This window comes from Wyeomyia smithii, chromosome 1 (genome assembly GCF_029784165.1).
Source record: "Wyeomyia smithii strain HCP4-BCI-WySm-NY-G18 chromosome 1, ASM2978416v1, whole genome shotgun sequence".
Lineage (NCBI taxonomy): Eukaryota > Metazoa > Arthropoda > Insecta > Diptera > Culicidae > Wyeomyia > Wyeomyia smithii.
Genome location: NC_073694.1, coordinates 132,883,001 through 132,953,830, shown reverse-complemented (window position 1 = coordinate 132,953,830; position 70,830 = coordinate 132,883,001). Strand labels below are relative to the sequence as shown.

Below are 70,830 nucleotides of genomic sequence, written 5' to 3'. Positions count from 1 at the left end.
GTCAAGGTGCTCGACCCCAAATTAAAAGATAATGTTATTTATAGTATTTCTGTAGAATATTTCGACTTTCTAAAAAAATTGTTTTCAGGTTGCTCAAACGAGATTTATGAAAAAATAACTTTTTGGGTTACAAAACTACTCTTTTGCACTTTTTGCAATTCTGTTCGATTCCCACATTTTTCCATATATTTTTTCATTTTTGGCGGGGTTATTTTTGAATATTTTACATGGTTTGATTCAACATCGTATTCAGGTATTTGGCTCACAGAGCCCATTAAACATAGCAAAAAAGTGATTTTTTTCCATAATTTTTAAAAAAAAAAACCTCACACAACCAACACATACAAAAAAATGTGTCAGTCAGAAACTGATATTTTTACTGTAAAGCAGGTAAAAATGTTCATATCTCAGCTGCCCGATGAGATATCAAGGATCTTTCTACATATAAACTTTTGTCATGAATCCCCAAGGGGCTCTTGTGGCTGTCAAACTCCATACATTTTCCATCTACCACTCATTGATTCTGGTACCAGCGTTTCTGGTACCTACTTTTTGGTTGGTTTGCCCTAAAACAAGTGAAATAGAGTAAATATCCCATTTTGTCGGTAGACTTATTCTCGAATAAATGTCGTTTGAGATGAAAAAATAAACAAGAACTCAACATTTGTTTTCAGTACAATGTGCACTTTCAATGTAAGATAAGTTTTGTAAGTTTTACGAAATATTGACGCCGTGATGAATTTATGGTTGGTAGGAAAAATGTTGACGTTTATAGACCCCTGTGAATCCCGCTTTCCAGTGAAAATTTCAGTCCCTGATTGAATTTTTTTGCATGTGTTTTAAAGATGTTTATCTAAAAATTGTGGGAAAATAACACTTTTTCGTGATGTTTAATGGGCTCTGTGAGGCAAATAACTGAATGCGATGCTGAACCAAACCATGTAAAATATTCGAAATTACCCAACATAAAAAAATATATATGGAAAAAGGCGGGAATCGAACAGAATTGCAAATAGTGCAATAAAGTGGTTTCGTAGCTTAAAAGTTTTTTTTTTACAAATCACATTTGGGCCACCCTGAAAACAATTTTTTAAGAAATCTAAACGTTCTACAAAGATACTATAAATAACATTATCTTTTAATTTAGGGTTGAGCATCTCGACTTTTGCAACATCGATATTTTTGGGACAGCCTAATCCACATGCGTGAAGGCGAAACATCCACATGCAAATTGACATCCACATCAGATGTTAAAAAAATCACATTCGTAGCATCCCAAGAACTAACATGGAACGTCGAAGTTTTTATACGAAAAAATATGTTTTATATCAAATTCGTTTTTGCGGGGAACTGTTTTTTTTCTACACTACACTTTTTTGTCACGGACTACACTTTTTCTATCCCGGACTGCACCCGGGAGAGACAGGGTGTAGTTTGAAAACATCAACAAAAATAAATGCTGCCAGATGCCGTACGAAAATAATTACAACTGAGTGTAGTGTCTAAGCTAAAAAGTGTAATCCGGGAAGATAGAGTACCGTGGCGAAAACGAATTCGACATGAAATAAGGTTGATGTTCCCACTCTCAACTGATGCACATTTGACAATTCACCATTCAATTTCTTGAACAATTTTCTGTTTTCGAGCGAATTTATGAAAGTATTCCATGGAAATTTTGAGAAAGTTTTTAATAATAGTCTATATCACCTTGAATAAATGCAGTTTCCGGAAAGGTTTCAACACCGTAGGTTTGATGAGATGGCAATACAAGGTCCACCATTGCTCTACACTAGCACAACGTCCCACAAAATGAAGCGATTTTCCATATTCCTACAAGTAAATTTAAAAAAAATTAAAAATCATGATATAACTATTTATAATTGACAATCCTACAGCAGCTCGATGTGAACCTTTTTTTGCAAACCAAAGACAGTACGTGTACTGCAATTTATGCTCCCCTGGACCCACTCCCAGAGTTTCTAATTTGTCCACATCGAAATCGGTTTCCTCATCGCCACTGTCGTCGCTGTCGCTGCCATATGGTTTTAATCTGCAGATAAAAACATACTACTTAGTTTTGAAACTTTTACACACCAACGAAACGTTGATGTTTTAATGTATAACCTAAAACAAGACGTATACAAATATGTTGTAACTTACGCATCGTACTTATTGTTCATTTTAAGTGGAAGTTTCTGATAGATGCTACAATAGTCTTCAAATAATTTATCACAGTTGCAAAATTTGATTGATAGTTGCCTTTTTTGAAACAAAAGCAACTTTTCACGTATGAAAACAACGAATACGACTGCTTCGGCGTTTGCTCGATATCTTCTACACCTTCTACACACTTTCGTATTTTTCTTGGCACTTCACCAATTCGGGTTATTCGCGTTGAAAGAGATTTTGAAGGCTGTTCGCACCTACGTGAACAGTCATATGTAATTGTCAGAATGTGCGTGATAACAAAAGCAAAAATATTTCCTTCCTTTTTTTTCGCATGCAAAAACCAAACAAATATCAGCAACACCGTCAACGCAAATGAGACGAATGAAAATTTGAAAAATTTGTGTCAAATTTGCCAGTGAAGCCAGATTTTTTTTCTTTGCAATATGTAAGCAAACGGAAAACAAAATCTACTTAACCGAAGGGTAATAACTACTTGACAATATGTAAACCTAGAAATACTCAGAGGTAGAGATATGTGGAGAGGATGTTGTGAGCCAAACGAACTGTCCAAATCTGAGCCAAACGAACAACAGGTACCCTAATCTGGGTACTTTTACGGTTACTCACTTTTGAGTAAAGCTTTAATACGTCAAAAACTGAGTAACAAAACAATTTTAAACAGTCAAAAACTTATGCTTATTTTACATTGATATCTTACAAATGTTATTTAAATCGCTTCAGTGTTTTCTGCCTTGATGGCTTCATTGAATGCGGCACATGGTGAATGCAGCGAATTCATCAACAATACTCCCGAAAAGAGCTGATTTATATATTTCCAAATCCTCTACGATACCGACGCTTAGCTGAAATTATTGTGGAATATTGTTAGATGTTGTTTGTAATGTAATTTAATAAGAATTGTTGTTTCGATGACAGAAAAAATACTTACTGCTAGCCACTGCTAGCTGGCCAAAACCGAGTAAACATGGTAATTGTTAAAATCTGAGTTAATGTTACCCATCATGATTACTCACTTTTTGACATTTTGCATAAGAATACCAAACTGAGTAAATCTTAATCAGATTAGAGTAAAAATAATGGAGCGTGAAGATAATAACACATTGAGAGGTATCCAGCTTTCTACGAGCGGTAACGGCGGATGGATTTGACATTTGATGCAGGTTGTCGAACTACTACACGGAAAACGAAAAGTACCCGAATTCATGTCGATTTCACTCAACGGAGTCGTTCGGTGCAGGAAGCCAATTTGAGTAATTGTAGATTAATTTGATATTGTCGCCCAAGTAGGAAGTCGAATTTTTCGACTAGCGACATTCGTTTTCTCTCTCATACCGTAAATTATACTCAACGTCGGAAGTAAAGCGCTGTATAGCAAATCAGATGCGCTATACAGCGCACTACTTCCGACGTTAAGTATAATGTGCGGTATAAGAGTAATATCGAATGTCGCTAGTCGACAACTCCAATTTTCAACTTAATGCATAATACAGTCGCCGTTCGATAACTGCATGTCTTTTAACTGCAACGCTTTTTAACTGCAAGACCGATAACTGCAACAACTTTGCAGTTATCGGACCGCAATCCGTCAAATCTGAAGTCAAAGTCATATTTGACATTGAAGTGACAAATCTCGCGAGGGGATTCTAAATGCATTCGAAAATGAAAATTGTTGAATATCTAGAAACATTTCAAAAGGACTTTTTCATTTCGATTTGTTTACTTGTTGTCTCTTCATTCTAGATGGGAGATTATAGATCTCCACTATTAAGGGGTTATATACCTTTTTGGTCGAGAAAAATGAGGGAAGTTTGAATTTATTTTCAAGTGCATAGCACCATTTTCAGTGGTATTTTTCTGAAAGTACAGTTTATCAACAACAAAAAAAAATACGTTTGATTTTGAAATGTACCAATTATTACTGGAATAATGGCCGTTTCCCCGAGCGCTATTTTTTTTTGCAGAGGCTTGCGGTGATCCTGATAGAGACTCAGCGGGTCAACCTCAATCAAAAAACTCATATTATTTCATTAGTTTAGAAGTGTGCCGTGTCCTTGAGCGATCGTTTTTATGAGTATTTTGTTTTCAGTGCAAACGGGAACGTTTTTCCCAAAAAATGCACGTTTTGAGCGCTAAAAATTGCATTAAAATTTTTTTGCGGCAAAATGTAACTGTATGTTTCAAAAAGCGATCATTCAAGGACTGGCGAATTTAATAACGAAAATTAAAAAAAAAAGATGAAAGAAATCGGTTCAGTAGTTTTTCCGCAATCAGGATCACGCAGTCATTTTTCGGAAAACTTTATTCCGAGATAATCGCGTGTAAAGTTTCAAGTTTAGCTTATGCGGCCGTGGCGAGGCGCCCTGCAAATCGCTCTAACTTTCTTCCTTTTGTTTAGATCTTTATGAAAATTTGTGAAAATGTTCTCAAGATGTTGTATTTGAAGATAATGCAATAAAAACTTTTTCGGTTATTTGAAAGCTAAAAATATAACCCCTTAATCAATGAAGCAAAATCACCATATATAGTTCACTTTCCGTAATTGTCATAAGAGATCCTGCTGACATTGATGTTGCTTTAACTTGCGTTATGTCAGCGGTTCCGAGCTTTCTGTCAAAATTTCATTCAAGAATTGAGTTCAGAAACGTCTCGTATAATGATCTTTTGTAGTGATGAACTTTATCTTCGCCTACATATTAGTTATGTAAAGTAGTTACTAAAACGCAATAAATTATGATGCGGAAATATGAATAACAAATTGATTAATCAAAAAGCTTGCCTATTATAGTTTTCTGCAATTTTTTGCCACTATTCAATTAAAAAAATACATTTCGACATCATTGAAAACAAAAATGGTAGTGACGGACCCCCCTCTGAATTTTGGCATGTGTCAAGTGTTGCAGTTATCGAACGGCATTCGATAACTGCAATGTAAACATGTTGCAGTTAGCGAACGCCGACTGTAGTAGGTTTTTTTTTTTAGGAGGAGGGGAAATTTGCAACCAAACCCCTGAGGTGACCTACCTCAGGGAGTGTGAGGTTGGTTTGAATCAGTGACCGGACCCACTAAAACCCCTTCTGTCTCCAGCCCATAATACTCCCCGGGACGACCGCTAAGTATTGCTGCGGGGAGCGGCTTTTATGCTTTGAGCAATCTCCTGTCTCTATAAGTCTCTTAGCTAATTAGCTAACTAACCTGGAGACTGGCCGTTAGCAAATATCTTAAATACCAATATAGTTCACTCACGTGAAATTATGCAGACAAATTGAAAATGACAGAAGCGTTAGTCACCTTTTCGACCGCTAGGTGCGCCACTTCTGATTTTGTTCTACACGACATGCGAAAAAGAGTAACTTTTAAGAATAATATTACCCTTATGGGTACACTGAAAAAAATGCACATTTTATTCTGAAGTGGACTCGGCCGAATATTTTATAATAATGAAGTTCGCCTATGTATGAGGCAATCCATGGGTGGTGTTCCACGGTTTGTACGTTTGTCGACCTCCGACAATATTTTGAGTTGTAAAATGGCGACTTCCGGTGTCTGGAAAACTGCCGAAAATGACCAAATACCACCTAATATGAGTGTTTTTTAACTAGAATGACGCTCAGAGGCCAGAAATTGTCTCCAAATGCCAGTTGTAAATCCAAGATGGCGACTTTAGGTTTCTGAAAAACAGCGGCAAATGACCAAATATGGGTATTTCCGCGATTGTTATGATGCACTGAAGCCACAAATCGACCTCAGACAACATTTTGAATTGTGAGATAGCGACTTCCAGTGACTGGAAAAGAGACGAAAATGACCAAATACCACCTAATATGGATGTTTCTTTAACCAGAATGACGCTTAGAGGCCAGAAATTGTCTCTGAATACCATTTTGAAATCCAAGATGGCGACTTCCGGTTTCTAAGAAACAGTGAGATATGACCAAATACCACCCAATATGGGTATTTCTGAAATCGTGATGATGCACTGAAACCACAAATCGACTTCAGACAACATTTTGAATTGTAAAATGGCGACTTTTGGTGACTGGAAAACTGCCGAAAATGACCCAAAAACAACCAAATATGGGTGTTTCTTTGAGCAGAATGATGCTCAGAGGCCAGAAATTGTCTCCAAATGCCATTTTGAAATCCAATATGGCGACTTCCGGTTCCTAAACAACAGTGGCAGAAGACCAAAAAACACTCATTATGGGTATTTCCGGAATTGTTATGATGCACTGAAGCTACAAATCGACCTCAGACAACATTATGAATTGTAAGATGACGACCTCCGGTGAATAGGAAACTGCCGAAAATGACCAAATACCACCCAATATGGGTATTTCTTCAACCGGCCGATTTCCATCCAATGTGAGATGCTTCGATACCAGAATGATACGCAGCAGCTAGAATCGACCACAGACACCATTTTGAATTCTAAGATGGTGACTCCCGGTTTCTGGAAAACAGCCGAAAATGACTAAATAACACCTATTATTGGTGTTTCTTAAACCAGAATGACGCTCAGGGGCCGGAAATTGTCTCCAAATGCCATTTTAAAATCCAGGGTGGTGACTTCCGGTTTCTGGAAAATAGCCTAAAGTGACCAAATACCACCCAATATGAGTGTTTCTTTAACCAGAATGATGCATGGAGCTAAAAATTGACCTCAGACACCATTTTGAATTGTAAGATGGCAACTTCTGGAAAACAGCCGAATACTACGACCAATAATTTCAAACGATATAAACAAATCGCAAGAAATCAATGAATTTGGAATGTTGAAAATTATTAAATTAAACACAAAAATAGGCGGGAAGAAGTTTGCCGGGTCAGCTAGTAAATACATAAATATACTGGTTAAAGCAAAGCTGCAAGTGATTAATACGAAGATTAGAACTCGAAAGCAAAAAATTTGAATGGATAAAAAAAACCAAAATAAACTTTCAAAGCGAAGAAAACTAAACATTAAATAATAGTTTTTGCATAACAGTTGTTATCACTAATTATGTTTGTTTTGTTGAACATCTTTTATATATAATATAATAAAGCTTTTAAACCAATTACAACATTATATGTATCCATACTTAATTTGTTAGATTGATAGAACATTCAAGTGTTATCTAAGCTAAAAGTTGCACAACAACCATATACGACTATTGACAACCATTCCTGTAGGAGCCTATGACCACTGCTACCATTAGTTAGATATATTGTGGTATATTGACAACCATTGTGCGGTTTCTCCTTTTATCTTCTCCACGAGTAATTGAAACCTTCATTTAATTGTACACTTCGTGGCCTGATCATTGAGCTTGAGCTTGACGGCCGCACATTTCGTAGTTGCTTCCCGTGATGGATCTGAGCTAGTGAAGTTACACAGGGAACCACGTATATAGCAACTTGGGATTAGTTTACCAGTTGAATATTTCTTCTTAGTGCCTCGATAAGCTACATCACATTATATTATCAATATTTAACTCCCGGAATGGCGTTAGTTTTACATACCAACAATATACGCACGAAATCTGCAACTTGAGTCAACTAAATCTAAAATTGAGTAAATTCAGTTTCGTGTGTGAAAATGTCGGTCACACGCTCACAGAAATTCAACAACAATGCACAGTGGTACAGTAAGGCAATGTAGGCGGACATGAGTTTTTCGATGCGATTTTGTGGTTTTAGAGTAAATTTTTTTCTAAGAACTTGTTTCTTATATTAAGTCTATTTTTTATGTGCAAATGAAAATTAGAGTGGTCCTGAAATCGACTAAATAAAAATACTAACTTTTTTATTTGCAGAAATAAATGTTTACATTCATCGGCACAGTTGTAGATCAACTAATTTTAAGCAAATTTCGGTATTTCTTCACAATATTTATACAATATTTGTTCTTAATATGATACAAAAAAAATATTTATATTTGCCCTAAACGGAAACATCAATATATCAAAAGGGCCTATTTTTAAAATAGAAATAGTGAAGAGTCCATCTGTACAATATATCGACAATGTTTTTTCGTCAAAATTGGCGTATTTTTGATTAAAGTTACCGAAGAAAACTTTGTCTTTAAATTTGAATTGAAAAATAGAGCGAAATGGCTTAGAATTAGTTGGTTTACAATTATTTATGCAAATAAAACCAAGTTAGTTTGTTTTTTTTTTCGTTGATTTTAGGACCACCCTAATTTTCATTCGCACATAAATAGAGGACTATGTATAAGAAACAACTTTTTACAAAAACTATGGCTTTAAATCGCAAACCAAAATCGCAACGAAAAGCTTATGTCCCATGAATTGCCTTACTGTACCACTGTGCAATGAGTTTAGTTACCTTTTTCACCACAAGAGGGGGTGTTCCCTGTCTGTCTTTACGGAAATATATGGAAAATTAGAGAGTGAACTATATTGTTATTTTAAGATATTTGCCGTTAGCTAACACTGGCGTGTTGGTGGTCAACCTGTCGCCTGCTTTGCAACTCTAGGACTATTTGAGAGGCGGCTGCACAAACCGCCCTCCAGATGTTCGAGTCTTCACACATCCTATGAACTTGGTTGTCCGGAGTAGTGTCTGGCCCGCTCATAGCCATCATGTCGCTCCACGCACGCGCAAAACGAGGACATACGAAGAAAACATGCTCAGCAGTCTCTTCCGCATCCAGGCACTCGGGGCACATGGGGGACTCCGCATGCCCGAACCTGTATAGGTACTGCCTGAAGCAACCATGACCCGACAGAATCTGTGTCAGGTGGAAGTTGACTTCTCCATGGCGTCTCCTGACCCACCCGGATACCACCGGAATAAGTCGGTGCGTCCATCTACCTTTCGTGGAGTTAGACCATTCCTGCTGCCATCTGATCATCGATAGTGATCTTCTGGTACCTCGTATGCCCCTTGTGTCACGTTGATCGAAGCATTCTACGTCCTTCTTAATGGCTATGCTGATAGGCATCATGCCGGACAGGACCCAAATTGCGTCGTATGACACTGTACGGAACGCACTCGCAACCCTCAGGCACATGAGCCTGTAGGTACTTTCCAGTTTGCCACGATAACTGTTAGTACCTAGCGCTTTGGACCACACTGGCCCACCATACCTAAGTATGGACGAAACCACGCTGGCAAGAAGTTTACGCTTGCTGCCATTCACCGCTGAGCTGTTCGACATCATTCGAGATAGTGCTGCAATAGCAGTTGAAGCCCTCTTGCAAGCATAGTTGACGTATAATAGTAGGTGTATAGCACTAAGTGCAATAATACGTCAAAATGCTCAACGTTGAGTTCACTCTTCTATACAGTCGCCATTCGATAACTGCAAGACTTTTAACTGCTACGCTTTTTAACTGCAAGACCGAGAACTGCAACAACTTTGCAGTTATCGGACCGAAATCTGTCATATATGATGTCAAAGTCATATTTGACATTGAAGTGACAGATCTCGCGGGGAGATACTAAATGCATTCGAAAATGAAAATTGTTAAATCTCTAGAAACATTTCAAAAGGACTCTTTCATTTCTCTCGATTTTTCATTCTTCATTCTAGATGGGAGATTATAGATCTCCACTATTAATCAGTAAAGCAAAATCACCATGTTATGAGGTTTACCACAGACAGACGTCCAAGCAAGAACAACATTAATCAAAAATTCTGTGAAAATTTTCAAAGAGAATTGCGTTATAAATCACTTGTACACTAGTGCCGCCTGGAGACCTTATCGCTACAATACTTTTTTTTCGCTGGTGCGTTATACAGCGCACTTTTTGCGACGTAAGGTACAAAACCGTATGAATAACCGTATTAGTCTGTTCTCTGTGCTTAAACTAGTTAGATGGATTTGACTTATAATGGAGGTTGTCATACTACTACTTCAATGGATTTTTCTATTGAACTAGTATTATAACATGTGGTTGTAGTGTAGAAGCCTCATGGGCGGATTAAGGCGTAGCAGGCGGTCGCTTGCTCGCCAATCATTGGAGAGCGCCAAGTGTGGGAGCGAAAAGACTGAAAAAAAAAACAAATTTTAAACCACAGTAATAAGTTGAATGTTCGGCAAATATAGTTGGCTTTTTTTCTGGCTTGCTTATCGAGTCAATAAAAAACGCTCTCAATTGTTAATATGTGCAAAATTGGAACGGAAAGTTACATCCGGATTTCGGTCCAGTTCGGTCGAGAATCGGAACATGCTCGTTCCGCTCTGTTTTAAATCCGGTGTGATTGGCTTCGTTACGGTCCGCTCAAAGTCTAGGAACGAAAATTGTCAATTTTCTCGGGCAAGCGTTATTTTAATGAAAATAAATCATCGAGTCTATCATGCATGTTAGAAACAGTCTGATTGAATAGAGGTTTCCCGTCAAAAAGTTTATTCGCTCAAACGATGTCTTTTGATTTTGAAAACCGATCCTCATTTAATTTTTTTTCTTTGGGGGTTGTAACTATTGAAAAAAAAAACGAAAAATGCACATTTTACCCCATCCTGCCGAACACACTTTTTTTACGTTTTACCCTTTTTCCTCTGAGATTAGTGGTGAATTTCATTCAATGAGGCAAATAAAGATGGGGAGATAGCGGGAGAAGAATGCTTATGCTACAAGTATACCATGTTCATGAACTAAACTTAATTAGGCAAGATCTCACACTCGAAACACGAACCGTGTTGTTCGATTCACGTTGTTTTTTGACCATGACGTTGTTTAGGATTTGCTCTTATCCAGCTTTTTACGCAACATAATGGCGGTTGCTTTAATGCGTGTTAGTAATATGCGAACCTCTCTGCTTACGTCAGATTTGCGAATTCTGAAAAATTGGCAACACAAATGTTGCCAGATATATTTTTCTTTTGATAAAATATATGAAGACTAGCAATACTCAGAGGGTGAATGCGAAGAAAGTGTTGTGAGCCAAACGAACATGTCGAAATTCGAGCCAAACGAACAAGAAAGGTAACACATTGAAAGGTATTGCAATAAGGTTCAATAAAGAATATATTTATTTTTACACGTTTTTCATGTTCTATTGCTAAAACATGAATTGAGAATGCTCCAAAGTTGCATCATCACAGTGATTTTTAACTGGTGGTTCATAAACCCTTTGTTTGGTCTACAGAATAATGATGAAAGTATATAAAATTAAACATAAACATAAAATTTAACACCTTCACGGTTTTTGTGATGAACTTTATTATTCCCCAGGACTTCCACCGTCACCATCAGTTATACGAGCCGAGTTAGTCAACATTGCGCTTTGAGAAGAGATCTGGCACCTCTGACATGTGAAACCTAGTTGCCAAATCAGTGGTTTTTTTCATCGCTTATCTCTCCCTCTGAGGATCTCTAATGAAGACTTCGAACTGACGTAAGCAGAGTTGTCGAAAGGGTGCATTATAGCGTTCGGCATTATGGCACGTAAAAAGCTGGATACTGACTAACTTTTTTTCCGCACCTTCATGTATATATCTCATTAAGGGCATCCTTAACGGTGCGCTTCTATACCCCGTTTGGCAGTGCTCTATCATCACTTCATACCGTACCGGTCGCTGCTAAATGCGCTAGAGAAATAGCAGCCGGCAATCATCGCCCTCTCAAATTTGGCAGCCCGATAGCAGCGCTACTAAGGGCATCCTTAACGGTGCGCTTCTATACCCCGTTTGGCAGCGCTCTATCATCACTTCACACCGTACCGGTCGCTGCTAAACGTGCTAGAGAAATAGTAGCCGAGCTTCCAGGAAGCATCGCGCTCTCAAATTTAGCAGCCTGCTGAAGGTTTATACTGGATGAAACGTCAAACTGAAACGATAGCAACGACCGGTGTGAAAACGGGTGAGTGAGCAAAATAGCCGCGCTGTACACAGCCGCCATAACAACTTAAATTGTACCGCACTGTTAAGGATGCCCTAAAGGTGTATGCTGGAGAAACGTCAAACAGAGACGATAGCAACGACCGGTGTGAAAACGGGTGAGTGAGCAAAATAGCCGCGCTGTACACAATCGCCATAACAACTTAAATAGTAGTCGATCAGCCATTCCCGTTTCTTTTTATTTCGAGGCTTTGTAAACTAACAGAAGTTACTTATGATCGTTATAGTGATTCAAGTTTGAAGTATAAAGGTCGCTGCATCAAGTTTCGACCCTTATAGCGTCTCTACAGCACGTGTTTATTCACAATTTCCCTTTGTTTAGTCGATCAGCCATTCCCGTTGTGTACGTTCTTTGTTTGAGTTTTTCTATCCAGCTTTTCACGTACCATAATGGCGGTCGCTATAATGCGTGTTCGTAATATGCGAACCTCACTGCTTACGTCAGATTTGCGATTTCTGAAAAATTGGCAACACAAATGTTGCCAGAAATATTTTTCTTTTGATAAATTGTATGAAGACTTCAAACTGACGTAAGCAGAGTTGTCAAAAGGGTGGGTAATTTATTACGAACTTCGCATTATAGCGTCCGCCATTATGGCGCGTAAAAAGCTGGATAGTTTTAACTGAGAATTATATTCAAAAGTGTTTAAATGTGAGTGACAAGTTTGAGTTTTGCGTGAGAACCGCGTCAAAGTCGCTGAGCATCGCATGTCTGATATCGCGAAAGAGGCTGGGCGCAGCCTTACTTCAGATAACAAAAAGGAAGAAGAGGAAAATAAAGCCCAGGCGCAGGGATAGCTGACTGAAGGTGAAAAAATTATTAGGGGCTTTATTATTGCGATTCTTAAGATTTATGGCATTTTGAAACTTTAAACGCGTTTTCTCAAAACCATGTTTCCAAAATCGGCGAGCAGTAGAACTTAAAAAGTTTACATCCGATTGACTTGATATTTTAACTGTAGCTTCTTCATTAGATTATCTAGTGAGGTACACACGATTTTAGCGATTGATTAACAACAACAAAAGTGATAAACAATTAAAGTCGATTTTTTATGTCGAAAATGAATTTTTTTCTTCAGACCGTTGCCATTTTGCGAAGAATTCTAAAAATATAATCATGTGTACTTCACTAGCGACACTTATGTAGATAATGAAAAAAATTGTTTTGGTTATAGGTGGCGTTGGGCACGACTTCTACTGCTCGCCGCGGAAGAACTTTAAAAAAAAGTGGTTCACGGCAATCGCTGTACAGCCGCCTTACCTTACCTTACCAATCAGACGAGAGCCGTGGTGGCTCGTGCTGTATCAAGAATTTGTCGCCATGTTGCTCGGTTTTGGGCTGTGTTTCGCCAGTTCCCCAGGCGTCTCATCACCCGCAAGTCTCCTTCGATTTGGTCGAGCCATCGTGCACGCTGCGCCCCTCTATTCCTGGTGCCGGCAGGGTTGCTGAAGAGAAGTGATTTCACAGGGTTGCCGTCCGGCATCCTTACGACATGACCGGCCCACCGCAACCTATTAACTTTCGCCAGGTGTGCAATGGGATTCTCTCCAAGCAGCGCGTGCAGTTCGTGGTTCATGCGCCGTCGCCATTCTCCGTCGTCCGTCTGTACTCCACCGTAGATAGTCCGTAGCACCTTCCGTTCAAAAACTCCAAGAGCGTTAAGGTCCTCCGCGAGAAGCGTTGTCGTCTCGATCCCGTAGAGAACTACCGGTCTTATCAGGGTTTTGTACAGCGTCAACTTCGTGCGTCGTCGCACTCGATTCGATCGAAGTGTCTTCTGGAGTGAAAAGTAGGCACGATTTCCTGCCTGGATGCGTCTCTGGATCTCTTTGCTGGTGTTATTGTCGGCGGTCACCAGTGACCCCAAATACACGAACTCATCGACCACCTCAAGCTCATCACCGCCCACAGAGACTTGAGTTGGGAGGCTGATGTTGTTCTCCTTGGAGCCTCTCGCTCGCATGTATTTTGTTTTCGACGCATTTATCCGCAATCCGATCCGTCCAGCTTCGGCTTTCAGTCGGGCGTAAGTTTCCTCCGCCGTCGCAAAGTTACGTGATATGATGTCGAAGTCATCCGCGAAGCCCAGAAGCTGAACAGACCTTCTGAAAATTGTGCCCCTCGTGTCGATGCCCGCCCTCCGGATCACACCCTCAAGGGCGATGTTAAACAGCAAACAGGAAAGTCCATCACCTTGTCTCAACCCTCTGCGCGATTCAAAGGGACTCGAGAGTATCCCCGAAACACGCTCGTAGCACATCACTTGCGCCATGGTAGCTCTGATCAATCGAGTCAGTTTATCCGGAAATCCGTTGTCGTGCATGATCTGCCATAGCTGTTCTCGATCGGCTGTATCATAGGCCGCCGTGAAGTCAATGAAGATGTGATGTGTGGGCACGTTGTGCTCGCGACATATCTGTAAGATCTGTCGGATTGAGAAGATCTGGTCCGTGGTGGCACGGGCTCTCATGAAACCTGCTTGGTACTGGCCCATGAACCTCCTGGTTCAAGGTGATAGACGACGGAACAGGATCTGTGAGAGTATTTTGTAGGCGGCATTGATAAGCGAGATGCCGCGGTAGTTGCGGCACTCCAGCTTTTCGCCCTTCTTGTAGATGGGGCAGATAACTCCCTCCATCCACTCGTCTGGCAGTTTTTCCTCCGCCCAAATCCTGGAAATGACCCAGTGCAAAGCTGGTCATGTCGTTCCGTGCCCGTTTGTAATTGGCCTTGTTCTCTCTCGTTGACCTGCCCAGGTATATCGCCCAGGTCCGGTTCTTCTCATTCACCGCTGCCTCGCACTCCCCGTCATACCAGTCGTTTCTGCCACTCGGTGCTTCCACTCCTAGTGTCGCCGTTGCGGTCTCCACGATAGCTGTGCGAATGCTGCACCAGCCGTCTTCGAGAGGCAATGCGCCCAGCCTCTCCGCTGTGGGTAGCACCGCTTCAAGCTGTTGCGCGTATTCCTCCGCAGCCTGGGAGTTCCGGAGCTGCTTAATGTTGAGCCGCGGGGTTCGGCGATGTCGCGCGTGGTATACGGTCGACAGTTTTGAGCGCAATGATACCGCAACTAGGTAGTGGTCCGAGCCAATATCCGCACCGCGATAGGTACGTACGTTTGTAATGTCAGAGAAGAACCGGCCGTCGATGAGAACATGGTCAATTTGATTTGCTATACGTTGGTCAGGTGATCTCCAGGTGGTTTTGTGGATGTCCTTACGGGGAAAGAAGGTACTTCGGACTGCCAGTCCTCGGGAAGCTGCGAAGTTGACGCATCTCTGGCCGTTGTCGTTCACGATGTGCAGGCTATGTTGGCCGATCACCGGCTTGTACATTTCTTCCCTACCGATCTGCGCGTTCATGTCCCCGATGACGATCTTGATGTCTCTACGCGAGCAGCTATCGTAGAGTTTCTCCAGCTGTGCGTAGAACTCTTCTTTCTCTACATCGGGTCTTCCTTCGTGAGGGCAGTGCACTTTGAGGATGGTGTAGTTGTAGAACCGGCCTTTTATTCTCAACAAACACAACCTGTCGCTGATCGCCTGCCACTTGATCACACGACTGTGTATCCTGCCCAGCACTATGAAGCCGGTACCCAGCTCATTGGTTGTGCCGCCGCTCTGGTAGTACTGTGCCCTGCGGCCACAAATCCTCCGTACCTTCTCTCCTTTCCGGCAAAGCTCCTGGAGCGCAACGATGTCGAAGTGGCGGGGTTCTAGCTGATCCAGCAGAATCCGGTCGCCACCCGGGGCGTTCAGCGATCTACAGTTACATGTACCGAGCTTCCAATCGTCGTCCTTATTTCGTCGCCTAGGTCGTTGCCAATTGTTCCGGTCCGTATTCAATTCTTGATTGTTCGTAGTATTTTAATGTTTCGGCATGCTGCCTTACTAGGGCTGCGGATGCCTAGTCTCGCGACGGGGCTGCCGTCTTGGGTGTAGCTGGCGAGACGCCGCATTTCATAATTCAGCCGTCCGCTCCGGATCAGACGCTGTTTGAGCCGCCCCTAACATGGGGAACAGACGCTCGGACAAGCTGCCCTCCTGTACAGCCGCCATTTTGTAAAAAAATAGTAATGATTTTTTTTCTCTATTCTTCAAGAGTTGCTTAATCCAATGATATATTATTTATATACCTTATATTTCAAATGTCCTTTAGAAAAATCATGAAAAAGCCTTGTTTTTTTAGCATTTGGCAAATATTATTACAGTCCCTATATTTACAGTCTGGCGGAGTGGATTCGGGAACCAATTCAAACTGTTATAACGGGAACCAGTCAATGGAAATTCGAAACGACTGGTTCCCATTTTAACAGTTAAAATTGGTTCCCGAATCCACTTCGCCAGACTAGTAAAACATACAGTGACTATAGATATTACCCCTTGAATAAATGTTTTAACGAATAGTTTATTTCATTAAACGAATAGTTTATTTCATTAAGTTTTTTCCTCTGGCTTTTCGAGTAATGGTTCACATAGTTTTTCTCTATAATATCAAACTTTCGATTCATTTTCGGCTACGGCGAAATAGCTTAGCATATCGTACTGGCAAACGAATGTTAGTGATGATTATGAGCTTTCCATACTTGTTCGTGTCCAGTACCGATATACTTCCTCTGCATGTACTATCCTCTGTATGTACTTAGATATTGTATCGGTCATCCATAATTACTCGATAGTGGCTAAAAAGGATGAATTTCAGGATCAGGCTTATGCAACCAGAGAAAACTGAGGCAGAAGCATTTAACGGTGAACATAAATTCAGAAGTTCGTTTTTCACTGAATGGTTTTATACCGCCCTTACGTTTGTTCAATTTTTCTAAGTAGGGCATTTTGTTAAGCAGCGGGACTGTCTCGCAAAATGCGGGACGTCTGGTCGTTTAACTTAACAACACATGCGCCTCGATTGTGATGATTTAGAAGAATTGGTACAGAAGGATCTGCATAAAAGGGCAACGAAGAAGCTTTTTAGTAGCAGTTGCATTATCTGGCCCGGGAACAACGAATCAGTACGGGTGATAAAATGGATACGGATGAGAGTTAGATAGAATTTTTGGATTGGTCATCAAAAATCAGCGAGTGATGGTCACGGTCATAATTTACTGTTTGTTCGAAAAGGGTTACATTCCACATTATAGTGCGTTTTCGCAAAAGTTTTGCGAATATGATCGCCGATCGGTTGAAGAGCATACATGAATTGAAGCAAGCATAAGTAAGAAATCTTGCCAAACTACTTACACATTTGATTGCCGAAGGTGGGTTTAGTGTTATCAGTTCAGAAGGTGATAAATAGAATGAAAGTTGATGGAAAACGACAAAGTTACGCTTTGGTTGGCGAGGCAAATTATATTGAGAATAGATTTAATGTCTCAAGATTTTCATTAATTTCATCCTAGTTTTAAGCTGGAAGATTTCAAGGATAGTTTGCCACTATTTCTGAAACATTTTCTTAAAAGAGGAAATACAGTCGCAGCAGCAACGAATCAGTCTTTCTAAACGGATGCTGGATACCTCCGAATCGAGAGTTAAGTTTTATTCTCGTTATTTTACGAGTTGCGGAGGGACTTTTTTGGTGCAGTTCCGAAAGAATTTTGTCAGGTAATGTGTTATTTGAATTTGCGTGCAATAGTTTTTTTATAGTAAATAAACTGATGCTTGGTTTTGTCAACAATATCATTGCACGATGACGTCACAAAACAAGAAGAAGTAAGGGATTTGACAGTTTTCGGGGGTTTGTTTACATAGTAACATTTTCGGCTCGAATAAAAATGCGGAAGTGTCTTGTTAAAAATTGCGTTTCCAAGAATAGACCAAAAGATCACAGTAACGAATTCGCATAGGCGAAGAGTTTTCCCATCTTTTTCGTACTCGTATCATTCATTTTCACTCCTAACACATAAAAAGTGAATTGAACACATTGTAAACCAACCCGTGGGAAGTGTCAGAAAAGTGAGGTTATTTTTCGTGTGCAAAGATCTATTCCAGTACCAAGAACATGTCAAAAATGACAATGTTGCCAAAAGGTTGGGGTAAATAATATTTTGCAGTGCTGCGAGAACGTAAATTTCCAAACTCAACATTCATGCAAGGTGAAAAAAATATTCAACATTCATGCATTTTCAACTTTTTAAAAAAATAATAGTAAATTTAATACTCATGGAAAAAATCTTGGAAAAACGCACTATTAATCTTTGAATGCAAAGTACTTCGAATCTTTGAATGCAAAGTACTTCGAAGAAAAAATATAAAAATAGGGGGTAAGGTCCGGTTGGTAAACGACTGGGCAATGCAGTACACCCGTAATAGTTGGCATAAAATAGACCCCAGTGTGGTCCATATCATAATGCCCAGCAACTCCTATCCCTACCTCCACGTGGTACCGACTGGGATACGAGCAACCAAGGGAATCGGTGAACCGGTGGGAACTTGGTCGTATGCTGACAGGGAAGGGGGAGTTGTTCTCCTTGGAGAGCAGCTTGTCTGAGCGTCTGTTCTCTAGGTCAGGGGCGGCTCAAACAGCGACTGATCCGGAGCGGACGGCTGAACTATGAAATGCGGTGTCTCGCCAGCTACACCCAAGGCGGTAGCCCCGTCGCGAGACTAGGCATCGCAGCCCTAGTAAGGCAGCATGCTGAAAATAAACATACTACGAATAATCCAGAGAATGATACGAATCGGAACAATCGGTATAGACCTAGGCAAACGAAAAAGGACAACGATTGGAAACTTGGTACTTGGAATGTTAGGACTCTGCTCGAACCGGCACGCGTTGGCATCTTGGCCAGAGAGCTACGGAAGGCAAAAGTGGAGGTAGCAAGACAACATACAAGAGGTGCGTTGGCGTAAAACCGGGGAACGTGAATTCCGGGCGGTCGATCCGACCGCGGGCACTTCTTTCAAGTATCACATCTACTACAGTGGCGGCGATAGAGCGGAACGGGGCGTCGGTTTCGTACTACTTGGAAACCAAATAAAGCGTGTTATTAGGTGGAGGCCTATTAATGACCGTCTATGCGTATCGAGGATCAAGGGCAGATTCTTCAATTACAGCCTTATCAACGTGTACGCACCGACAAACGATAAAACCGATGACGTAAAAGAGGAGTTCTATGAGCTCCTCGAGAAAACGTATGGAGAATGCCCATAACACGATATAAAGATCGTCATCGGAGATACGAACGCACAAGTCGGACGAGAGGAGTTCTTTCGCCCCGTTATTGGTGGGGAAAGCCTTCACTCTAGCACTAACGACAACGGCTTGAGGCTAGTGAACTTCGCCACGGCCAGGGGAATGGCCATCTGTAGCACCCATTTTGTACGACACCCCAATGGAGAGGCCTACTCCCAGATCGACCACATGCTGATCGACGGCCGGCACTTTTCAGACGTCATAGATGTGCGGTCCTTTCGAGGGCCAAACATAGACTCGGATCACTATCTCGTGGTAGGCAAGATTCGCGCCCGGTTGTCCAATGTATTTAAATCGAGATCGCGAGGAAGATACATCTGGACATCCAGAGGTTATCAGCGGAAGGAGTTGCTGCAGAGTATGCTCGGAAAGTTGATAGACGGATCGGTGGACCAGCTGGAGTGGATCTGAAGGAGCAGTGGAAGCGCATCCATGATGCGGTCAGCGAAACAGCGCGAGAAGTGATAGGCATGACAACGGGAACCACGCGTAGTGGGTGGTTCGATGCTGAGTGCCTAGAGGTGACGGAGGAGAAGAATCGAGCCTACGCCAACACGTTAGTAGCAGCTAATCGTGTAACGCGCCAGATGCGGGAGAAATACCGAGAGGCAAGAGCTGCCGAAAAGAGGCTTCATCGCCGTAAGAAACGTGAGCACTTCGATCACGTCCTCGCGGAGGCGGAGAATTGCTTCACCAGGCACGACACGAGGAGCTTCTATAGAACGATCAACGGAATGAGGAACAGGACCGTGCCAGTACCTGCCATATGCAATGACAGGGAGGGGAACCTGATTACCGATAAATCGCAGGTGGCCAGGCGCTGGAAGCAACATTTCGAAGTGGTGTTGAATGGCGAGGAAGGGAGAAGAGTCGTCGAGGGGAACAGGATAGAAATTGGGGAGGACGGACAAGCTTTGGACCCACCAACATTGGACGAGGTGAAGAATGCTTGCAAAGAGCTAAAAAACAACGAAGCCGCTGGAAAGGACGGTTTACCGGCCGAACTTTTCAAAGTTGGGAGCGAGCGGCTGTGTAGTGCAATCCACCAGATTATCCTAAGGGTATGGTCTGGGGAACAACTACCTACGGACTGGTTGGAAGGACTCATATGCCCTATCTACAAGAAGGGACATAGACTCGAGTGTAGTAATTATCGAGGCATAACCCTCCTCAATTCCGCTTACAAAATTCTCTCCCGTATCCTGTTCCAGCGACTGAGGCCGTTGCAGGAAGCCTTTGTTGGAGAATACCAATGCGGTTTTCGAGTGGGGCGATCTACAACGGACCAGATGTTCACCTTGAGACAAATTTCGAGAACACAACTTGCAGACACGTCATCTGTTTATTGACTTTCGAGCGGCGTACGATACAGTGAAACGCAACGAGCTGTGGCAAATAATGCTAGAACATGGTTTCCCAACTAAACTGATTAAACTGATACGTGCTGACGGTTTCACATCATTCGTCAGGACAGTGGGCGAATTTTCGGACGCGTTTGTGACGTTAGATGGTCTGAAGCAAGGTGACGGGCTCTCGAACTTGCTGTTCAACATAGCTTTGGAAGGTGCGATACGAAGGGCAGGTGTGCAGAGGAGCGGCACCATCATCACTAAGTCTCACATGCTTTGGGCTTTGCGAACGACATTGATATGATTGGTGTTAACCGTAGAGCAGTTGAGAAGGCCTTTACGGCTCTCAAAAGGGAAGCTGTGAGAGTTGGACTCACCATAAACACTGCCAAAACGAAGTACATGGTGGCTGGCAGAGAGCGTGGTAATTCTACGGGTGTTGGTGCTGCGGTGGAGATGGATGTGGATACTTTCGAAGTGGTCGACGAATTTATTTATCTTGGTACTCTCGTGACATGTGACAACGAGGGGAGCCGCGAGGTGAAGAGGCGGATTGCGGCGGCGAATAGGGCTTATTACGGATTGCGTAGCCAGCTTAGGTCCCGTAGCCTACAGATCCGTACGAAATTTGCGCTCTGTAGGACTCTGATCCTCCCGGTGGCGCTCTACGGACATGAATCGTGGACGTGAAAGGAGGCCGATCAACGAGCGCTTGGGGCCTTCGAGCGTATCCTGCGTTCAATACTCGGAGGCAAACTAGAGAACGGGGTGTGGCGCAGGCGCATGAATCACGAGCTGTACGAAGTATACAAACACGCTGATATTGTCAAGCTGATGAAACACGGCAGTTTACAGTGGGCTGGCCCTGTAGCACGGATGGCAGATGAGCGACCGGCAAAGATAATATTTAGTAGAGAACCGGATAGAGGCCGACGACTTCGAGGCAGACCGCGCACGCACTGGATGTGTGCTGTCGACGAGGATGCCAGAGCAGCGGGTGTAAGGGGAGACTGGAGAGTAGCAGCCCAAGACCGAGTTTTGTGGAGACGTATTCTGGATTCGGCATAGGATCTTAATGATCTGTCGCCATTAAAGTAAAAGTAAGTAAGGGGGTAAGGTCCGACGGGAAACGTCTATTCGTATACATAAAAATATGTATGAGCATCATCAACTAAATGAATAACTTGCAACTTCCGTAACTTTTTTAGGATGAACAAAAGTGATTCTTCTATGCGGCACAAACTTTGGTATAGATCATTGAACACAAAAAATAATTTCACTTTTTTGAAAGTTCAAGGAGGTTGGCTTACAAGGTGTATGATTTTTTTATTCTTCGTTTAGTGAGTTTGTGCTGTTAAAGGGAAAACATTTGTAATGAATATGGAAAATAAAATAAAAATTTATGAATATGAAGGAATTCCTTACCACCGGACAGAAACGCTATCCAGCTTTTTACGCACCATAATCACAGACAAACAGACGTACCACGAGATTTATTTCCGTGGATCAAAAAAACGGTCCTTTCGAATGAGTTTCAGTTATGCGGAATATTCCCGCCGCAGAGGTGATGGCGCTGATGTGCCTTTTCCTTTGAACTCAGTTGACAGTATTTGAGCACCGTGTTGCCAAAATCAGCAGAAAAGCTGAAAGTTTATCTTTTGCGGAATATGTCCAGTAGGTGTCGCACAAGTTGATCGGAACCACAATTTTCTTAGAATTTTGTATGCAGTGGTACGTCTGTTTGTCTGTGCCATAATGGCGGGTGCTGTAATGCGCGTTCGTAATTTGTGAACCTCTCTGCTTACGTCAGATTCGTGATTACTGCAGTTTTGGAAACATTGATGTTGCCAGATTTATTGTTATTCGTGCGAAATACATGAAGAGTCAAACTGACGCACACGCTCGTAAATAATAACTCTAAAATGAGTAACATTTGACGCATTTTCGTAAAAAGTGAAACAACTCTTAAATTGAGTAACTCCACAAATACTCAAAACTGAGTAACACTAGGCGTCTTTAAAATGAGTCATTATTACTCAAAATTTGAGTACGACATTACTCTCTTTTTGGGTACAGTTAAGTTTCTTTACTGGCTAGAAATCCGCCACGGCCAATAAACAACACCACATGTTCATCACTAATTACCTTGTAATGAAAGTAAACAGTTATAATGCCTTCTGAGGCGCACACAATTAAAAAACATATGTCACAAACTGAAGCACATCGTAACCATCTTTCAAAATGGACGTCGTTATATGCGACGTTACTCAGAAAGAAGTTATATGAAGGGAACCCAAAAAGTGAGTCAAAGTTACTCAAAATGAAAAAGGACTTCTACTCATTTTTTGAAGTCTACGAACATCGTTCTAAACTGAGTCAGAGTTGCTCAGTTCATGAGTTATTATTTACGAGCGTGCAAGCAGAGTTGTCAAAACGTTAGGTAACATATTACGAATTTTTCATTATAGCGTCCGCCATTATGGCGCGTAAAAACCTGGATACTGAATAAATCCGACCCGAAAATTTTACAAGCTCATGTATACAAACCTTTCTGAACAGTCAAATCTCTTTTTATCTCTTTCTTTATGTGGCTTACACACTTAATTTATCTCGGTAAACTTCCCAACAGCTAACCTAGCTCGGCGAAATTTTTCAACAAATGTCAGTAAAAGATTTCGACAAACCATCAGCAAACCAGCATGGATTGACATTTTGTTTACTGAAGTTCTTGAAAATTCTGCCGAAAACTTGTAAATCAATTCACTGAATTTATCAGCTGTTGAGTTCTCGACAATAAAATCTAAAGGCCACGTTTGCGTTGCGTTGACACTAATTCGACAGAAAATGTATGGAATAACTGTCAAATTGCCGCAGCCGCAACGTATGAATTGTGTTTAGACCTTAAGTCTGCGTGTGTATGCTATAATATGCGTGTTCGTAGCCTCATCAATGGCTTATGCTATAATGCGTGTTCGTAATTTGCGTGCAGCGTATTTTTAATACAGATATCTGCATATCCAGCTTTTTACGCACCATAATGGTGGTCGCTATAATGCGTGTTCGTAATATGCGAACCTCTCTGCTTACGTCAGATTTGCGATTTCTGAAAAATTGGCAACACAAATGTTGCCAGATATATTTTTCTTTTGATAAATTGTATGGAGACTTCAAACTGACGTAAGCAGAGTTGTCAAGAGGGTAAGTAATTTATTACGAACTTTGCTTTATAGCGTCCACCATTATGGCGCGTAAAAAGCTGGATACAGATTACAGATTTTTCGGAAATAATACGGATTTATACAGATTTTTCTTTGGTTTTCATGAGATCAAACTAAAATTCTAAAATAGTTGAAAAAGGGGAAAAAATCTACTGCTGTTGAGCGACTTGGAGGTTTTATTATATTTATGTTACTTGTTATATTTATGTTACGCGTAAACATGTGCATAAATGGGCCAGCGGATATATAATAAACAAGCTGTATCGAGGTTTTTATAGAAGGATATAAGTCCAGTACATATGCAGATTTTTATACAGATTTTTTGAAATTTTTTCGAGGTAACAAGATTTTCTAAGCTTCGAAATACAAATGAAAATGTGAGTAGGTAACATTGCGAATTTTTCATTGTAGCGTCTGCCGTTATGGCGCGAAAAAAGCTGGATAGATTTTCGGAAGAAAAAGTACGGTTGTAAATGTGGCAACACTTACGCTGGGGAGTTGAAGCCAAGGGCCTATAAACGTCAACATTTTGCCTACCAATCATAAATTCATCACGGTGGTAATATTTCATTTCAAATGCTTACAAAACTTATCTTATTCATTGAAAGTGCACATTGTACTGAAAAAAAATGCTGAGCTCTTGTTTTTTCCATCTAAAACGACATTTACTCAAGAATAAGTCTACCGACAAAATGGGACGTTTACTCTATTTCAATTGTTTTAGGGCAAACCAACCAAAAAGTGGGTACCAGAAACGCTGGTACCACAATCAATGAGTGGTAGATGGAAAATGTATGGAGTTTGACAGCCACACGAGCCCCTTGGTTGAAGCCATATAATTAACATTTCGTTAAAAATGAGATTAGATCAAAAAGGTTTCTACCTTTCGGCATCTGCGGATGTTTTATTTTTAGCGAATTTCTTTATTCCACTGTGTGCGGGCAAAACTACCGAGGAATAATAAAACTTCATCGCTATATAAGGAGCAAGTAAGAAAGAGATGCCAGATAATTGTTTACGAACTTAGCACGTGCGGTGGTGGGTTGAAGCTAAGAGAAGAGTGGCCAAGTGGCTTCTTTCTCTTCTTCTTCGCTATGAAACATATCCCCGGTTGAACATTATTTTCGTCTGCCTTACGCAAAATCCAGTGCAACCAGAAAAATTAATTTTTTTGATGTTTTTATTTATCAAAAAAAAAACAATAAAAATTAAATTGTTTGTAACATATAAAACAGTACAACAAAATTTCATCTATATTTAAATCATCATACTTCTACTGTCAAACTTCTTTTTTCTTGTTTTACCCCCTTCTCCGGACTTTAATCGGAACAAAACAAATTTCTTGATGATTAGATTTTTAAAATGAATACAATGAAAAATATTAGGTAAAACACTTAATTCTTGTTGCAAAATCAAGGGTAAATTGTTTGTTTGTCGAGGAAAGCTTGCTTTCACGTTTCGATACAAAACTTCCATTCCGTTAAAAAAAGCAAATAATTCTTCAGATACGAAACGATAAGTTGCATTACCAGCTGTCCTGGCCCGTATGCGAGAGAATATAGAGTGTTGCTCGGGAATCTTCTTGGAAATGAGCAATTTGTCGAAACATGACCTGCATGCCAATGTATTCCTGCGAATTTTACCCAGTATATATCCTGATATATGGTATAATGCCTGTTGTTCCGATTTGTCGAAGTAATTGGATGCTTAAAAAATTAATGTTTCATAATCCAGCTCAATGAAGTCTGTAGGATTAATCAACTCACAAATTGCTCCCAATTGCAGTAAAGAGTTGTCGGGGTTATTTCCTTATTTAATGTTTTTGCGTTTACTAATGATATCGGTCAATCCAATTAGATGTTGTTGATCATCAAATTCATATGATGAAGATAAAACCGGTGCCATGTATTGAGACAAAGCTATTGTTTTCAAGTGCTGAGAAAACTGAAGCGAAGTTGGTCGTTCCTGTTTATACCGAATCAGGGAGAAAAGGCTTTCTAGGCAATTTTGATCGAATCGACCAGTGATAATCGTTTTGTGTCCGTTGTTCAGCAATTCTTTGGACAATCGGATTATTGCGTAGGAGCAAATGTGAACTCCTGCCTGCCAAGGCTTCCAACGACTATTTTCACCAACCAACACGTCGTATATGAGACGAGATACATGCTGTAGATGTTCGACGACATATTGATAGTGTTTGGGATTGTCCTCACTGAGAGCAGTATTCTCATTACGATTGGTCATCATGTTGTACCAAAGAGCAATGTCCTCTATAAAAGCTGCTGTGGCGTTCAAAGCTGGATCATTCAAATGTATCGCTAAAACTTGAAGAGCTGACGACACTGTAGTATTGCAGTATTTTGTAGCATTGCAAACCTTCATTTTGTCAATAGAGGACATTTTTTGTTCAAAATTGACATCGTTGTCAGTAAGTTTATGACATATCTTCAGTTGATTGCCTTTCTCCGACGCTACTAACTTTTGGAGGTGATTGCGATGAACTATGTTCGTAGAAAGCTTTTCGCACTCAACGTACCACGCGGGAAGAACTAAGAAGACATTGTTGATCCACCTATGTACCATGTTCTTAAAAACATGTACTGGATCTGGTACGAGCTCCAGCCTGCGCGATTTATCGATAGGATGCGGCACTGGTATACTGTTAGATACTTTAGACCGACCTATATCCATTCCCAAATCTCTCCACAGCCTCTGGTTTTCAGAACCTGAATCAGAGGTTAAAAACTGAACTCGCAAGCCAATCGATTCCGCTCGACCAATTATTTCTATGACTCTATCTTTCAGTACGTGCCCCGGGATTGAACTACCAGTATGATCGTACCCGACAACTTGTTTCCATAGGAAATTCCTACAAGCATGTAAACTTATGCTTTACTGGCCAATGTGTTCGAAATCGGCAAAGTTGTAGTTCCGATCAACTGTTTTCTATTCAGACAAAATTCGCGTGCCTCCTCGGTGCTCATTTCATCAAGAATGATACCGCAATTTAGTTCATTTTTTGACATCGATGAAATTTTATATTGAAACATCGTGAAAATATCCTCCAAAACTCCTGCGATAAATGTTTTTTCCGCAATTAGGGTTATAGATTTTCGACGAACTAACATAAGTACCTGGATTTAAATTGAGATCTTCAAGTTGCCTTCTGAGTGTTCTCGTTGAGGGGAACGGGGATCCTTTTTGTATTAGTTTTTTGTAACCACCATGACAAGCGAAATGTATTTGAAGACTCTCAACTATAGTTTCACTGCTCCATTTATATACTCGTTTCACTTCTCCGAAAGAAGCTTGAGCTGCTCGGTACGAAATAATTTATTTTCAAGTAGTTTTGACAATTTGCTCTTTAATCTCAAATATTTCATTTTCTAATTGCTCCGAGACCTATGAGTTTTTTAATGTAGTAATAAAATCATAAAAATGCATAACGCACCTTCTTAATGCAGACACTTGTTTCCTCAAACGTAACATACTTCTACATTCATCAACTTCTTCTTTTTCATGAGGTTTATTGTCATTGCAAAAAGAAGATGACGGTATATTAATTGAACCGTCCGGGTTTTTTTTGATGCCGTTCGGAAAGTGAATCTACAACGAACAACTAAATAAACTATATATTAATGAAAAGAAATACCTACACTGCATATTCGACTATTGCGTGAGATTTTCAAATTTGGAATATCTTTTTCAGATTCCACGCATATTTTTAGCCACTGTCGATAAGCTACTGCATCATTGGGAAATCGATAAAATCTAATGCCCAGACCGGAACCTCAGTAGCTTTTACAACCAAACGCTTGGCACTTCATTCGAATCCATTTTTCCTTTTATTTGCCGCAATAAAAACAAAATTGTTTCCACAATGTTCTACTTTCACTTGCACAATGATTGGGTCAAACACCAGCTGTTTAGCAACACGGCAAACTGAACCCATTTGGAATATTGTCACACACGCGTGCTGTCAAAATCAGCCAATCACATTTGGAGCAAAAAAACTGAAGCAAACCGGGTAACATCTTGGCCACTCTTCTCTTAGGGTTGAAGCTGACAAATTTTAAAGTGCGCTTCGGGCAGCACGGCAGGTCAAAACTGGGTCAAAATTAGCGAACCTATACATTAGAGAAATGACAAGACACTCACCGTTAAGGCAACTGTCAACATCAAAACGGGCGAGTTGTATCATTTTGCATTGCCGTTATCTGTTCTGATGTTGACAGTTGCCTTAACGGTGAGTGTCTTGTCATTTCTCTAATGTATAGGTTCGCTAGTCAAAATCGAGCGAATTTGCGTTGACGGTGTTGCTGAAATTTGTTTGGTTTTTGCATGCGAAAAAAAAGGAAGGAAATATTTTTGCTTTTGTCATCACGCACATTCTGACAATTACATATGACTGTTCACTTAGGTGCGAACAGCCTTCAAAATCTCTTTCAACGCGAATAACCCGAATAAAGAAGGGTTTTGACAGCAGTTAGTGCGCTTCCAGGTCAAAACGAGGTGAGCTGGTGGAATGAAGAAATTCGCTATTTGTTTTCTGTTGAACTCTGTTAAACTGTGGTGTTGCTTGTCGTTTTAGAGGTCAATAATATCTTTTTTGGAGCAACTGTCGCAAATCAATCTGGAACTAAAATTTTCAACAATATTTAGGAAAAAGCCTTTGCACCATCTTTTGCTCAGGCTAATATATAAAAAAATGTCAGCCGATAACCCAATGTTGAATGCGAGTATTGGAGAGTGTTCTAAAATTGATGTTAACACTATAAAGCCGGAAAGGGTATCAAATGAGTTTCCAGTAGATGGAAATGTTTTGAAACCTGGAAAGTTACCAAATCTTGATGTAGTAGCTGCTGAGAACAGTCACGGAATTAATGTTAACTCAGCTCCATCGGCGAAGCTAACACCTGATTTCTCGCAATTCGACGATAGTGAAGATGAAGATCATTATCATAGTGAAGGAGGAGGTGGATTTGGTTCCGACACTATAAGTATCGAAGGGATTCGACGGTATTTATCAGATAAACTAGGTTTCTATACTTCCGATAACAATGATGATAAAGATAGTACTCCGAGACGTAAAGTTTTGGATACGGTCGATATTGAAGGTGTCCTTAAGCATTGGCGGAACGGTGGATTCAAAAAAATTGTAACAATGGTTGGAGCGGGTATATCAACCTGTAAGTCTTTTTTTATTTTACACATCACCTGAAGCTTAGAAGGCTTTGGATTAGTTGATGAGTACGATTAAAACGATTTTAAATTTTGTACATGACTTAATAGTAAAACTAAATGTATGTTTGATTTTTCTTTTCAAATAAATTCTGCAAAGATACTTATGTAAAAAAAAACTATCCGTTTTTAGCTGCAGGAATACCTGATTTTCGATCGCCAGACACCGGTTTATACAATAATCTCCTAAAGTACAACCTACCATACCCGCAGGCGATCTTTGAACTAGAATACTTCTACCAAAACCCGAAACCATTTTTTCAATTAGCTAAAGAACTGTATCCGGGTACGTTTAAACCGACTCCGTCACATTATTTTGTGAAGTTACTCGAAAACAAAGGATTGTTGGTTCGTCATTATACGCAAAACATAGATACTTTAGAACGAATAGCTGGAATAAGCGCGGAGAAGTTAGTAGAAGCGCACGGAACTTTTTTTACGAATCATTGCTTGCAGTGTAAAGCTGCATACACTTTAGAATTTGTGAAAGGTATGTAGACAGTGAGTCTAAAGTTATGGAAATATACACATTTATATTGCAGATAAAATATTTTCGGATGAGATACCAACGTGCACCTGTGGGGGAGTTATAAAGCCGGATATTGTTTTCTTCGGGGAAGGATTACCTGAAAGTTTTCATGTGCTACCGCATAAAGACTTTGCCGAGTGTGACCTTCTCATTATTATGGGAACATCTTTGACTGTACAACCTTTCGCTTCTCTGGTGGAATATGTAAATGATGATTGCGTACGATTGTTGATAAACAGGGACAAGGTAGGCGGTGGAGGATATGGCCTGTTTCGTGCAATGATGTTTGGTGAGGGATTATGTTTTGATTTGCCGGGCAATCGTCGTGATGTTGCGTGGACTGGAAACTGCGATGACGGTTGCTTTTTCTTAGCTGACAAGCTAGGGTTGGGGGTAAGTTAATTTTTCGTCAGGTATTTCAGTGTTCTCGTCATTCTATTCTATTGGATTTCGTTCCCTGACAATATTTCGTATCGCAACCATAAAAATATGCACTGTTTCTGCATAACACATCAAAACAAACACACCAATCATCTATGTTATTTTTTTAGGACGAGCTTCGTCAAATGATTGCGACTGAATATTCCAAGTTGGAAGTGGTTCGAGAGGAAACAATGCCAAGTTTACCTGATGCCGATTTCAAGGTTCACGAATCAAAACAAAAACTGGAAAACAAAATAGCTAACAGTGAAGGAGATAATGACTCAAATTCTAGTTCTGCAACAGATTCGCGGCAAAACACAGAAACTGATAGAACTGTGGATGAAAAGAATATTCCCGAAACTGTGGATGAATGCAAGTGAAATAATAACATTTATTTGGACATGCGAATATTTTGCAAACCGGAGGATATTTTTATGTTTTAGAAATATGACTACTGTAAAATAAAAAAATCGATGTGGTAGGTTTTTCACAAGGAAAAAGTTTACGATTTTCATAGCCCGATTGCTAAAAACAAACATTTGTGTTTTTGACATGATTCACAAAGGTTGTTATTCAACCAGAAGTAAATTGGTTAATGGTACTAGTTCAGTCAAAAGCACGTAATGAAATTATGAAATATTGAACTAGTGTTCTTAGGTTAACCGTAGGTGTTTAGGTAACGCTTCGCGAGTATATATTTTATAATTAAAGTACACTTATTGAATTATCTTCATGGTTTTTCACATTTAGTCTTTATTAGGAATTGTGAATAGAAACTAAAACAGGACTGAAAAATATAAGTTTAGGGTAAATATGTTGCGATCAGCTTTGGGCAAATAAATCTGAATGAAATTCACCACTGGTTTTTTACTGCAACTTTAGTTTTTGACACTCTCCTTTGATACTAAAACAACTGGTTGCACGCTGGGTTGTACATATAAAAACGATAAGTAACAAAAAAGCCGTCCAAACAAACATGAGGTCGCAAAGCCTTTTGTGAGACGTATTATTGTTTTAGTGGCATTTCGCTCAAAAACATGCAAATGAAAATTCCTATCATTTCCATTGTTAATAACTTCTGCCAAAGAGACAATAAAATTTAGCCTTTCGTCCACAAGCTGGATGAATACATTTTTCGTCACTATGAATATTTGCTGGTTGCTCGAATGGAATGCACAGTGATTTTGCACCCATTGAAGGAGCTCCGGGTTCAGCTTCTGCATCGTCTCGTGCACTATCCGATTTTATGTTATCTTCACAAGGAGTTTCACCGCAAAATGGACTCATAATAATATTTTTTGTTTCCAAAAACTGAAGAAACTCATCCCATTGCTTTGTAACTTTTAAGTGGTCCTGTAAATTCTTTTCTGCTCGCTTGTACATACTAGTATGGATTGTTTTCAAAAGAGCTTTTATATCATTGACTGCGTTATTTCTCGTGATGGTCATTTTTTCACCAGTGTCACGTCGAACAGCTACAAACTGCTGATTTTTTAAATCCTTGAATCCCAATTCCACTCTAATTGGAACACCCTTTAATTCCCAATGATTATATTTCCAACCCGGTGAATAATTGTCTCTGTAATCACCTTCGCAACGCACTCCTGCTGCTGCTAACGTCAATTCCAGCTCTTTGCAACTATCGTGAAGCTCTTTTCTTTCGTCATTCGTTGTGCTTGCAGTAATACCACATGGAACAATAATAGTCTGAATGCATGCTACACGAGGCGGAAGCACCAACCCTTGATTGTCAGCATGTACCATTATCATTACCCCGATTGTACGCGTTGTCAAACCCCATGAATTTTGATATACATATTCCTTTTCTTTTGTCTCTGGATGCTCATAAACAATATCAAACATTTTGGAGAAGTTTTGACCTAAACAGTGGCTGGTAGCTCCTTGGATTGCGCGACCGGATGCAGATATGTAGGCCTCCACCGTGGTCGTATAGTCTCCACCAGCGAATTTTTCTTTTTCTGTTTTGCGTCCTTTCACGACTGGTATGGCTAGTAAATCTGTGTACACCTTTGCATAAAGATCTGAAATAACACAAAAAATAAAGATTTATTGCAGCAGTATAGAACATTGTTTGGAAAGATATTCAAGTAAGAGCTCAACAACCCGTGAGTTTATGACGCCTATTACAAAAGTCGGGGCGAGCGGCGAGGTACTCGTTTGACCAATTTTGGCAATGCAAATGGCGGGTCGGCTGGATTTTAGACGAGTAACCAGCGTTGCCAGGTATTCAGATTTAGCTGGATTATCCAGATTTTTGAACATGTATCCAGGTAGACAGCTTTGATGTCCAATTATCCAGATTTTTCATGGATGATCCAGATTTTATCCAGATTTTATTTTCTCTGTTCCGCAAAAAGGTCATCACTTCAATTTTGGTGCGAAATTTTGCAATTTTGTCACCTCTAATTTTGCGTACCCCGACTTTTTTTTCGAAAAATTAACCTTTCACCCCACAAAATGACTGCTAGATTTTTTCCAGATTTTTATTTTGCCTTTTCCAGATTTTTGAAAAAATGACCTGGCAACGCTGCGAGTAACTCATCTGGCACTCAGCTGCGCTATTTTGCTCGCCTCGTCAGTGACTGCTGACAAGGCGAGTTGCTCGCTTCGTACTCTTAATAGTGGTCTATTTATGCCGTTTAAGTTAAATTAAATATTAAATTCACTCGTCCGTATGTGGTATGTCTATATTAAAAAATCTATATATTTAAAAAAACATACCTAAAATCTGCAATACTTCTTCCTCAGCTTCTGGTTTAGTGGCAAATGCTGTATGACCCTCCTGCCATAGAAACTCACGCGTACGCAAAAATGGTTGCGGGTGTTTGAATTCCCATCTCTAGCAGGATTAAAAAGCATAAATTTGTACCAACGAGATAAACATCCTTCTCCATGTACTTACCACGACATTGTTCCATTGATTCAAACGAATCGGCAAATCACGGTATGATTGGATCCACTTAGCATACGCTGGATACATGACGGTTTCTGAAGTCGGACGTACTGCAATTGGCTCGGCCAGCTCAGAATCTCCACTCTTGGTTACCCATGCAACTTCGGGAGCAAAGTCAGCGATATGTGTTTTTTCTCGTTCCAACGCAGCACGAGAAACAAATATGGGAAAATAGCATTCCTTGACACCCATTTTAGTGATTTCACTATCGAACCAAGCTTTGATAGCTTTCCAAACAGCAAACGACCAATGCCGCAGTATGTAGCAACCAGATACATCATAATATTCAATCATTTCGCCCTTAGTTATTACCTGCGAATACCAGTCGGACAGGTTGTCCTCCTTGGTAGCCTCCAATCCAAGACGTGTTAGCTTTTTTGGTCCACATTCACAATCTTTTTGTTTTAAAGGAGGTTCTGGTTTGACTTTCTCATTCTTTTGTGCAGCCTTTTTAGGTGCAGGTTGTTTTTTTCGACCTGCGGTCGGAAATTCTGTTCCGGTTATTTCTTTGTACTCTGCCTTTAAATCTAGCAACATCTTAACTGCAGCGTCTACTTGTTCTTTAGACAGCCCGGAAGCCTTTAATTTTCTCACTTCTTCTCCCTGAGCATTAATTTTGTTCGTTAAAGCGTCTTTTTCTTGTGCCAAAGTGTCAATGTTTGTTGGTGCCATATTTTCCTTCTCGTTTGTTGCAACCCTACTAGTGACTGTTGCATCAGGTTTCCAGTCTTTTCCAGTAAGTGCTTTGTAAGAAGATTTGAGTTGTAGTAAAACTTTTACCTCCTCGTCAATTGATGGTTTGTTTGCCTTTTGAGCTTTCAATACACGAATTTTTTCTCCAACAACAGTAATTTGATTCAATAGTTCTGATTCCTGACGGTTTGATGGGCCTGACTGCACTTGTGTTTTTACAATTTTGTTTTGGGTTGCAGGCGGTGACCAATCCTGACCAGTTATAGTTTTGTATTTTGATTTTAAATCCAACAACACTTTTACGTTCGCTTCAATCTTCGACTTTTCAGCTTGTTTAGCTTTTAAATCCCGGATCAAATTTCCTTGTTTTATAATTGACTCGCTCAATGAAGCAGCAGATGTTGTATCAGCTTTAATAAGGAAAGTTTCCGGTTTCCAATCCTTGCCAGCAGAAGCCTTATACGCTGCTTTCAAATCTAACAATATTTTGACTGCTTCATCAATAGTAGATTTACTAGCCTTTGCAGCTTTTAACTCACGCACTATATCGCCTTGCTTGGATATGTTTGCATTGATGGTTTCCAGACTTTCAACTGTTGAAATAGGTATAGGCTTCCACTCTTGGCCTGTTTCTTCCTTGAATTTTGTTTTGAGCTCGAGTAAGACTTTAACTGCAGCTTCAATTTCACGTTTAGGGGCTTGGTCTGCTTTAAGCTTTCGCACTTTATCGCCCTGAAGCAGAATGCTATTGTTGGTGTCACACGTATTTTCTGGTTCATAAGAAGCCTTCTTTACAGATATCTGTTTCTGCTAGTGAAAAAAAAAACACATTTTAATAAATAATTGTCAGATATTAGATTGAGATCTAGATCTAGAATTGAGATCTAGCCCAACACTATAAAGACCAACTCAATGTGCTGAATATTGTGCACTTTCACTTGCCGCGTAAGCAACTATAGCTAACCTCATCATATACTAACGCTAACGCTATGTCGATTTTCATGCAACTCTTACACAAGTTAGCAGCCTTGTACGCATCAAGTCCATCAAGTCGTCCAATATTTTTTTTTTTATATAGGGGAGGGGGGAATGTTTGTAATGATTTATTTATGTACTAATATCTATTCAGAATTAATATTGTGTGTTCTGCCACAAATGGTGACATTTCAACACTATTATATATATATATATATATATATATATATATATATATATATATATATATATATATATATATATATATATATATATATATATTTGTACGCTTTTTTATATTATTGAATGTTATTAGCTTTCGCAGTTAAGTTAATGTAATTGTAGGAAAATTATTAAACCTACTTGTCAAGAGAAAAAAAAAAGGAATAAAACGAAACTTAAAATAAACTTAAAACTATCTTACTGACTATAAAGTGAGCTAATCGTTGCAATTGAGGATTGCAACGATTTTTGTCGGAATTTGTTGATAATTTGGCTTGACATATTTTCTAATGTTTCTACATTAGTGAGCCTATGTAGCTCGTTCGTGCTAAACCAGGGAGGACGCTTCAAAATCATTTTCAAAAGTTTATTCTGAATCCTTTGAAGTGTCTTCTTCCTGGTTGTACAACAACTTGTCCAGATGGGTACTGCATATAACATTGCTGGCCTAAAAACTTGTTTGTAAATTAACAGTTTATTCTTGAGACAAAGTCTAGAATTCCTGTTGATAAGAGGATATAAACATTTGATATACTTATTGCACTTTGACTGGATATTTTCAATGTGCTCCATGAAAGTAAGATTCTTATCATAAATTGGCCCTAAGTATTTAACTTGATCAGACCAATTTTAGACCACACCGTTCATCTTAATAACGTGCTTATGGGTGGGTTTGAGAAATGAAACTCTTGGCTTATGAGGAAAAATAATCAACTGTGTTTTAGAAGCATTAGGGGAAATCTTTCATTTCTGCAAGTATGAAGAAAATATATCTAAACTTTTTTGTAGCCGACTGCATATAACTCGAAGGCTTTTTCCTTTTGCGGAAATGCTTGTATCGTCACAAAACAGAGATTTCTCACAACCTGGTGGTAAATCAGGAAGATCAGAAGTAAAAATGTTATATAAGATTGGACCCAAAATACTCCCCTGAGGCACACCAGCTCTAACAGGCAATCTATCAGATTTACCATTTAGATAGTTAACCTGAAGAGTGCGGTCAGTTAAATAACTTTGTATCATTTTTGTAAGGTAAAGCGGAAAACTGAAATTTGACATTTTAGCTATTAAACCTTTATGCCAAACACTGTCGAATGCCTTTTCTATGTCTAGAAGAGCAGCTCCAGTCGAATAGCCTTCAGATTTATTAGTTCGAATCATATTTGTTACTCTAAGTAACTGATGAGTAGTGGAATGCACATGGCGAAAACCAAACTGCTCATTTGCAAAAATTGAGTTCTCATCAATATGTGTTATCATTCTATTAAGAATTATTCTTTCAAAAAGTTTGCTAATAGAGGAAAGTAAACTAATTGGTCGATAACTTGATGCCTCAGCTGGATTCTTTTCGGGTTTTAAAATTGGAGTGACTTTGGCATTTTTCCATTTCGTAGGAAAATGTGCCAATGCAAAGCATCTGTTAAAAATTTTTACCAAGAAATTTAAAGAGTTTTCGGGAAGTCTTTTTATGAGGATATAGAAAATCCCATCATCTTCTGGTGCTTTCATGTTTTTGAATTTTTTGAGAATAGTTCGCACCTCATTCAAGTTTGTTTCCAATACCTCTTCAGAAAGAAATTCTTGGGTGGTGATCTGATCATACTTTTGGTTTACTTCATTTTCAATAGGACTTACTACGTTCAAATTGGAGTTATGAACACTCTCAAACTGCTGAGCAAGTTTTTGAGATTTTTGTTCATTCGTTAGAAAAATGCAATCACCATCTTTAAGGACTGGAATGGGCTTCGAAGGTTTCTTAAGAACCTTCGAAAGCTTCCAGTAAGGTTTTGAATGAGGTTTTAGTTGTTCAACTTCTCTCATGAAACTCTCATTTCGCAAGAGAGTGAATCTATGTTTAATTTCCTTTTGTAATTCTTGAAAAATAATTTTCAAAGCAGGATCACGAGATCTTTGGTATTGACGTCTCCGTATGTTCTTCAAACGTATAAGAAGTTGAAGTTCACTGTCAATAATTGGTGCATTAAATTTCACTCGAGCCTTAGGAACTGATAAATTCCGGGCATTGAGTATTAAGCTGCTAAAATTTTCTAATGCTCTGTCAATGTCAGCACTATTTTGTAAAATAATATCATCATTCAAATTTTCTTCGATCGTAGAACGATATCTATCCCAATTAGTCTTGTGATAATTTAACACAGATCTAGTGGGATTTAAAATAGTTTCATGGGAAATAGAAAATGTTATGGGAAGATGATCAGAATCAAAGTCAGCATGAGTTAATAAATCACTGCATGAATGACTTTGATTTGTTAGTACCAGATCAATTGTAGATGGATTCCTAATAGAAGAATAACATGTAGGACCATTTGGAAATAAAACTGAATAAAATCCAGCCGAGCAATCATTAAACAATATTTTTCCATTGGAATTGTTTTGAGCATTATTCCAAGATCGATGTTTCGCATTAAAATCACCGATGATTAAAAATTTAGATTTATTTCTTGTGAGTTTTTGCAAATCTCCCTTGAAATATTTTTTTCGCTCACCAGTGCATTGAAAAGGCAAATACACTGCGGCTATAAATAAAATGCCAATACTTGTTTCAATTTCAATTCCCAAACTCTCGATAACTTTGGTTTCAAGATGGGGTAAAACACGATGTTTTATTCGATGGTGGATAACTATTGCAACTCCACCACCGGCAACATCAATTCTATCAAACCTATGAACTATGTAATTTGGGTTCTTTTTTAGTTTAATATTTGGCTTTAAAAGCGTTTCAATCACAACTGCAATATGCACATCGTGGACTGTTAAAAAATTGAAAAATTCATCCTCTTTCGCTTTTAAAGAGCGAGCATTCCAATTTAGAAAATTTACAGCATTATTTAAAATCATTGCTGAATTTCAATTTCATAACAATATTAGTTGTAAATTTTATACCTTCTTGAACAGCCTCGTACATCGAGTTACAGTTCAACAAAACGGACATTAGCTGCAGCATGGATTGTTGTAGGTATTCAATCTTTTCGGGAGTTGGATTACCTAAATCAATACTGGCTGACTTTTCAGCACCAAACACGAATGGTTTGTTACTGTTTGAATTTGAAATATTACCTGTAAGGACACTGGCATATGAACAGTCTGGTGTTGCCTGAAAAGGATTTGTTGTCTGAAATTTGTTAGCTGAATTTAAATTATTACCTACAGACACACCTGCTAATGAAAGTGCTGGTGATGCCTGAACAGTATTGAATGTCTTTTGTATACCCACATTGACAACAGGTTGCTTAGAATTCCTACGTTGTCTGGAAGCAATAATTTTTGACCTTACAGGACAATTAAAGAAATTAGATTTGTGATTTCCCGCACAATTTACACATTTGAAACTATTAGTGATCTCTTTCACGGGGCAGATATCTTTCGTGTGACTAGTGTCACCATAAATCATACATTTTGCAGCCATATGGCAGTTTCGAGTTCCATGCACATAGGCTTGACAATTCCGACATTGAGTAAGATTATGGATTTCTCCATGTCTCTTGAAATTTTCCCACTTTATTCGCACGTTAAATAAAACACGTGCTTTTTCCAAACATTTCAAATTATTTACTTTGGTACGATCAAAATGTACTAAGTAATTTTCCTGGTGTATTCCAGTTTGATTAATTTTGGCATTTGCCTTTCGTTTCATCAAAATTACTTGGTTGGGGGCAAAACCAAGTGATTCTGACAAACAATCTTTGATTTCCTCAATAGTTTGGTCATTTGAAAGACCTTTCAAAACAGCCTTAAACGGTCTCTCGTTTTTGGCATCAAAAGAATAAAATTTATACATCTTTTCAGTCAAATACTGTAAAAGATGTTTATGGCCATCAAGAGATTCGGCCAAAATACGAATTTAGCCTTTGCGGCCAATTTGAAAATTAACTTTCACATCCGACAGAAATGATGAAAGTTCTGATCGAAATGCTTTTAAATTTGCTACAAATACCACAATAGGTGGAACTTTAACCTTCTTCATAACGGCTTTATGCTCAGTATGAGAAGTTTGGATTTCTTGATCCCCAACGGAAGAAAGAATATCATACCTGTTAGTCGAAATTTCAGTGTCACTTGGAGGAGATGCCTCACGTTTCCTTGAAGCCGCATCAAAGCGAGCTTTTTCATTTTTTCCAGGCATAACTGGAAAACTTCACTACACTTTCACTTCACTATAGAATTTAAGTAGAAATATCTCAAACCAAATTTACTCACTAAACACTCATTGACGTTAAAAAACAAATTTATTACTTTGCGTTTCAACAGGTAGTCTTTTAAAAAGATTGCCTGTTGAAAGCGAAAAGCAAAATTTTAATAACTCTCGGTAGTCTAAGACTTAGCCTCGAGCTGTTGGTAAAATGCGACCGTACTGTAGGACAGTTCAAGTCGATCTGAAGTTGTCCAATATCATCCACGCTTCACCACTGGCATGGCATTCGCGTGTACGTCCAGATTCATATTAGACTTGAAGCAACATTCTATTCATGTTTTTTTTTTTGTATGCCTGAAGGGCATTGGGACTAAAAGAGCCACTGCGACCATCATATTGATTATCTTTTGTGACAGGCTTCGATTGCTGTACATAGATTACGAGGTACCCGTACTCATTGATGGAGTAGGGTTGGTTGGAAGTAATTCTGTGCCCCAATTTGGTATCGCATAGTCAACTAGACTAACGACCTAAACAGTTTATCTCTGCAAACCCTGCTATAATCAAGAGGCTTCTCGGTCTCAAGCGTGGTGAGCTACGTCTCTATACGGGAGTTGTTACCGGACACTGTCCTGCTCTTTATCACCTAAAGAACATCGGAATTGTCGGATGTGATAACTGCCGCTTCTGCAACCTTGCAGTTGAAACGTCCGCTCTCCTGCTTTGTCATTGTGAAGCCCTTGCATTTGCAAGGTTCTACTTCTTTGGATGTTACCTTTTCACTCCATATCAGGTTATTGTTTTATTCATGTTGGAATAGTACTCAGTGCATGCGTAAAACTGAAATAAACGCACCTCATGCTGGCATAGTAATGTTTCTAGCTTAACTATATTTATTCTAGCTTTACTTTTTTGATAAGGCTTTACAGTAATATTGTATGTTATCGAGAAGCTATTAATGCTTTTAATAACCTCTCGATTTTTAGGTAAATTTTATATGCACTTGTATACAAATGTTTATATTTGTTTATGTTCGCATTGGATAGAATATACTTGTACCCAAAAGAGACAATAAAAACGGTTCCGGACAGTGATTTTCTCGGTGGTAAAGAACGAGTAACACAAGCGTCTATCTTATTCGAAGTATATTTCCGTTATGATCTCTTTGTTGTAAATGGTGTACAAGAATTAGAAAAAATACACTGAGAGAAAGTGGACTGTAATTAATCGCTTTTGCGTTCATTCTCCCCCCGTTGACTCGTTACAGTCAATCATAGGAAAGAGACAAATCTTCGCTAGTGCTCTATCAAATTTGCCGTAGGCCGTTTTAACGGATACAACCCTGACAATACCGTCCTTGCCTGGCTTGGTTGCAATAATACGACATAAACGCCACTGTTGAGGTGGAATATTCTCATCGCGCAGCAATACTAAGCATCCCAGCTTGATCTTTACTACTCCATCCTTCCATTTCTGTCGAGTTTGTAGGTTGTGTAAGTAATCGGTTGACCATCTTTTCCACAAGTGATCCCTCATCAGTTGGATATGTTGCCATCTAGACAATCTACCAACCTTTTCATTTTCATATGATGGTTCCGGTATAGCCGTACCAACTCTTCCAATCAAAAAATGTGATGGGGTAAGTGCGTCAATATCGTTCGGATCGTCCGAAAGTGGTGTCAAGGGACGGGAATTCATTATGGCCTCAACTTCAGCCAAAACAGTTGTCATTTCCTCGTAAGTTAGTTTCGTTTCACCTACAACTCTTTTTAGATAATATTTCATTGTTTTCACCCCAGCCTCCCAGATTCCTCTGAAGTGTGGACTTCTCGGAGGTATGAAGTGCCATCTGATGCCATTGGAGCTGCAATAATCGTAGAGTTTCGTTTTCATCTGTTGGTTCTCAAACATTTCACGCAATGCTGCCAGTTCATGGTTCGCACCAACAAAGGTCGTTCCATTATCGGAAAAAATATCACTGGGGTAACCCCGTCTGCTCACGAAACGTTGGAGAGCACCAATAAATGTTTCCGTTCGCAAGTCCGTCACCAACTCCAAATGCACGGCCTTTACCGCCATGCACACAAGACCTGAGAATTTATTTCGCTTCGTTGATCCTGTATTAAGGTCCTTTAGTAAGTCTTGGAAAGATTCTTGTTGCACCAACTTATAAATAGTGTGCGATGCTTCTGTCAACTCTGCTACCGAAAATGTTCCGCCCAGCTTCGATTTTGTTCTAATAATTGTGATAAATCGCAACACGTACGCCCATGCACGGCGCAAACGCCTGAAATCACTAACACGTTTCAGGTAAACGGTGGCTCTTGCTGCACTGCAGCCAGCACACTTTTTGTAACTTGCATTTCAGGTAAATCTTCATCAGCTAATATTTTTACTGTGTATAGCTTCGGTGTTCCAAGATTACACAGCTCCGGTGATCCACTCCACCAAAGCTGATTCGTTAGTAATTGTTCGGGAAACTGGCCTCTTGACAATGCATCAGCCGGATTGTTTTCCGATTTTACATACTGCCACTGATAATTCTGTGTCAATTCTAGAATACAAGTTACACGATTACGTACAAACTCATTCAATGACATTGGGGACTTTTTCAGCCAACTCAAAACTATCTGAGAGTCTGTCCAAAGAGTAATACTATCGAAGTTCATTTTCAATGCTTGCACTGTTTTCTGTGTCAATTGTGCTAATATTCGCGCACCACATAGCTCGAGCCTGGATATAGTTACTGGCTTCAAGGGGGCGATGCGAGACTTGCTGCAAACCAATCGTATAATGACCGAACCATCAGCAGTCACACTTCGTACATACAAACAAGCACCGTAAGCTCGTCGAGACGCGTCGCAGAAGCCGTGTAGTTCAACTCGATGTGCATCGAATGGAATGATGCATCGCCTTTTTCGTATGTTCCGAACCGACACCAACTGCTCACGAAAAGTCAACCACATCGTCAATTGTTCTCCAGGAAGCTCGTCGTCCCACTCTAACTGCAAACGCCATAAATCCTGCATCGTAAGCTTAGCCAACGTTACAATCGGTCCAAGGAAACCCAGTGGATCGAAAGGTTTCCCTATTTCAGAGAGTACCTTCCTCTTTGTTGGGTTCGAGTGTTGGCTTCCTAGAGGGGAGACATGGAACACAAAATAATCTTCAATAGGGTTTCAAATTAAACCTAACGTTCTAATTGCATCATTGATATCGCAGCTTTCGAACTCCACTCGTCTTTCCTGAAGCTCCTGCGGTATAACATCCAGAACTTCTGTACTATTGGAACAAAATTTATGAAGGACGAAACCCCCACGATTTAGCATTTGCTTCAGTTGACAAACAATTTCGATTGCTTCAGCAGCCGTCCTGGCACCGGTCAAAAAATCGTCGATATAACTATCCTTCTTGACTTGACTGCGTGCAACCTTTGGAAAATCTTTCATCTCGTCAGCCGCAAGTTGCATAAGGGCTCTAGTAGCCAGATACGGTGCGCTAGAGCAGCCGTATGTTACAGTTGACAATTCAAACGTGGCTGTCTCACCTTTGTTGTTCAGCCACAAAATTCGTTGAAATTTTCTATCAGCTTGTGTATTTGTACCTGGCGGTACATCTTCGGGATATCCGCCGTTAGTGCTATTTGTTGGGTGCAACCAGAGATGCCAGATATACAGACAAATCTGTATTATACAGACTTTCTGTGTTGCGATACAGACACGCATAAGCCTACAGATTTTATACAGACATTTAGTATAATACAGATATTACACAGATATCTGATATTCTACATAATGGTTTTACCAGTATACACAAAAAAAACGAACACAAAAACCAAAAGTCACTGTAGCCGTTGCTGGAAAAAGTGAACTAGGAACTGAACACTTTGCTGAACATATTAATCTTGCGTTTTTGAGAGTGAAATCATGACAACGGGAATCGAGTCAGGCTATCGGGGTTTTTATCGGCCCCGTGGGCACTAATCTGCCTGTTTCGCCCCCAGTAACAAACAGCTGATTGTCTCGATCGATTGCCATGCAGGTTATATTGGTGAAAAGACCGTTTGTTCTATTCGGAGCAATATCCAACGTTGAAGAATTGCTTAAAATGTCCCAAACCTTGAAGGTACTATTTTTATAACCGCGAGACTTCTGCCATCATGTATCAGTTTAGCTACATTACGACGAACGACGATTTTTATCACGGGAAAGACTCTTACTTCTATGTGTTACTTAGATTTAAAAGATAAATTAGTTATCGATTAATCGACCAACTATGATAGACTCGAAAAAGAACAATCAAAACAAGCAATAAAACAAAACAATCTGACAGGTCGACAAATAATTAGGTATCAATGTATCGGTAACTTTTTTTCGCAGCGGTATACAGACTTATACAGACATTTTTATGGATTATACAGACTTGCCAAAAAAAAGTCTGGCATCTCTGGGTGCAACACCGCAATATGATTGTAACCAAATCATTCTGGACAGTTGGACCTACTTGCTGTGCATCATTAAGTGACACACCCGTGGTAGTTGCAGCTGAAGCATCGAACACGACTCTAAACTTAGTCGTGAAGCTAGAACTTTTGTAGACGGAGTGATGTGGTAAAAAATAGCACTTTGCTAGTTTGTCATTAACTTCCTGCATGTGACCAAGCGTTAGATATTCTTCCATAAATTTAGTATACTGCTCTCGCTTTTTCGGATTCCTTGAAAGGTTTGACAAAAGTTTTTCAAAACGTCGCTTAGCAGTTTCCATAGAATCACCCAAAAGATCCTTTCGTTCATTGAAGGGTATTCTCACAATATAGCGACCATCTTTGCTACGACTGTGTGTCGTTTCAAATGTTTCTCTATAGCTAACTCTGCTGATGACATTGTTGAAGCTGTATAACATGTCTCGAGTTCCCAAAAACGAGAGAGGGTACGATTGACATCCTCATAGGTACTGTTTAACTGACAAATTCTTTTCGAATATCCTGGCCGATCTAGTTTTACCGGGCCGCTCACAACCCATCCAAAAGCAGTCTCAGCCAATGTGGGAAATTCCACTCCTATTTTCATTCTTCCTTTCTTTAGTATATCGTAATAAACCTCGGCGCCAATAATCATATCAACATCAGAGGGATCATTAAAAGTCGGATCTGCAAGCTCAACTGCCGGAGGAAGTGGCCACGAGTGCGTCTCTACCTTACCTGTTGGCAGTTCAGTGATTTTTGGTGTCACCAGAAAATCGAGCAGAAGAGAAAACTCCCCATTTCGGGATGATACCTTCGTTCGTATAACCTTGTTCGTAGTTGTTCTCATATTGTTTAGTCCGCAGATCACGATCGGTGGATTTACAATCATCGGCTTCATATTTAACTTCGATGCTAAATTTCCGGTAATAACATTAGATTCTGAACAGCAATCCAGTAATGCTCTACAGGTAATAATAGCATTGCCAGATCCGGACACCTGCACTAGCGCTGTAGACAAAAATACTTGCTTCATCAATGATTTCACTTGCATACAACAATTGACTGTACGCTGTTCTTCGTCTTGTTTTTGTTCTTTTGGAACTGGATCAACGGCATCAGGTTGTTTAACATTGCTGCTCTTTGCAGTAACATCAGGACGCTCGGTATGTTGATGAAGAAGACTGTGATGACGCTTACCGCAACTCTGACATACTCTTTCCATTTTGCATTCTACTGTACGATGACCTTGACGAAGGCAGTTGAAACATAAACCACCCTTTTTAACTTTCTCGTAGCGTTCTGCCAGCGGGAGCTTTTTAAACTCAACACATCTGTAGATTGAGTGTGCACCGGAACAACACCCGCAACTATCCTTGTTGGTCTGCGTGAAAACTTTCGTTTGCTTTGATTTCATCGCTGGTTGCTGCTGAGCTGGTTGGTTACTTAACTTCAGTAAGACGCGACTTCGTTCCTTTATGAAATCGAGCAGATTACTGAAAACAGGTAATTCCTCACGCGACAAAGTTGATTCCCATAGCTTACGAGACTCTCGATCCATACGTTTGAAAATAATGTTAACTAAAATCATTTCCGACAGACCTTCCACCGGAAGATCCCGATTTTTCAACGCATCAACATGTTTTACGCAAACCTCCAACAATTTTCGCAGTTCCTCACCGTTCTCCTTTGTAACCTTCGGCAGATCCAAAAGAGCATCGATGTGTGTGTCTATGATTAAACGTTCATCTTCGTACGCGTCTTCCAACATTTTCCACGCCGAATCGTAGTTGTTATTATTTATAACATCTTGATCAATTTTTCCAGCTGCGCTTCCAATTAATGAATTCTTGAGATGATAGAGTTTAATTACTGGTGACTCGTTTGGATATCGATTCATAACAGTCTGGAACATACATTTAAACGAGTACCAGTTTTCTAGTTTACCATCAAACGTGGGTAATGGCACTTGTAAATGAGGAACTGTATTTGCCGTTTGTGTCCTAGCTAATGAATCTGACACATTAGCATTCGGTGGTTGGGCTCTCCCAACATCATTTTGCTGAACGTTTGCAATCAGTGTCTGTATTTTTACGTATAATTTTTCATGTAACTGTTCAAAAAATAAATATTCGTTCCTTAAATCGATCTTCTCTTATCTTTTAACAATACCACAGATTTGTGTATGTACGGTATCAAATTCAGCGTAACATCGGCGGACCGATTCAAGTAGTGTATGTTAAATTCGGTCGCTTCAACAAGCGAAGTGTGAATTCGTAACATTTTTTCCTTAATCAAATCTCGACGATCAATTAGATTCTCTAACATCTTGTCTAATTTCTGTTGTTCCATCTTCAATTGTTAAGCTTTTTTCTGTACCGCAACAGAAAGGAGCAGGTCCTGATTCGATACCTGGTTAGACTGACTATTCGATGCTGATATATCAGATCCAGTTAAAGCAGCAAGCAGGTTTCGTCTGGAGACAACATTTGCGCTGGTCCGCGGTGTCTCTAAGCTATTCTCGATTGGCTCGTGATCGGTATCACTAATTTCATTCATTTATTTTCACTAAATCAATGACCAATTCGTCTTCATGTATCACTAGTTCTTTGTTTACATGTCATTCAGTTCTTAATTCAAATTTGCACTTCCACGTATTTAGGAATCGGCAAACTCGTCATATGCAACTAACAGCAACGTAGAATTTCGCACACGGTACGAATCAATAAAATTCCCGACGCGTCGGGTCTTCAAACGACTTTGCATTCATGCGAGGGATGATGCAATCTTATATCGAAATGTAATCACTTTTCTAAAATTATTCGCTCAAACCATCGATAATACCACGAAAATGTCCACATCCGGTTCTGGAGGACCAAAATGTACCCAAAAGGGACAATAAAAACGGTTCCTGACAGTGATTTTCTCGGTGGTAAAGAACGAGTAACACAAGCGTCTATCTTATTCGAAGTATATTTCCGTTATGATCTCTTTGTTGTAAATGGTGTACAAGAATTAGAAAAAATACACTGAGAGAAATCTTTGTCTTTGTTTTTATAGAAAGATAGAGAAAGAGTGAGTAGTTTGTAGACATAAAAAAAATGGTCAAGAAATTAAAAGAGGAATGAAACTATCTTTAGTTTCATTTCAGTATAATTGAAAATATAACACAATTTTATAGGACAACGATTTTCTTTACATTTTTTATTTCAAACATCCTCAAACACCTATAAAGGTTAACTTCCATGAAGAATTAGAATTTTTCTGCGTATTTGTTATACTTGATTAAGAATTCAAGCACCTTTGGCTTTGGCAGATCTAGAGAGGAGTCAGTCCCTCATGAATCACAGACCTGTGCTGTGAGTAAAACTAAGTTCACGATGCACTGGAATCTACAATTTTGCTTGTTAAACGACACAAAAGTGAAAAAAGTTACCCTAATGCTCAAAATAGTTACCCAAAAACGATTATAGCTTTTTTATCAATCCTGTGAATTTTGGTGCCCTTAAAGTATTCAGAAATAAGTCAAAGTGCGGCAGAATAATTGCTCGCCGAGTTCGTTGTTGGCTTATGACAAAACTCATTTAAGTCTCAGTAAAAGTTATCTTCACAGGAAAGGTTAAAAAGCATATGTGTACAAGTTGATTAATTTTAATCATCATAGTATAGTTATGTCTTTACTAGTGGGTTCCAAATTACATATTACAGCGCAGTACACAATCGAAAAAAAAACGCCTTAGATTCGAACTCGTAAACACTAGATAAAATTAGCTTACCTTCAATTCTTCATCTATTGCTTTTTTCGGAACACCAACGAAAGATTCTTTAGTGTGCCCGTCAGGAATTGAAAGCAATACTATTGGTGTTTCGGCTGAGCTAAACCTGCTGGCAGGCTTGTATGCTTGGTCTACCTTGAAAAAACCTCTGCGCTGCAATTGAATAATATCACCCTTCTTCATTTTTTTCAATTCGGGATCACCCAACATTGGAACTTCGACCTAAAATAAATACGCGCAAATATATCTTTGAAATGTTATTACCTCCGACATTTAATGCATACCCTGGTTTCGTGTCCAATGTAACTTTTGAAGTCTTCATCTTTTCCGAGCACCGGTTTACTAATGATATGCTCAAAGTAAACACAGAATGTAGGGGTATACATTGACGAATCCAACTCACACAACCAGGTTAGCTTGAGTGTTTTTTTGAAATCCTTGTTGTCCAAATTTAATCTAGCGTCAACGGACGTGATTTTGCCGTTCGCATCTTTGTGCACTTTATTGATAGCGATATTTCCCCAATTAATGAACGTAGCATTTTCCCCTTCTTTTAATTCAATCGCATCTGCATAATCAATAAGGATCCTTGGACCAATCCATACAGTTTTCGTACCAATATCAGTATTTTTCGGATGAACGGGAACCTTCACGGTTTCTAGATTTGCATCAGACACATTTACGACTACACGATTTTTGTTTTCCAGAGCAATGTAGCGTGGTGCAATCGGGTCAATAACTTTTTTGTTGAAAGCCCATATTTTATCCCATTCCATGAAAACGACCGACTTACTAGATCCTGATAAAAACGGATAAAAATAATCGTTTGACATTAAAAGAAAAAAAATTACCTTGAGCAATGATAAATTCTTTTAATCCATCAACCGTCATGCCGCGACGAAGTATTCCTCTTACAGTTGGAAATCGAGGATCATCCCACCCATCTACTAGTCCTTGGTCTACAAACCAAGTTAATTTTCGTTTAGATAGCACCGTATTAGTCATATTTAGTCGGCTATATTCCCAGATGTATGGGCGACGCAAACCTAAAGCTTCAATAAACCAATAAAATTGATCATCTCGATCATGATATTCCATTGTTCGAAGCGTGTGAGTTACATTCTCGATTGCATCGACAATTGGACAAGCAAAATCGTATGTTGGGTACACTTTATATTTTGTTCCGGTCCGCGGATGAGGTTCATTTTTACACCGGTAAATAGTTGGATCACGCATGCAACCATTCGCAGAAGACATATCAATTTTGGCACGAACGCAACATTTCTGTCCAGCTTCTGTACCATTTATCATTTCCTTCCACATAGACAAATTTTTTTCGAAAGAATTGTTCCTATTTTTAGACACAACTCTTTCCTCACGCTCTTTTTTCATTTGTTCTGGTTCAGTATCATCAACATACGCTTTGCCATCTTTCATCAAACATTCGCAGTATTGTAACATCAAATCAAAATATTGAGACGTATGCGTAAACAAATCTGGTTTGATTTGAAGCATTTCTAAATCTTCCAAGATAACTTTTTCAAAATGAACATTTTCTTTCGCTGGATTTGTGTCATCAAATCGCATAATCAGCTTTCCCTGAAATGCTTGTTGGTAGTATTGATTTAATAATGCTGCCTTGGCGTGCCCAATATGTAAATATCCAGAAGCTTCTGGTGGAAAACGAACTACAACTTTTCCCATTTCTGCTCCAGGAAGATCAACAAATTTTCCCTCTTGCTTCCTTTCAGCAGATTTTTCGTTACTTGCACCGCGAACTATTCTTTTAGCAAATTTAGCATTTTTAGGCAAATTCTGTAGCACGCTTACTACTGCTGGGTGTGCAGCAATCAAATCATACCAGCGTTGAACATGAACAGGAATTCCGATTAATGCCAACTCATCATAACTGTTAAACATTTCATTAAATACTGCCAAATCCGCTATTGTTAAATGGTTTGCGACTAAATATGTTAGCGGAGCTAAACACTTGTTCAGATATTTCAGCTCATCAGCTGGATCCTTCTCTACCGACAAAGTATAAGTCAACCAATGATCTATTTGGGTGCGTTCGATTGGGGTTTTTCCGTAAAGCTGATACTTCGGTGCATCCCGGGCAAGTGACCGTAGTACATCATTGTTCGTTACACAAATTAATGTTTGGTTGGAGAATGTAATAGACGTCTCGTTGCCCCAGCATATTTCGAGAGGGTTTGTATTTTTTATCATTTCTGCTACTATCAATCCGCCTACAGAAAAAGTTGCATCACTTTAATGGAATGTTACTAAACGACATACTAACCTATTGCTGGTTCATTGTAACTGCAGATTACTTTTGTCGCCATAATTGGTCTTCGGAGTATTTTTACTTTAAATAAACTATCCGAATAAGCTAATCCGTTGAAATTTTTTTAGTTGAACTAACCATGTCCTGATTAAAACCCAATCAAAACGTGTGCTCAAATCAGTGTTGCCGGATTTTATTGAGACGAAAAATGTCTAGCATTGCCTTTTCCTATCCCTCGCTGTTCGCTACATCAATGCAATATGGAAAGGTACGGAGATGGTTTGAGTCTCAGGTTTAAATAAAGGCCTAGACTGCCCCTGTTTACATAACTGACGTAACAACCAGCACCACCATTGCGAGAAAAACGCGTGTTTGTTATTTTAACCCAAATAATTATATTGAGAGACAATTCCAACAAAATAGTCTGTCAATTTTATGAAGATTGATGTTTGAATAGAGGCCGCATGGGTTTTACGGGTCTGCCCGTGTAATTGATCCAGAAAAACCACTACGACAGTTTATGCGAAAAAACATGCTTTTTCCTCGCAGATTGTTCGCATAGCCTGGCGTAAAAACTCGACTATTTCTTACTCTGCCACGCAGTTGATTCAGTTTTATCAATCGTGTATCGATCAAACGTCAGTTATTGTCCACCGGCAATTTCAATGAGATAGACACACACACAAACACACACACATAAACACACAAACACATGCATGAAGACTCACATTTACACCAAGGTGGGTAATCGCTACATGGAAAAATAGAAACTTGATAGCACAGAGTCAGGACAGAGTTTTTTTTTTGGTTCAATTTGGGCCCCCAGACAATGCTAAATCTGCCGGATATGAATTGCTCGTGTCTCTGATTGGTGCATTACATATCAAATTTGTCCGAAAATTAGTATAAGAAAACCTCCTTTTTCGCATGTTTCTGCCTAAAGAGCTAACGTTCTGGCAAATCGATTAATTTGACCCACCGTGGTATACACACACGTTTTAATTGTTTCATCTAATGCAAATATCCACTACTAGGGGGAAAGGACACGGTCACTTTAGACCTTTCTGAGCCTGAGTGTTTGTAAAAGTATCAATATACAATACAAGAATTCAATTCCCCTTTTCCCCTTCCCATGGATTGTTAGTCGAATGAAACGATTTTAACTTAGACATTTGCACGTTGTATGGAATGACGCCAGTTTTGCAACCAATTGGCAGTTACGCCAAAACTTTTTTCCAATATTTCTCAAAAGTTTTAGAACAAAATAGTTTTCTTTTCGTTTGTAGTGTATGTATCTTAGGGAAAGGAAGCTGAATCCGCGGAGCCGAATGAAAAAGTTAATGAACATTGCGCTATGAGAAGAGATCTGGTACCTCTGATATGTGAAACCTAGTTGTCAAATCAGCGGTTTTTTTCATCGCTTATCTCTCCCTCTTTGTTTACTTTTGACCATTATGTCAGAAGGTCAAATATTTGACCATTAGACAAAGAGTGTGCTACAGGCTTTAAACGATATTATTTTCTGTGTAGGTAAATCACTTTTAAGGCTGGATTACACTCTTTGACCAAGCGTCAAATATTTGTCACTTTTTGACAGATAAAAATTTGGTCAAAGATAATTGTTTGTCACTCTCCAATTTTTACATGGGGCAAACACGGGCAAACAACAACCATAATGTCAAATAAATTTGACTATTATGTCAGAAGGTCAAATATTTGACAATTGGTCACTTCTGGTTCCGCCATTGGCAGAGAAAGTTTACTTTTCATATCTGATTTTTGTTGGAAACATTTAAAGAACAAAACTTATTTGAAAACGCTGCTTTTCTTCATTTATAGTATAACTAATAAACACCAAAAAAGAACAAAGAGGAGAATATGAGAAACCAAAGTGAAATCCAGTGATAGAGACGCTTTTATTATTTTGACGAGCTACCATCTTGATATGGTAAAAATTACACGTGATGGAGACGGATGACGAGATAATAAATTTAATACCACCGCTTTACCTAAAAGTACCTTCCCGCACAGAAGGGCTGATTTGCGTCGAAAATACGCATATTTGGGTATTTTTATTTTTCTGTGTAGGTATATGTACAACGAACATCATCGTGTACCATTCCGTAATCCTCAATCTACTTTGAGGAATAATGCGAAAGCGTAAAAACTAAAAAATCAACACGACAAACAAATTTTGCAAGTGCTGTTTTGGTATTGTGATTACGGTACATTTTATATTTTAAGGAAACGAAAGGAATGTGTTAATTTACCTTGATATTTTGCAATTCATTGCAGATTCGTTTAGATGCGCCAAATTGTGTTTATGGAAATAAATCTGAACTGTAAGACGACTAATGATTGAGCTCGAAAATAATTGGGTCGATTGTTGCAAATAAAAATAGCGGAATCGATGTGGTTTTCAATAAAGCTGTTCATGGTTTAGGGTCTTGACCCGATCATTTCCAATTATCCGGGAAATATCTTCGATTTAAACAACTCGAAACGAGAAGTGTAGGTGTAAGATCTTACAGTCCAAAAAAGTTTGCATTTGAGTAGTAAGCGGTGTATCTAAACGAAACAAACAAAGGAAAGCAGAAAGTAAAGCGCCGCTGCTCGAAGCAGGTGATTATACCTGACTCCTGTTTCGAAATTGATGCAAGGTAAACATTTATATGAGTTTAATCCTGAACCGAATTGTGCACGATTGCTTTTTTTTATCTTATTGAAACACACTAAGATATCAATTTTGTTTACCCTCCCTTGCATATGAAAATGTAGTGGTAAATTTCCACTCTGGTCGATACTGTAGCAAACATTTTTTTCGGAACGTTACTACGGTGTATATTCCACAAGTATCGTTTAGCCACTCATTCAAGTTTATGTTGTGGAAATTGTGTTTTTTTTTAGTAGGATTAACAAGTCACTTCATCGTAAACAAATTCAGATGCTTCTGCTCAAAATTTAGAATACAGTTTAATGTTGCTACAAAAACATCAGTTTATTGTAAATCCTTCAAAGCAGCTTCCTGGTTGGACAGCAGTTTGTCCAGAAAAAACTGCATAGAATGTTTGCTGGTGTGAATATTTGTTTGTGAATTAACAGTTCATTTCTCAGACAAAGTGTAGAATTAGTGTTGATAAAACTATAGCAACATTTGATGTGCCAATTGCAATGGAATTTCGCAGAATTACCGCCATACTTCTTAATATACGAAGAAGCGATAACGAGTGAAGACAGGCGACAACTCGACCGAAGGTCATTAATTAACATCTCTAATGACCACAGTCGAAGTCCACGTTAGAATGCAATACAAGGTCATCGAATTGTGAAAAACATTAGACCTGAGCTTTTTTAGATGAAGAAAAAAAAATAGATGAAACCTGAGCTTTTATCTGCCTCAACACAGGTGACTTAAAATGGTATTCATACAGAATCCACCATTTACGGGTTTTCAACGATTAACATTTTAATTTATTCGATTAGATTTCATATTTTCTCATTCTTGTTTGAAGTTGTGTTTTGCAATGCAGAATGTAGGCACTACAAGTTATTTAGAACCACAAACTAGGTTCATTATTCTTCCAAATGCTCTATGATATCCTTTGGAAAGACCTGGGAGTACTTCTAGATTCTTCACTTACGTTCAAAAATCAAGTGTCATACGTTGTTTCGAAAGCATCATCTCAGTTAGGATTTATCTTCCCATTTGGCAAATACTTCCAGGATGTGTACTGCTTGAAGACTATATTTAGCTTTAGTACGGTCAACGCTCGAGTACTCAGCTGTCGTATGGGCGCCATATTTCCAAAACGGAATCAATAGAATCGAGGCGGTTCAACGGAAGTTCGTACGTTTTGCGCTGCGTCATTTGCCGTGGCGTGACCGGAATAACCTTCCTAGATATACTGAGCGCTGCAGGTTCATACATCTGGATGCTCTCGACGTCAGAAGAGATGTCGCTAAAGCCTGATTTATCAGCGACTTGCTAACTTCTAATATAGATTGCCCCGAGCTTCTCAGTCGTCTGGACGTAAACACCCGTAGACGTACTCTTCGGTCCCATACGTTTCTTAGCACAGGCAGATCCAGGACGAATTACGGGATGCACGAACCGATGAAATGTATGTGTCGCGTTTTCGACAATTGTTTTGAATGTTTCGATTTTAATTTGTCTAGACGTGTAATTAGAAATAACTTTTTGAGAGTGTTGTCTGTTTAAGTTAGTCTTTACTTGTTAACTTTAGTTCTAGTTCTAGTCATTGGGGTCGTTTCTACCTGTTGACTGTACAAACAAATAAATGTAAGAAAATGTAAGTAACCACTATACAGAATCGATAGCAATAAACATGCTGACAGCTTAGCAAGACAAAGATTGATTCGGTAACTTATTAGTACCAAAACGTTTTTGGGTTCTTTATCATTATGAGAAATTTTAAAAATAACCCGACGGTAACAAACAAAGTTGTAGGCTAACCGAAAAGTTGCTTGTCTCAACCCTGCAGTTACACAAATTTGTTCATTGCCATATTATATTTTATCTTCTATCCTCTACTGTCTGAGTAATGCATCTCAGACTAGTGAGATGAGTTCAAATCTGTATCTACAAGCGGATGAAACCGATGCACTAGTCTCAAAGCCTCATTAAACAGTAAATCTGTATTGGCACTTTGGATTTCGTAGGTCTCCACTTATCACATGTCAGTATAAAGAAAGATAAAATGAAAATTCGAGATTTATGGCTTAAATACAGTTTCACCTTAGCCAGCGAAGTTGTACAGAGAACCACATAAATAGTTTTTAATATATTATACCTTCTTTAGTGTGATTTTAAAAAGAAAAGGGAGTGAGAAAAAAAGGTTTTCAGATCGACATACTATACGACATACAACAAGAACGTTCTGCATCCCCTCGAATTGGGAACTAACGTTGATATGTTAGGGTAGGACAAGGATAGGATTCATCGTGTCAGGAGATGCGATCAGGTATTTCCTAATCTTGCGCGCGAAAAACGAATTTTAACCTACCTATATAAATAGTAAATTTATAGATATGAACACTAAGCGGAATACAACAAATAAGATTCGGTTAATTCGCATGTGCTAATTATTTGTCTTGTGGGAGTTAGCGTGTATGAAGATTTTTGGCTTCCGACTTATAAAGGGAAGATTAGAAACACATTGTGTTAATTTCGAGTCATTATGATAATCACTGCAATTTTGGTTACAGTTACCATTATGCCTATGTTCTATATTTTGGTTTTATCTTCTCTACAAATAAAGAATTATCTCCAACTACGAAATTTCGTAGTTTGTACTGCAACTGCGTACATCACATGTGACTATGTAAATAACACCATCCATGTGACTGCGTAAATCACGAATATTACTGTCTCCAAAGTGTGAAGTGATTGTAAGAACATCATCTTTAAACAAATTTACTGTTCTATGTAAACTGTTTATACTTTCATTTTGATTAAAATCAACTGCACATATTATTATATTAATATATCATTATATCTAAGCTATAACAGCAACTTTTATATTGCAGAATTGATTTCATCAAATTTTAAATTGGATCGTATTGAATGGCCTGTGCAGGACGGATTTATTTTCAAAACAAAAGATGGACGATTTGGAAACACAAGGAGATTCGGAGGATCAACATTCGCGTATAATTATTCATATCGACATGGACTATTTCTATGCTCAAGTCGAAGAGGTGCTGAATCCGAGCCTAAAAAATTTACCGCTTGGTGTGAAACAACGAACCATGATAGTAACGTCCAACTATATTGCGCGAGAGTTCGGCATTAAGAAAATGATGCTGATCAGTGAAGCCAAGAAACTGTGTCCCGAGTTAGTGTTAGTCAATGGAGAGGATTTGACCAAATATCGACAGATGTCGGTGAAGATCAATGAAATCATGCACAAGTTCACACCTAATGTAGAAAAGCTGGGATTAGACGAGAATTTTCTAGATATTACCAAGGAAATTTGCCAAAAGCTTGAGCAAGACGAAAACATAGATCAACATATAGAAAATGTTGAGGGATATATACATCCACCAATTGAAACAGGAATGTCGGCGCGGGGAGCATTCAGAAGAGCTTGTTGCTGCGGCTGTGATCGAAAACTAATTTTGGCAACCCACATAGCAAAAGAGATTCGAAATTGTGTTTTCCAGGAGCTTGGCCTAAAGTGCAGTGCGGGAGTTTCTCACAATAAGCTGTTGGCAAAATTAGTTGGTGGTATAAACAAACACAATAAGCAAACAGTTTTGCTGCCAAATTATGCATCCGAATTTGTTGCTTCGTTAGGACCAGTAAAAAGCCTAACTGGGATTGGGGAAAAGACAGCCCAAATTTTGGAAGATTGTGGCATTAAAACCGTTCGTGAACTCCAAGAAACGGCTCTTGAACAACTTCGCAGAAAGCTAGGACTTGAACAAGCCAGTAAACTAAAAGAAATGGCATTTGGAAGAGACAACGCACCGGTGAAGCAGACGGGAAAACCAAAATCTGTTGGTTTGGAAGATTCCTGTTCAGCTATTTCGATTCGAGCTGATGCCGAGGAAAAATTTCGTCACTTGTTAGTACGACTAGTAAAAAATATTGCCGATGATGGACGTATTCCTATAGCGATCAAAGTTACTGTCCGCAAGCATGACTCAGTAAAGAAAACAAGTCACCGAGAGTGCAAACAAGATAAAATCTTGCCTTCTTTCTTTCGCCATAAAGATTGCAAAGTAGTTCTGGCCGAAGGAGCTCAAGAAAAAATTCTTGCCACCATCATGAAAGTATTCGAAAGAATGGTTGACCTTAGCTCTCCTTTCAACATAACTTTATTAGGATTGTCTTTCTTTAAATTCCAAGAGCGTAAGGTTGGTATAAAGTCGATAGCTAATTACCTTATCAAAAAATCTGATATCGAAGTACAGTCTATTACAAACTTAAGTAACGAAGCTCTCGTTTTAAGTGATGGTTTCGCTTCAAACAAGTCATTTTCTATGGCAATGGACTGTGATCAAATGTCGAGTGCTGGATTTTCGGATTCTGCTTCATTAGCATCTTTGTCTGGTTCAGAATCGGATGTGGAACCTTCGCCCAAGAAGTCTCGTAGGATGGTAACATATCTCGCACGTAAAAAGGAAAGCTTGTTAACAGCGACCAGTGAAGATGAACTTTCCTCTCCTAGTAAACTTCGAGTAGCAGAAATGCGATTAAATTCAAAGGAGTATGATCAAGAAACATCTCAGTCATCGGACATTCCAAGCAGTTCAAAGTCGTGGGGTGGCTTTGTTAAAAATCATCTTTCTTCGTCTTCTACTCCGATCAAAACTTCTCCTCTAGCAACTATTAGTAATAGTAATACTGATACAACTTCGATTGGCGCAGGAACCGGCTTACCTACAAATGTCGACCCTGAAGTATTCAATGCACTGCCAGCTGACGTCCAACAAGAGTTACTTCAAAACTGGCGCTTAGGTAACCCAACCCAGTCTTCTGGAGCGACATCTTCAACAGCAAGTAGCTCAAAAAACACACTCCATCGATATTTTGTTAAAAATACTTAACAGTATAGTAAAATGGCTCTCTGGCGATCATCGAGATGTAGGTTTATATCAGTGTTTTATTTATGAGAAAAAAAATACATTTTATTTTTTGTTACTTTTCGTTTGCTACATTCGGTTCTGTACACTTCTAAGAGAATAATAACTATTCTTTTCATCATTGTTCCAATAAATTTCAAAGTAAAATGAAGCCCAAAAATACTGTTATCAAGACATCGTTTAGAAGAACTATTTGAAGTTTGAAAATATTTGGAATAATACTTTTTTAAACTAATAGGCATTTTCAATAAACCTAAAATCATGTATGTATAAGTATATGGATGGTAAGCATTCGTAGGATTAGAACTTTCCTAGACTTCCCAAATTAGAACTTTCCTAAATTTCCTACACTGCCCCATTTTCTGGCATTTCAAGTCGTTTCAAGCTTACTGCTCTACTATATCGAGCCCTTTCCATTCTACCAATATCGCTTAATTACAAATCCCTGGAGAAAGAGACTTCACCTAACGTTCTTCTTTGGCGAGGTTTATGCTAAGAAGGACTTATTATGTCTAGGTCCCCCGCTCAAATATCGCCAGTTACAATTCCTTATTATACTTTTTATTAATAGGAGGGGATGTTTTGTGATGAATGAATTATTTACTAATATTTATTCAGAATTTTCATTCTGTGTTCTGCCACAAACGGTGACATATCAACACTATTACATATATTTTAAGCTTCATTTCATTAAAAGATTGTAATTGCTTCCGCATTCCGCAAATTGTAAACCTACTTGTCACGAGAAAAAAAGGAGTTCAAAATTAAACCTTGATCTTACACCTATCTTACTGACTATAAAGTGAGCTAATCGTCTAATTGAGGATTGCAACGATTTTTGTCGAAACTTATTGATAATTTGGTTTGACATATTTTCTAATGTTTCCACATTAGGCGTCGCACAGTGGGGCAGATTGGTCTGTTGGCGCGACAAAACCTCATAACTCCTTAACAGTTGTTTCCACAGTGTTCATATCTTCGGCAATGTTGTTCACCATAAAAACATCTTCTTGAAAAATGTATTCAAGCAGCTTTAATTTTTGTTCTACAGATGGCGCTGACATCTATCTTTTGAATAAAAGGTTCTAGCCATTTTGTTTCTTCGGGGAAGTTGTTTATATCATCAATTGACATAAAGTTGTCGTACATATTGCAACTGTAGGACTGACCGTTAACGAGATAAAATTAATTAAATTTCAGTAATGAATTATAACTGGGACTTAATTACATATGTTTCAATTTCAGATATATTCGAACTTTCGAGTCATCATGAAATTAATTATTGAAGGTTTATAGGTGCCTTTGTATAGTTTTTGTCAACCTATGATGTGTGAGAAAGAATATAAAATATAGTTTTAATGTTATTGTTTGTGATAAAATGTTTCAAATAGGAACATTGTTCAATTGAAGATTAGTTGGTCATGTTCCCTTTCTAAGAGCTCTTCTTGGGTAATTTAATACCATTTAACATGAATACTAAACGCTTACTTTTGTTTAAAACACTGTTCACCCAATAACAAACTGTTTCCTAGTACTAATAATTATTTCCGAGGGGTCTTAATACTACTGGACGTCAGTTTCGAAAGACCCCCGAACAAAATCATGGTCGTGTTGCATACACCGGCTTTCAGTAAAGCCTATTGTAGGAAAAACATCGATACGGACACTGCTGATTGACGATTTTTTATATGAATTGACATGGAAACAATCGTTGCGAAAACTCGAATTACTCGGTAAGTCGCAACTAGTAGCAGCTGATTTTTGGTTTAGTACTAGCCAATACCTTGTATTTTAGTACAATAGTAGTGTCATAACAGAGCAACGTAGAACTTTATGTTTTCCATATTGCCGAAAATGAGGAAAAATTACAAAAAAAACTTGTTTTACACATTATGCCTCCTACGAACCTATTTTCAACAAAACTGTCTTAATATCACATTACCTATTAGTTTATACTCTTTTTTATGAGGATCATTTGAGTTAGCTAATTATTTCCTAAGTATTTGCATGCCCTACTGGAAAATATCTGAGAAAATTTTTTCTTCCATTTTACAAGCCTTGTAAATCCTCACTTTTACAATATTATAGCACCTTTTCTAAATTATTTTTCAAAGTGAATTATCATGATTTCCAGTCGATAACATGTCTACTGCAAGTAGAAAATAAAATGAGGCCTGAAAACTTAATTTCATTTTTTTTTAGTTTTGTCGCGACTTTTCTTGGTTCTGCCCCACAGTGCGTCGTACACAAATAACGTAACGCATAAAGAGGGGGGTTGAGTCTGCGTTACCTATTGTTACGTAGGGGAGAGGGGGGTAGTTGAGCTCGTTACGTAACTGTGATATTTGCTCAACATTGCAAATTTGGAGGGGGGGACAGGTTGTCCAGCGTCACGTAATTTTAGGGGGGGGGAGTCATCTAACGTTACTTAACGTTACATAGGGGGGGGGGGGGAGGAGTCTGAAATCTAGGTTTTTAGCGTTACGTAATTTGTGTACGACGCCTTAGTAAGCCTGTGTAGTTCATTCGTGCTAAACCAGCGAGGACGCTTCAATATCATTTTCAGAAGTTTGTTCTGAATCCCTTGAAGCATCTTCTTCCTGGTTGTACAACAACTTGTCCAAATGAGGACTGCATATAACATTGCTGGTCTAAATACTTGTTTGTAAATTAACAGTTTATTCTTGAGACAAAGTCTAAAATTTGTTGATAAGAGGATACAAACATTTTATATATTGCACTTTGCACTTTGTTTGAATATTCTCAATGTGCTCCTTGAAGGTAAGATTTTTATCATGAATTAGCCCTAAATATTTAACTTGGTCAGACCAATTTAAGATTGCACCGTTCATCTTAACAACATAATTATCTCTTTTTTACTATCATCGTAAATGGCGATGCCGTTGTTTTATTGCTCGGCAGATTTGCTCTGACGCAGTTGAATAAAGAAATTTGCTATAACTAAGCACGTGAGGTAGTGGGTTGAAACTGCCAAATTTTAATTTCGTTTGGACTCGCCACGGGTCATCATTGCGAGCGATAGTACCATTCACAGTGAATATTCATTGATCTGTGTCATGATGTATTCGCATCCGATGGCTCAATATCCCTTCAAGTGATTCGAGTAAATTGTAGCCAGTACGAGCCAAACACGAAGGTAATCATATTACGTTTGAATAAGCATTCATCGCCCGCAAGCCCCTCGTAACGCTCGTAACAGTTCAATTAACCATAGCCGTTGTTTCAATTGCAGATTAAATACACTGTTGCCAATAATGAATAATGAATGAATACGAAAATATGCAACGAAGCCCTGCATATCACTTATATTATTTAAATGAGGTGTTTTCCATACATGCAAAATATGGTCATATGGATTTAAATCGTAATAAATTGTTAATAACATAGTTTTACGAGCCAGTTTACGGTTTTAAGCTTGTCCTAAAATTTGATGTTACTTTTTAATTGCTTGAAGTCTCTCTTTTTTGCTGGGAACATATTCATGCTTTTGCTATTAAAACCGCATAGTGTTTCGAAGGTGTACCAAGACTTTCATAATTTCATTTACTGCTTTATCGCCGCCAGCACAGGGCATCAATCAAGACGTGGTGCTTTGGCATTTGACAGTTAAGTTCAATCGCTGCTCAGTGCGATGTCATCAGAATCGGACGATTTCTATCATTTTCATTAAAATAATCATTCAATGTGTACCGAAAATTCGTGTTGAATCTGCCAATATTAATCATATATTCATGACATTTAATTATGAATCACGGTTGTTTCCACACAACTGAACCAATTTTTCGGTTTATCTCTGATAGAATGAGAGCAGCAATTCCTTGCTTGTCAATTGGAAGCCTGAAAAAAAAACAAACAAATAAAATAGTTGATTTTTTCACGATTTTGGCGTAATATTTGAAAAGAAAAATAATAGCTAAACACGATAGATAATATTCGTACTTGGCAGCTAAATCTCCTCCACCATCAATTTCTTCCTTTTTTGCTCTGCGTTGAGCATGTCTGTTAGCGCGAGCCACTTGTGTTTCTTTTGCTGCGATTAACTGAGACGGTTTAGCTTCTTTACCCTTGAATAATGATGATCTCGTGGATTTCTGCAAGCAAAGAATATTCTCAGATATGTGTGATCTCTTTAGGCTAATAATGAATACTAAATATTTAATAATACAAGTGTTTGATTACATTTACCACGTAAATACCTTCGTTTTTTTCTTCTTTTTTTCGTATTGCAACGAATCATAATAATTCGGTTTCTCTCGCCGAACTCGTCCTGTACGACGACGTTGAACTTGAGGGTTAGCTGCTAGAACAGCATTTGCTGCTGTCTTGCGTGTTTCTGCAGATTTTCCTTTTTTCCCAGATTTTGGGCGACCCACAGAAGCAGGTGGAATATACGCTGCATTGTTTTGACGTCCATTAAATGCATATCCACAAACACAACGTTTGGAAGCTATAGCTGTTTGCTGATCACAGCTTGGGCAATGTTTGGACAGCATTCGGGTTTTGACCATGGTTGAGTACCAAAACAATTCTTAACAAGCGAAATATTTTATCTCTTTCATTTCCGCTATCATTCAATATTTTGGTTATTCATTATTTTCACAAGAAAAATAGACAACTGGAGTGGTCGATTTTAGATCGATCTTTTCAATTCCGGCTTTCGATTTCTTGTATCGATTCTTCAGCCTTGAAAAAGTCGAATTTTTTTTTTCGTGTAGCAATTTTTCTCAACAGAGAAAAATAAAATGTTATTATCAGAGTCTATGTTTAAGAGTCACGCAAAGATGAAACCAAAGGAACCAAATCAGTGTCAAACGAGGGTACCAATCGAGCAATGTAAATAAACAAGGTGATAATGTTAGGAGTGGATGAAAAGTGTTGTAATTGAGCGTAATAAAGAATATGTGTTTTTCCGAAGTTTTACTTATACATTTTAATCCAACATTAAACCTGTACACTGGTTCACTTAAATTTAACAAAACATCACCGGTGTAATCTTTCAAAACTGTGTACCTTGTGAAGAATTTCAAAAAATGATTTTCGCTTATGCATGGTGAAAAACAGAACTGTATAGTTCTTGGCAACAAACGGTACAAAAACTGTGTTGCCGAAACGATAGATTTTCTCTTCGCGCGACTCTATATACACATAGACTCTGATTATATTTACCTTACGTCGCAAATAGTGCGCTGTATAGCGCATCTGATGTGCTATACAGCTCACTACTTCCCACTAGAATGCCTGTATATATTTAGAGTGGCGACACTGCCACAATCGGAATAAAAATTATCTGTCAGTGTCATTCCAATCGAGCAAACAACCGATTCAATTTGTGTGGAGAAAAGAGGAAGGATGTTGTTGATGTTGCCTTGGATCAAATAAATACTAATTTCTCAAAACTCATCAGAAAGATTTCTTTTCATTTAGCAGTGATATCTAGCTATGAGTCTCATCGACAACATTTAAAGCTCAATATCCTAAACAATATTAACACTGCATTGTTTTCTACATTGTTTTCTACATTGCTTTTTTTGTTTTTCATTTATTTAGATAAGGTAGCAGAGAGAAACATGCTTAAGCACGGAATTGAAAATGTCGCCATTGTGGGAGCTAACTCGACAAATGCCAAAATCAACCTATACCTCGCTCAGAAGATCCAAAACCTGAAGAAAGCAGAAGCTGCACGACAGCAGCATGATGCTTAATCTATGGAATATCAAGAAAATCGATTTGCATTCATTATAACAAAACGCTTATTCCATTAAATGATCATTAACCAATAAAAAAAAGTATCAAAACGGTTTCACAATTGATTTTTGAATTATAAAAAAAAAAAAAAAACAAAAAACTGTTTCTAAAATAGTACATCAACCATTTGCTACCCAGTAGTAACCATTTCAAATATAGTATATTGACCAAATAATAATATAACCAAACCATAAATAAAATGGTAACCACACTATTAGTAAACATAAAAATACTATATTGATAATAGTACAATTTCCAATTTGGAACAAAGAGAACTATATTGCAACCATTTTCTGAATAGATCTCATAATTAGAAATTTACTATAAATGACATGGTTGTAACTATTTGAAAAATGGTTGAAAAAAAAAATACAGTATAAACACCATTTCGGGAGTGGTGCACATATCGATAAATAGAATATAGTTACAATTACTCATATAGTTGGTGCATCTCGTGATACCAACTAAAACCATATCCACATTATAATCTGAATGGTTGAAGATCATTTTCATGAACCATTCGCATACCATACCACGAATAGTTTTGCGAAAAATTTTGTATGAAAAAATGGTCATTTTAGAATGGTAACCATACTTAACAACTAGTTTCCTAAATAGTTATTTGCCAGATTACCATTTGTGGAATAGTCAAAACTTATCGTATCATAGTACATATATGGTTTTCTAACGGTACTCTGGGAACTATTTTCTGAACGGTAGAAAAACCATATGCCGTATGGCACATTTATGGTGGATTTCTATGCGGGTACGTAATAGGCCACGCCCTTCTGTTCAGTTGTCTAATTCTCTAATATTCTTTAGACGAATTATTCCACAATTCGCATTCGATATTTGTTTCCAGCGAATAAACACCGATGGTACTCTCACACACGCAACGGTTTTAGCCCGTATTTTATTGCGGTTTGTAACATCAAGCGATTTCGTTTGCTCGTTGTTGCGTGTTGCATCATGTTGCAACTTGGCAGCTGGGAGACGACGAAATTCTGTTAATGCTGGTTGATTGAATCGACTTTATATCAGTACAGCATATTCGAATTAACTGCCTTTGTGAATGCGTTCTAACATGGCAGTTTGTTATTCAAAATCGGTTATGTTGATCGCAGCCTTTGTGCTGTCCCAACAGTGGGGATATTAACTAAATAAACTTGTTGTATCGATGGCCAAGAGGCAGAATTTCGGTAGTTTAAACATTAATATACTTGGCAAAACTGTATTTAATTTGTGCTCTACAAATGGCGTCCAATTTATTACTCGGTAATTTTACAGTTATCTTTTTTGATCAAGAAAGTATACAAAAAGGTAGCAACATTTTACTTCTCAAAAGGTGGTAACATTTTAATGGTCAATGTAAGTACAACGTAAGGTATAACAGCTCTTCCCTCCTTGCGAAATCTTCTTCATAGGTCCAACTTCCTCGGTGGCCGAATAACTCTTCCAGATTTTCTCGGCGACTGATATGTCTCCTGGATAGACTGGTCTTCGGAGCATCTCGCAGATACCGAAACGGGTATAACAGAATCTTGCCTACCTTCAATCTTAATCGGGGCTGTTGATATCGCAGGTCTTTGCTGTGAATTGGTTGGTATAGGCACCGCAGGGGTGGGGTCAACAAATGTCTGATCGGGAGCACTAAGCGGTTCAGGATCTTCAAAGTACTATGGTAGCACCGTGACTGGTACAGATTTGTCAGTTACCAAGTTTGAACCAACTTTTCGCAGCTGATCTATGTGGCGCTTCCAAATCCTTCCATCATCCAGTAGTATCTCATAATGCAACTCACCCAATTTGTTCAGAATTTTTCCGAACTTCCACTTTGCTTTATCTAAATAATCTCTCGCAGCAACTCTCGCCCCCTCTTGAAGATCACGACACTTCCTCTGTTCCGTTTTGGCAGCATTCGCAGCTTCAGGAATCATGATATCCAATCGCGAACGGATTTGTCGGTTGTAAAGCATCATCGACGGCGATTTTCCCGTAGTAGGATGAATAGTTTTCCTGTACACTAACAGAAGATTGCAGAGTTCAGCGTGCAATGAAGTTTTATCACATTGCACACTTTTTAGTTTCGATTTAAATGTTTGAATAAACCTCTCTGCTTGCCCATTCGTCGCAGGGTGATACGGTGCGCCCATTTTATGATGATAAACACCGTTCATTCGCAAAAATCTTTGAAACTGTTCCGATGTGAACTGCACACCGTGATCAGATACGAGCACAGAAGGAATTCCATATGTACAAAAATATTCACGACACACCTGGATCGTTGTGTTAGTTGTTATGTTATTCAGGATTCGCACTTCTGGCCACTTTGTGTAGGCATCAACGAACACGATAAAGTAAACATTCATAAACGGTCCAGCAAAGTCAACGTGTACTCGTTCAAACGGCTTCGCGGGTGTCTCCCAACAATGCGTTGGTACTTTGGACGGCTCAGCTCGAGTTGACTGACACAAACTACAATTTCGCACCACGTCCTCAATGTTTTTATCTATTCCTTCCCACCAAACGTAACCACGAGCAAGAGTCTTAAATCTAGTAATTCCAAAATGAGTTGAATGTAGTTCATTCAACACTTTGTCTCGCAAGCTCAGAGGAACGTATACTCTGATTCCCCGCATGACACAACCTTTCTGTAGAGTAAACTCCACTTGGTCAACACCAAAACGATCTTTAGGCTCCACGGATTTACCATTCTGCAACCCTTGCACTAGTGTCTTAACAGTAGTATCCATTGCAGTAGCTTTCGCAAGTTCAGCAACAGTTAACGGCAGTGTTTCTATTATATTTACCTCCACATAGTCTGTTTCCTCAACAGTTGCATCGGGCGTACTATTCTTCAAAGGCAATCTTGAAAATGCGTCAGCGTTTGCGTGCTGGTTTGTAGGACGAAATTGGATCTTGAAATTGAAAGATTGTAAAAATGTTGCATAGTGCTGCATTCTAAGGGCGGACATCTTCGGAAGTCCTTTGGTATCAGAAAATATTTGCTTTAGCGGTTCATTGTCCGTGACAAGAGTGAACTTCCTGCCGTAGAGGTATTGGTAAAATTTGCGAACTCCGAAGAATATTGCATAGGCTTCTCGGTCAATTTGTTTATATGCTTGTTGCGTAGCGTTAAGTGTTTGGGAAGCGTATTGGATTGGTAGTTCTGAACCATCTGAAAATACATGACTAAGCACTGCACCGACTCCATATGGTGATGCATCCGTAGCAAGTACTAGTGGTAATATAGAATCGTAGTGTGCTAAAATCTTCTCCGACTGCATTTCACGCTTAATTTTGTTAAATACCTCATCGCATTCCTTCGACCATACGAAAGGAACAGTATTTTTCAGGAGATTGTTGAGCGGATACAACGTTGTACTCAGGTTCGGGAAAAACCTTCCGTAGTAATTCACTAAACCTACGAAAGAACGAACTTGATCTTTGTTTTTCGGTATAGGCATGTTTTGAACAGCGTCGATTTTTCCCGGGACTTTGTGAATGCCAACTTTGTCAATCAAATATCCACAGTATTCGATCGCGTTTTCGAAAAACTGACATTTCTCCAAATTAATTCGCATATTGTATGAACTTAGCCGTTTTAGTACATCTCCTAGTCGTTGCAGATGAATTAAATCATTTGGTCCCGTGACACGAATATCATCCAAGAAAACTGTAACTCCCGGAATCCCGTTCAACACTTGCTCCATTAATCTCTGCCAAATAACAGGCGCAGATGCAATACCATACATCAAACGTGTTGGTCGGTACAAACCTTTGTGCGTACTTAGTGTTAGTACTTCACGATCACCCTCCTCAACCTCTAATTGTAGATAGGCTTGAGTTAAATCGATTTTGGTGAACTTTTGTCCTCCTGCAACGTTAGCGAAAAGTTCTTCTATCGTCGGTAATGGATGGTCGTCAATTTCCAGGTTAGGATTCACCGTTACTTTATAATCACCGCATAATCTTACTCTATTGTTGGACTTCAAAATTGGGACAATCGGTGTAGCCCATCTACTGTGGTTCACTTTCTCCAACACCCCGTTCTGGACAAGTATGTCGAGTTCCTTCTCAACAGCATCTCTCAAAGAAAATGGAACTTGACGCGCTCTTATGTACACTGGTCTTGCATTTGGTTTCAAACTCAATTTTGCTTGCAAACCTTCAATTTTTCCAATAGATTTGTCATAAATGTTAGCATACTTTTCCACCAATAATCTAATATTAACTGGAGTAATTTTCGGTAGGGTATTAGCAGAAGTACTGTCCAATGTATGAACACAAGCGAACGCTACATCGTTAAGATCAATTTTCATCCCTGTAATCCATTGTCGGCCTAACAACGGTTGTTTTCGTATATTTGATACATATAATGGCAACAAAAATAATTTTCCTCGATATTCGGCTTCAACTTTTAGCATACCTTTAACGTTGATACGACTATTACAATAGCTCACCAACTCAAGATCAGACGGCAACAGATTCGCTTCAGGAAAGATTTTTTCTTATCTTCCGTACTGATAATCGTAACTGGAGCACCGGTATCCACTTCGAAACGAACAGTAACATTATTCACCTTCATGTCTAAGTGAAATTTAGAGACAGTTGTTCTACTGGTTTCCTCTAACTTGCAAATTTCTTCCAGTGTGACGATATCGTTCGAATTACAGCCTGCAACAGGATTATTTTCCTCTAGTAGATGTGTTTCTGACTTTGTACTTTTTTCTTTTTTTGCTTTCAGACACACCTTCTGCAAATGGCCTTTCAGTTTGCAGTAATTGCGCATAGTTTGAATGTGCGGGCATTTATTCGCAAAATGTGAAGGGTTTCCGCAACGGAAGCACTCTCCTTTTTTTCCTGATCCGGATTTATCTTTAACTTACTTTTCGCAGCATTAAACTTTTTTTGTTCTACCAGGTTAATTTCTGGTTTTCCTTGTCTCGATTGAATCTCTCGGCCCCCTTTTGACGAAAGTTCCATCGACACGACAATTTTCCGCGCCCGCTCCAAAGTAAGGTTTCGTACTTCTAGCAATCTGGACTTTATAGTTCTGTCCTTCAATCCGAAAACAAGTTGGTTACGCAGAGCAGTATTCAGGTACTCTCCGAAATTGCAGGTGATAGCCAATTTCCACAATGCTATCAAGTATTCGTCTATTGTTTCCTCCGGACGGTCCTCTCCTTGCTTACGACTTTTGAAGCGAAAATTTTCTAAAATCTCCAACGGTTCCGGATTAAAATGAGCCTCAAGAACACGTACTATTTCAGCATACGTTTTCCTCTGTGGTTTCTCAGGAGCAAGTTTGTCACACACAACGTCGTATGTTTCACCTCCCATGAAGTGCAGCAGCATGTAGAGTTTGGTTTCTTGCTGGACGCCAAACAAAACGAAAGCACCTTCCAAACGTTCAACCCATCGTGACCACTTCATACGATGACGGTCAAACGGATCGATTGTTAACGACGATTGCATCGCAACCGGCGCAGTAGCAACAGCAGCATTCGCTGGATTTTCATCACCAGCGGCTTCTTCACGGTTCGCATTTAACATCCTCGGTCGACAACTGTTGTATCGATGGCCAAGAGGCAGAATTTCGGTAGTTTAAACATTAATATACTTGGCAAAACTGTATTTAATTTGTGCTCTACAAATGGCGTCCAATTTATTACTCGGTAATTTTACAGTTATCTTTCTTGATCAAGAGAGTATACAAAAAGGTAGCAACATTTTACTTCTCAAAAGGTGGTAACATTTTAATGGTCAATGTCAATACAACGTAAGGTATAACAAAACTACAACAGAATTTGATTGCTAGGATCCCGCGAAGAATGTTTATTGTTTATTTGCCTTGAAAAAAGGCATTTCACTGTTCAAAATCGGTTGCTGACTTTGTGCTGCCCTAACAGTGAGGAGTTAAGATACACGGGCAACATGCACCGTGGAAGCTATTTCACCTACTGTAAATTAGACGGCCGCGACAGATGTAACTGCTAGAATCCGCACAGAATGCTTGCTTACTTTGTCAAAAATAATTAACTTTCAATGACTTGTTTATTTGCCTTGAAAAAAGGCATTTTGCTGTTCAAAATTGGATTTGGTGATGACGATCTTCATGCTGCCCTAACACGGGGGAATAATGGCAGTCTGGCGAGGCACGCTGAGAAGAACCGCGCTGCTACTGAGACATGGTGACCAACCACAGCGCAAGTGGTTTATTTAATTTGACGGCAGCCACAGGCGCAAGCCGCTGTTACTTCTGAGTGCTGTATCTGCTTCTACTGCTGTCAACGTTGTGGACGGTCCATCCAGCTCACCTTCCGACTAATGAATGTAGCTAGTTTTCCCAGAAACACTCTTTTATAGCCGAAAGGTGCTACGTAATAGGCCACGCCCTTCTGTTCAGTTGTTTAATTCTCTAATATTCTTTAGACGAATTATTCCACAATTCGCATTCGATATTTGTTTCCAGCGAATAAACACCGATGGTGCTCTCACACACGCAACGGTTTTAACCCGGTTTGTAACATCAAGCGATTTCGTTTGCTCGTTGTTGCGTGTTGCATCATGTTGCAACTTGGCAGCTGGGAGACGACGAAATTCTGTCAATGCTGATTGATAGAATCGACTTTATATCAGTACAGCATATTCGAATTAACTGCCTTTGTGAATGCGTTCTAACAGGGCAGTTTATTATTCAAAATCGGTTATGTTGATCGCAGCCTTTGTGCTGTCCCAACAGTGAGGGTATTAACTAAATAAACTACAACAGAACTTGATTGCTAGGATCCCGCGAAGAATGTTTGCTTGTGTTGATGCTAGGAAATTTTCACCCTTCAATTACTTGTTTATTTGCCTTGAAAAAAGTCATTTTGCTGTTCAAAATCGGTTGCTGATCGCAACCTTTGTGCTGCCCCAACAGTGGGGGAGTTAAGATACACGGACACCATGCACTGTGGAAGCTATTTCACCTTCTGTAAATTAGACGGCCGCGACAGATGTAACTGCTAGAATCCACACAGAATGCTTGCTTACGTTGTCAAAAATTATTAACTTTCAATGACTTGTTCATTTGCCTTGAAAAAAGGCATTTTGCTGTTCAAAATTGGATTTGGTGATGACGATCTTCATGCTGCCTTAACACGGGGGAATAATGGCAGTCTGGCGAGGCACGCTGAGAAGAACCGCGCTGCTACTGAGACATGGTGACCAACCACAGCGTAAGTGGTTTATTTAATTTGAAGGCAGCCACAGGCGCAAGCCGCTGTTACTTCTGAGTGCTGTATCTGCTTCTACTACTGTCAACGTTGTGGACGGTCCATCCAGCTCACCTTCCGACTAATGAATGTAGCTAGTTTTCCCAGAAACACTCTTTTATAGCCGAAGGGTGCTACGTAATAGGCCACGCCCTTCTGTTCAGTTGTTTAATTCTCCAATATTCTTTGGACGAATTATTCCACAATTCGCATTCGATATTTGTTTCCAGCGAATAAACACCGATGGTGCTCTCACACACGAAACGGTTCTAACCCGTATTTTATTGCGGTTTGTAACATAAAGCGATTTCGTTTGCTCGTTGTTGCGTGTTGCATCATGTTGCAACTTGGCAGCTGGGAGACGACGAAATTCTGTTAATGCTGATTGATTGAATCGACTTCATATTAGCTCTGCATATTAGAATTAACTGCCTTTGTGAATGCGTTCTAACAGGGCAGTTTGTTATTCAAAATCGGTTATGTTGATCGCAGCCTTTGTGCTGTCCCAACAGTGGGGGTATTAACTAAATAAACTACAACAGAATTTGATTGCTAGGATCCCGCGAAGAATGTTTGCTTGTGTTGATGCTAGGAAATTTTCACCCTTCAATTACTTGTTTATTTGCCTTGAAAAAAGGCATTTTGCTGTTCAAAATCGGTTGCTGATCGC

General features: G+C 39.0%; 7 protein-coding genes across 11 annotated transcripts in view; 2 read left to right on the top strand and 5 right to left on the bottom strand.

Moving 5' to 3' along the window:
* LOC129717808 (eukaryotic translation initiation factor 4E type 2) overlaps positions 1-2,506 on the bottom strand; it is a 14,380-nt gene extending 11,874 nt beyond the window's left edge. The window contains exons 1-3 of one of the 2 annotated variants that reach the window (XM_055667989.1): positions 2,170-2,506; positions 1,894-2,050; positions 1,708-1,830 (exon numbers count right to left, since the gene is read on the bottom strand). In XM_055667989.1, the coding sequence (XP_055523964.1) occupies positions 1,708-1,830; positions 1,894-2,050; positions 2,170-2,180 (291 nt within the window). In that variant the 5' untranslated portion in view covers positions 2,181-2,506. Of the gene's footprint in view, positions 1-1,707; positions 1,831-1,893; positions 2,051-2,160 lie in introns of both variants that reach the window. The other variant, XM_055667988.1, reaches the window with a different exon arrangement.
* A 25,577-nt stretch (positions 2,507-28,083) lies between these two features.
* LOC129718910 (NAD-dependent protein deacetylase Sirt2-like) lies at positions 28,084-30,841 on the top strand. 2 transcript variants are annotated; one of them, XM_055670127.1, is made up of 5 exons: positions 28,084-28,304; positions 28,384-28,981; positions 29,167-29,523; positions 29,576-29,955; positions 30,114-30,841. In XM_055670127.1, exons 2-5 carry the CDS (start codon positions 28,501-28,503, stop codon positions 30,363-30,365), a joined length of 1,470 nt encoding a protein of 489 aa, XP_055526102.1. In that variant the 5' UTR covers positions 28,084-28,304; positions 28,384-28,500; the 3' UTR covers positions 30,366-30,841. The 2 variants fall into 2 exon arrangements, with proteins under 2 accessions (XP_055526102.1, XP_055526103.1); XM_055670128.1 differs by lacking the exon at positions 28,084-28,304 and having other exon boundaries at positions 28,308-28,981.
* On the bottom strand, positions 30,347-49,717 carry LOC129718909 (bifunctional glutamate/proline--tRNA ligase). Of its 2 annotated transcripts, none has more exons than XM_055670125.1 (7): positions 49,543-49,717; positions 48,092-49,489; positions 47,525-48,039; positions 47,241-47,462; positions 32,909-34,462; positions 32,728-32,845; positions 30,347-32,027 (listed from the first exon to the last, which is right to left on the bottom strand). In XM_055670125.1, exons 1-7 carry the CDS (start codon positions 49,583-49,585, stop codon positions 31,054-31,056), a joined length of 4,824 nt encoding a protein of 1,607 aa, XP_055526100.1. In that variant the 5' UTR covers positions 49,586-49,717; the 3' UTR covers positions 30,347-31,053. The 2 variants fall into 2 exon arrangements, with proteins under 2 accessions (XP_055526100.1, XP_055526101.1); XM_055670126.1 differs by having other exon boundaries at positions 32,909-34,459.
* A 1,916-nt stretch (positions 49,718-51,633) lies between these two features.
* On the top strand, positions 51,634-57,339 carry LOC129730345 (DNA polymerase iota). 2 transcript variants are annotated; one of them, XM_055689628.1, is made up of 3 exons: positions 51,634-51,752; positions 51,823-52,187; positions 55,075-57,339. In XM_055689628.1, the coding sequence occupies exon 3, from the start codon at positions 55,150-55,152 to the stop codon at positions 57,097-57,099; it is 1,950 nt and encodes a 649-aa protein (XP_055545603.1). In that variant the 5' UTR covers positions 51,634-51,752; positions 51,823-52,187; positions 55,075-55,149; the 3' UTR covers positions 57,100-57,339. The 2 variants fall into 2 exon arrangements, with proteins under 2 accessions (XP_055545603.1, XP_055545610.1); XM_055689635.1 differs by lacking the exons at positions 51,634-51,752; positions 51,823-52,187 and adding an exon at positions 52,268-53,648.
* Positions 57,340-60,834: 3,495 nt separating this feature from the next.
* On the bottom strand, positions 60,835-61,812 carry LOC129730360 (UPF0547 protein C16orf87-like). The gene is made up of 3 exons (XM_055689648.1): positions 61,353-61,812; positions 61,096-61,247; positions 60,835-60,993 (listed from the first exon to the last, which is right to left on the bottom strand). The coding sequence occupies exons 1-3, from the start codon at positions 61,662-61,664 to the stop codon at positions 60,906-60,908; spliced, it is 552 nt and encodes a 183-aa protein (XP_055545623.1). The 5' UTR covers positions 61,665-61,812; the 3' UTR covers positions 60,835-60,905.
* Positions 61,813-64,577: 2,765 nt separating this feature from the next.
* Positions 64,578-67,223, bottom strand: LOC129717194 (uncharacterized protein K02A2.6-like). Its single transcript, XM_055667045.1, has one exon. The coding sequence runs from the start codon at positions 67,221-67,223 to the stop codon at positions 64,578-64,580; it is 2,646 nt and encodes an 881-aa protein (XP_055523020.1).
* A 448-nt stretch (positions 67,224-67,671) lies between these two features.
* LOC129728892 (uncharacterized) lies at positions 67,672-68,564 on the bottom strand. Its single transcript, XM_055687370.1, has one exon. The coding sequence runs from the start codon at positions 68,455-68,457 to the stop codon at positions 67,672-67,674; it is 786 nt and encodes a 261-aa protein (XP_055543345.1). The 5' UTR covers positions 68,458-68,564.
* Positions 68,565-70,830: the final 2,266 nt, after the last annotated feature.

What these genes read in the sequence shown, in the direction of transcription:
- LOC129718910 (XM_055670127.1), top strand. Translation starts at nt 28,501, where the DNA reads ATGTCAGCCGATAACCCAATGTTGAATGCGAGTATTGGAGAGTGTTCT. An exon ending in TGGAGCGGGTATATCAACCT is followed by an intron (nt 28,982 to 29,166) that starts GTAAGTCTTTTT and finishes ATCCGTTTTTAG; the next exon opens with CTGCAGGAATACCTGATTTT. An exon ending in CACTTTAGAATTTGTGAAAG is followed by an intron (nt 29,524 to 29,575) that starts GTATGTAGACAG and finishes TTTATATTGCAG; the next exon opens with ATAAAATATTTTCGGATGAG.
- LOC129718909 (XM_055670125.1), bottom strand. Translation starts at nt 49,585, where the DNA reads ATGGCGACAAAAGTAATCTGCAGTTACAATGAACCAGCAATAG. An exon ending in TTACAATGAACCAGCAATAG is followed by an intron (nt 49,490 to 49,542) that starts GTTAGTATGTCG and finishes CTTTTTCTGTAG; the next exon opens with GCGGATTGATAGTAGCAGAA. An exon ending in AGAATTTATCATTGCTCAAG is followed by an intron (nt 48,040 to 48,091) that starts GTAATTTTTTTT and finishes CGTTTTTATCAG; the next exon opens with GATCTAGTAAGTCGGTCGTT.
- LOC129730345 (XM_055689628.1), top strand. Translation starts at nt 55,150, where the DNA reads ATGGACGATTTGGAAACACAAGGAGATTCGGAGGATCAACATTCGCGT.
- LOC129730360 (XM_055689648.1), bottom strand. Translation starts at nt 61,664, where the DNA reads ATGGTCAAAACCCGAATGCTGTCCAAACATTGCCCAAGCTGTGATCAG. An exon ending in AAAAGAAGAAAAAAACGAAG is followed by an intron (nt 61,248 to 61,352) that starts GTATTTACGTGG and finishes CTTTGCTTGCAG; the next exon opens with AAATCCACGAGATCATCATT. An exon ending in GGAGGAGATTTAGCTGCCAA is followed by an intron (nt 60,994 to 61,095) that starts GTACGAATATTA and finishes TTTTTTTTTCAG; the next exon opens with GCTTCCAATTGACAAGCAAG.
- LOC129717194 (XM_055667045.1), bottom strand. Translation starts at nt 67,223, where the DNA reads ATGAAAATTGATCTTAACGATGTAGCGTTCGCTTGTGTTCATACATTG.
- LOC129728892 (XM_055687370.1), bottom strand. Translation starts at nt 68,457, where the DNA reads ATGTTAAATGCGAACCGTGAAGAAGCCGCTGGTGATGAAAATCCAGCG.